This window comes from Tetrao urogallus (assembly GCF_951394365.1).
Source record: "Tetrao urogallus genome assembly, chromosome: Z".
In the NCBI taxonomy this organism is placed as follows: domain Eukaryota; kingdom Metazoa; phylum Chordata; class Aves; order Galliformes; family Phasianidae; genus Tetrao; species Tetrao urogallus.
The window spans coordinates 39,795,770-39,867,858 of record NC_136816.1 but is presented as its reverse complement, the minus strand read 5'-3'; the positions used below and the strand labels follow the sequence as shown (position 1 = coordinate 39,867,858).

The window sequence follows — 72,089 nt, the reverse complement described above, 5'->3', positions numbered from 1 at the left end:
GAACCTGTCAAACTACTTCATATTTCAGTATGCTAACTCACAATCTCTGCCTAGTGTTCACTCTTCTTCGAAAAGGAGATGGCTCTTTTTCCTGCCCTGAACACTGAGATGGTGCACAAAAAATATATAACAGATGTACTGAAAGATCAGGGCTTTATTAGAATTTTGAGAAACATCATCATGTTCAGCCATTTTATCTGCCCTGCTAGCTGAAATCAGGGGAATGCTGATAATTTTGTCTTAGCTTTAAAATTTGCTGGTTTTCTTATCTGTCTAAACAACAAAATCATAGCATGTTCTCTATCCTGCAAGTTCTTAAGAAAACATGTAGGCACATGGCAAAAAGAAATGATTTTTCAATCTTGACCTCCACAGAAGAAACTGACAGAGTGGACAAATAGTAAGTGCTTATTCCACATGTGGCCTTCCACTGCCTTTTTCTCAACACGTGCTTGCACCTGTGTTAGATTCAGTGAAAACTCCAGGCTGCTACCCTGTCCCTCCCTTTCTTTAAGGTTAGTGAAAATATTCCAGCTGAGATTTACTTTAAAGGTGTGTCCTTTTTCATAAAAAGTTGCAGAAATATTAGGCAAACAGAAGAACAGCAGGCAGGAGGAATTCTTCAGCTAGCCAATGTTCCATATTTTATTTTCCAACAGAGAATCTTAACAATCACCCATCGTGTTCGAAAGCCACATGATGATAACATAAATTCACTGATGCAAGCCAAAGAGCTACAAACCTTTCTAAATCAACATAAACATATCCCCAAATCCATGTGTAGACCCGCCGACATGCATTCCCTCTGTTTTCCTAGGAGCTTTGCCCAAGGCTGGTTGTGCTCAGATCCACGGGTGAGAATGAGAGATCACAGAAGAGCCGCAATTCTCGGCTGCAGAGCACCAACAGCCCTCTGCAGCCAGAGGCGTCTACCTTAGCTAATGTCAGCTGAGCACTTTCCTCAAAGGTACATTCATACTGCCATATGGAAGGGGAATGCCATCCGTGCGTATTGCATGACCTACAGAGTTTATGGCAGATGTGCCAGAAACTTCTAGTCCTGATCTCAGAACATTATTCTGGTCTATTGGTTCCTATTACTGCAGAAAGACTTGTCTGAAGATGCAAGACAGTATGTGCTGTTGATGAGCACTCTGGGGTTTGGGCTTCACAAGTCCAATCTTGGGTCTGTGACAAACTTTCTTAAGTTTGTGTTGTACTGAGAAAGTCATTACACACTTCTCTGCTTCCACACCTTGATCAGTTAAATGAATTGGAATAATAATTACATGCTTAATAAGAGGTGATTGATGATAGTTGTTCAGGCATAGATTTTCAAGTATGGGTTGCAATTTATATGTCTTAAACATTTTTATTTATTTATTTGTAAGCATGCAGTACTGCCCGTATTATAGAAACTAAGCCACTCAATGCACTCCGACATTTAATGTACTTCAGCATTTTTATTAAAGGGTTCTTATAGTACGTCCTGTTCCCCAAGGAAATAAGACAGCTAAATCAATTATCTTTGTAACATGTATTGCCATCATTTGCATTCTGCATTCCACTTTAATCTATGAACTCTTCTTCCCTATCAAGGGTTGTCTGAACAATAGTTGCTTTTGATATTATCAGAGAAAGCAAACAAATCAAATTAGGTAATAGGAATGTTCAACACAGTGGTCTTTTGGATGATTAGTAATACAAAACATTTTTCAGAAAGAAGAGATTGAAAATGTTTGTTGACTTGATCTGGAGCAGTGACAAAAAAATGAGAGTTTCATTTTGTATTGAGAATTGTATTGTATTAGTAATCATCATCATCATTTTAAAATAAAGGATTTCCTTGTGGCAAATTTTAACTTGACTGAAGCTAATATGTTTCCTGACAACTCTATTAAATTGTCAGTTTTTTCATCTAGAGAAGATATTCACAAGGCCTAGGTGACACCTACGACTCTACTTGTTGCCTCGTGTGAATACAGGAGCATTTTTGTTCCCAGCACTATCATAGGAGTAGTGTTTCTTCATAAGATTGTTTTAAATTCTTCAAACAAAATGTGTATATTAAAATATTAAAAAGAAAATTGCTAGGATCAGCCAAGAAAACCTGTCTGAGGTGCTTTCCCTTTTGACCTTGGGGAGATAACTTATGTTGTTTCTTCTGAGCAGAGTCAGACCTCGGACACATATACTTCTTTCTCTCAGCTACATAACCAATGGAAAAGCAATCCCTTAGGCAGACAATGTGAGTCAGACACAACTTGTCACTGCTTTCCTTTACTTGAAAAGCAGAAAATCATTTGCAAGGCACATCTCATTTTGTTTGGATAACACACACAAAATTTATACTTTATGCAACTCAACTGATCAGAGTGGAATGAAAGCAGAGAGGAGCCTGGACCAAGATTTAAGGGCCCAGATGAGCAGCACCAACATAGATGCTTTTTTTTAATGGCACTCATACTGGCTTTTTCATCCAGATCTCTAGGAAGTTATCACAGTACTTTCTATAGGTTTTTGTTCCATGGCAAAAGGATACTGCACATTGCTGAGACAAGGAGAGACAGTGTCCCAACCTAGCACTGCTATGCAGGATGGTCACATTAAATGAGAGGCATCCTTGAGGAAATGCCAGAGAGCAGACTCCTCATGGCTTATCTATTCTTACGGCAATTGTCTGAGAGGACATTTTACAGCCAAAATATTAGTGCAGTTTCATTTACTCTTCAAATTAATATTTGGAAGCGGAACAATCTAAGGAGTAATTAATGAACTGTGCTGCCACCCAGTCTTGCCTAAGCGGGCACTTAAAAAGAAGAGAACGAGACATTTATTAATAAACATTCAAAAATAGTTCTGCTTACTAAATCCAGGTACTTACCCGATCTTGTGTATCTCTTCAGAATTTTCAGTTACATTGCAGAAACATTTTATGGCCACAAAGGACTTAGAAAAGACAACTTCATGATCAATCAGAAGACATCTGATTCGCTCTACCCATATGGCAGGAAAGGTTATTAAGATTTGTGCCATGTAGTTAATGGTGTGTCAGAATTTGTGGCCTCAAGGAGTTCCATAACATATTTCTTTCTCTTTTTTTGTATCCTTTAGTAATGAAATTCTGACAATAAACTGGCACAATGAGAGAGTAACCTCATCATATCACTGTTAGGCATATAAATATTTACATCATTTCTTTTTTCTTATCAAACTGTCACTTTTTTTTCCCCCTATTGAAGACCTAGATTCTTTACTCTGTCTTCCCTAAAATGACTTAGGAAGGCTCTTGTAACATCAGAGGAGAGCTAAAAACATTGCAGCAAGGAAAATCACTGGGTGTGCCAGATAGAAAGGTCAGACTAGTAGGCACAGGCTTCAGATCTGGAGTTGTACAGAAAACTGCCCATCACTAGAGAGCAGAAGCAGAGTGAAGGGAAGAAAGAAGTGCTTTTCAAAGAGAACTTATGGAGAAAGAAATCTTTCACACTTTAGGTAACCAGAGCTTTCTGGAGGTGTTCAAGGAACGTTTAGACATTGTGTTGAGGGACATGGTTTAGAGATAACTATTGGTGATAGGTGGACGATTGGACTGGATGATCTTGTACATCTTTTCCAACCTTGGTGATTCTATGATTCTATCTTTTCACTCTCGCTTTATAATACATAGGGCTGCATTTATGTTCTTTCTCCTCCCTAAACTATACACTTGTACAAACTTTGCCTCACTCTCCAATTTGGACTTCCACAGCCACACCATTTCTGCTATTCACTTTCTTATATCTGAAACATAAAATGATGAATATGTATCCATAAAGGAACTGGACTGATAATATCAATCTGATTTCATGTTTATACTTCAGTCCTTTACCAAGATTTAGTCTACTTAAGAGTTAACAATATATAAGTATTATTAAAAGAATGGTTTGTAAAATTTTGACTTCCATCCTTGCATATATGCTCCTACTGTTTGTACAGAGACAAAGTTTTAAGCCTAGTTTATGCCCAGTGGATGCTCTATCCCATATGATGCACTGCAACATCTCAAACTGTATTATGAAATCTTCTATAACAGGCATGAGACTGAGTTAAGCTGTATAGTTTAAGTATTTTGCAGTGTGTAAACAGCTTACATATTACCCACAGTATGAGCAGCCAAGTTCTCAAAGAGTTTCCATATCTGCACCTGCAATATTTTAAGACATTGTACTTGAGAGAAAAAGTCTGAATAGTCAGACATACACATGTACGTGTTTGTGTGAGAATATATTTTTATTTATATAATATCAAATTGTTTTTTCACTACAAAAAATTAACACGAGCTTTCCAGAATTCATATCAGAATTATTCTTTATATTACTTTATAGCAAAGAGTTTCGGTAGTACAACAAAGAGCTCTGCAGATTTTGCATAGTGGGAGATATCTAAGTAATTATGAGATATTCACAAGAAAAAGTAAAAAATAATGCAAATGGACAAATCTCAAAAGATACAATCTCAGCACAGAGCCAGGACATGCAAGTGCATGCAGCAGGCTGAGGGAGTGCATCCTGGGGCTCTCCAGCACAAGAAGAGTGTCCATAAATGAGTGTGAACACTGCCACAGTTGCAGGCCTGAAGCACGTGGCACACAGGGAAGGCTCAATGTTTAGCCTGGTAGAGAAGAGAGCTGAGATAATCACAGTGACAGAAGCTGGAAGGCTGGAGTTGTTTAGTGGTTCTGGTGCAACTGTCAGTTGAACCACACCTTCCTCAAGAAGCTTCAAGGATGGAGGTATTACAGACTGTCCACACTGCTTGTCCCCAGGACTTCATCATGAAAAGAAGACTTTTCCTAGTGGGAATTTCCACAGCTGGGCTATTTCCCAAACAGCACTGAGGTCTCTCCTCATCCTTCTCTTCCTAAAGCTAAAAAGACTTCACTAGGACTTAGTTACATGTAGAAGGACTTTCTAAGTCTAAATTTATCTGTTTTTCTAACACATATGCATTCTTGGAGCTAGCTAAAAAGCACCAAATACAGGCATTGGCTTCTGTGAAAACTGCAAAAACTTCTATCAGTTTCCATTTGCATAGCAATTGTGGTAGGTGATGCATAACTGCTTAGATGCAAATTTTTCCATGGGCCAATGTGATCACAACATGTATCAACCAAAAAGTATTTATTTATATTTTTCACAAATCTTTGCCAACTAAAAAAATCATGAAGAAGACATATCTCCACCAATATTTTAGCACTTGATATAAGAAATTTACTTCAGACTGGAGTCTGTAGAGTCTGGCATGTATCACTGCGGGATACACTGAGGTTCATTAGTTTCTGTGTGGGGGAAAAGGAGGAGGGAGGGAGAGGTGTTATCCGTTTTACAAATGTGCAAGATGCCAAATAATGGGAAAATGATAATGCCAGAACATGTTTCAGAATGGAGCAAAAGGGTTACAGGGAGCACAGCTTCCTTTGGTGATTGTCAGTGAGGAGATGAAAGAGCAGAAAACGATCACAGCAAAACTGGAGTCTTCAGTGGAAGGTAGTAACGAACATCTATTTTCAGTGAGGCAGTTAATGATATGTTGCATAATTTCCTTGCTCCTTCAACAGTAAAGCACTCTAAAAGACTGGAACACGAAAGAAGGAATCAAATTGCTGTTCTTATGGCCTTAGGTGGGACAGATAATAGAGGCGCTATTGTAAGACTGACCTGCTAAATCTATTCAGGTGAGGCAACAGCCCAAAATGTCATTTAATTAAAATAACAAGTTTGAATTTGACAGCTTCCTGATGGATATGGCTTATTTTGCTTTAAGAACCCTGATTCATTTTCCAGGCTTAGGACTGCTAAGCATGCTGTATAAATATAGCATGTATATAAATTCTTATGAAGTTTAAGTGAGCTCAAAAAAAATGCTCCTTACAGCAATCACAACAGTGGGAGAAAGCTGCTGTGGAAAAGGTGCAGAGACAGGTTCTGTGCATGCAGATGTGCTTGCAGTGGCTGTACCTGATTGTATACCTCAGCTCCAATGGTCAAAGTTACTTACAGAGAAAAATTAAACAAGAGAGGAGACAGACACGAAGGAAAGTGATGGGTTGACCTCTGAGTAACATCCCACCAGGTGCAGGTGTCCTCTCCCATGCAGCTGATGATCCCTATCAAATCCTGCATTAATACCACTTTTTCCATCATGTGTGGCTGGTTGGATTCCTCAGTCTGCTGTTATCACTGGTAGCGGTTCGTGCTGGTGGGCCTGCATCTGCAGAGCTGGTTGGCTGTAGAGCTATATTCAGGTATGTATCTGGGTCTCCAAATGAAGATCAGATCTGGGAAAGTTGGGAACAAAGGGGCAAATCTCATGACATCAGCAATTGCTACCCATGTGCCATGGGTCGAGTGGGCTGGTGCAAGACCCTGAGATCAATAGAATGTGCACAGCACTGTGGGACCAGCACAAGAAAAATACCACTCTTTAGCAATAATTAAATGTCTTAGACACTTGCACAGCCTGTGCTCCAAGGTGGTGACTGTAGGCTGGCTTTTAGACATAGAATGCCTCTTCTTTTTGTGTTTAAGTCATTTTTGTAAAATGAGGAGATGGGAACAACAGACATGAAAGATCAATACTAGGGAGACATGAATCAAAACACAAGAGAAATGAAGGAAAGATGTCTTGGTCTGTAAGTTCCCTAGAACTTGCATATAAGGAAAATTCAATTAATTACAAAATTCAACACAAGCAGGGCAAGTTGAGTGTAATTATGGTTAATCTGAATAACTAGAAGCTGTTCTCTGAGAAAACAAATCTTTCTTTAAAACATTTTTTCCTGGAATCATTTACCAGATGCTAATACACTGTGCATGAAGATGTGCATGTGATTTTGTTTTCAGGAAAGGAAGTTTCTTCATCAGTATAACACCATGAAAAATGAGAATTTAGCTGAACAGAGAAAAGTCTTCCCTGTCAACACAGAGATGAAATCAGGGGTACCAAAGCTCCCACACTTGGAAGGTAATTTCGTTGATCTGATGACACTTCAACCTGAGCACATGGGGACCCAAAAGCGAAGGTGCAGTGAGAGCTGTGTGAGTACTGAGAGCCAAAATTAATAGCAGGCTCCTGCAGCACTGGAAGGAAAGCAGAGGTAGAGAGAAAGGAAAGGAGATTGGATTGGTGACACACTGGAACAGGTTGCCCAAGCAGGTTGTGGATGCCCCATCCCTGGAGGCATTCATGACCAGTCTGGATGTGGCTCTGGGCAGCCTGGTCTAGTGTTCGACGACCCTGCACATAGCAGGGGGGTTGAAACTAGATAATCATTGTGGTCCTTTTCTACCCAGGCGGTTCTATGATTCTATGATTCTGTGATTCTATGATTCTGTGGTTCTGTGTGTTGGATCCTGCAACAGGACCTGGGCAGTAGTTATCGGGTCACAATGCACAAAGTAAGAAAAATAGTACCAAAAGTTAAAATGTTGTGAAATCTTTCAGAGATCCAGTTTACAAGCCGGATGCTGCTAAGCAAAGGCTGAGGAGGGCCAAGGGTAACCTCAGACTAGAACTTCTACTATAAGATTAACTCTAGCAGGTGTTAGGCTAAGTATCTGCGTCTGAAGATCTGCCCATTTGTGCATCTTAGTCTGCCCTGTGGGCAGTATCTCAGTATCTGAACAGTACGGACTTGTTTTAAAATGTTTATACAGTAATAACCACTTGTCTGATTGTTCTTTCCTGGTTAAAGCAACCGTCAAGATTGCTGCTGTTAGAAATATAGAAACAGTAATTGAAAAGCAAGATCACATAGTTTACAAACAAAGTAGTTAGAAAGCAACATGTCTCAAACGCATGCCTTTCTCACAAGAAGGTTTTGTTTCAAAATGCCATTGTTTGATCAGGTTCTGGTAGTATTAAATGTATGAATATGCCTGGAGATCTTCATGCCACCAGCATTGTAGGGCAGCAAAGAGAGGTTCTGAGATAAACACGGTATGCTGCTCTTGGCTGTAGGCTGTGTTAGAGAGCGTTTATAATACAGTGCTGCCTGCTGGGTTAAACATGTGCTTAGATTGTAAACTAGGGGGTTTGAAGGACATACTTTGTAAGCAGCTGCCGTTGGGCTGACTCAAGGTTTTTTTCTCCTTGCTATGCCACTCTTTTCAGGTCGAAGTTTCCAGGCCTCAGCATGGAGAAGTCTCTTTTCTTTACCCAGAGTCCACATTCAACAAGTTTTCATATACCTTTGATTACTGTGTACTTGCTCTACTTAGAGAGGCAAACCCATGCTGAGAGCACTGTTAAATTAGATCGCAATATCCAGGATCTGCAAAAATATTTGCTAATGCCTCAGCATTAATAAAGCAGGTATGCTATCTTCAGCTAGCTCCCATAAGTGAAATGCATGTGTTATCCTCCAGAGGCTTTCTAACAGCTGAACAGAGTGAGTAGACACAGCAGCAGATGCTACAATAATCTGTTATGAAAAATACTGCTGAGTAAGCTAGCGAAAAATCCACACATCTGTGTTAAAGACTGGGCAAAGTAGAAGTCAGGGATGAGAAAGAAATCCGCAAGAATCGGTGGATTTCTTCACAAAGTGTTGCAGATATCAGACCCTAATTATGCATAAGTGCTAAATGGGCCACCATCTAACATCATGCTTGTGCCATTTCAAAAAACAGAATCTAGCCACCATCACAGTCCTCAATATTTGCAGAGGGAAGCACACAAAGCCCCGAAGGACTCCTTAAACTGCTCAAATGTCAGTGACCAAGCAGGACTGACGACTTAAATTAATTCATATATCTAGAGCACCGCAGTAATTACTGCAACTATGGCACCGAAGACATCGCTGCCGACGCCGCTTCTGCCCGCAGCCCCGGCCCCTCCCGCGGTGCAGAGTCGCGGGCAACGTTTCCCCCTCTGCTGGGGAAAAGCTGCCGCGTCGCCCCGATCCAGGCCACCGGCTCGCCCTCAGCATCCCGGGCCACGCCTGGCTCCGATACACGCCTGAGCGACGAAGCTCCGCGATGGCTGCTAGGGCAGAGGGTGCTGCTGCCAGGGCCGTGGTGTGCCATCTCACCCGCTAGAAGTGTAAAGGTGATCCGATGGAAAGAAAGGCTATTACACTGGCAGAACGACTCGTCAAACCGTCTAGATCTTTCTCAAGAGGTTAAACATCTAATCCTGTTTTCCACGCCTCCCTTTTCATACAGGCACAGGGGTGGCAAATAAGCCAGGGGATACAACTTCCCCGAGTGTTTTACATGGCAAAAACAATTCAAAGAGCTGTACTGAAAGTGTAGGGAGTCCAGCCAGTCCAAGGGTTAGGAACCAGCAATGTCTGCAGATGCGCAGTGGGACACAGTGGAAGCTGCATTGTTTGGAATCCAGAAGAAATGCTGGGATACAACAGGGCTACGAATTTGTTTGATTTTGACATCCTGGCCCCAGAGGGCATGGCTGGGAGAGAGGAAAGGCTGCACCAGGGCAACGGAGCCATGCAGTGACACCTGCCACTCTTCTGACGGCAGCAAGGATGGAAACGTTTCAAAACAAAGACAGAATTAAAAAAGAAGGCACTGTTCTCACATTGTCACAGAGCATCCCTGTTGCTTCAGCTGTCATGTCTACGCAAAAATCAGAGACAAAGAAGGTCAGAGAAACTGAACTGACGCAATCTTCCTCTGGGTATGGTGGGCGGAACAGTAGCTGCAGGTATGCCTGTTACTTAACATGTTGCAAAAAATCCGCTTGTCTCTTTAGAGGGATCTTGGAAACAGCTGCTAGTGGGACAGCCTGTCAAAACGGTGGTGGGCAATGCTGCCATAAACTCTTAGCTCTAAACATTACACAGTTATTGTAGTTGTAGGTATTTTGCATGCTCATGAGGAAATAACTCTTTCGTATTAGCTGCTTCCAGAACTGGCATTAGATGCTGCAAACCACAAGCCTGACATTCCCAGAACCCTTTCAGTACAAGATGTCTTTTTTAGTGGATCATAGCAAACAGCAACTGGTCAAATGTTTGGAATAGATCACACGCTCCTCAAATTGCAAATAATACATAGAGATCAAAGCATCTCTTGTACCCAGGTTTACAGTCCTGCACAGGTAGTAAGTGCCAATGTCTGCTGCTTTGTAACCACAGCAGGCTTAGTCTGAGGAGGGAGGGAAGGAAGAGGGTCATTCAAGACAAACCAGTTCTCCTCAGAGGTATCTGAAACTATCAAAACCAAATGTAGACATCTTGAATAAGCATTCCCATCCAGGGAGCTCCAAGCAACCGTTGTACTGATGCAGAGCTATGTGTAATCTGCAAAGAATCCAACCTCCATTTGGATAAAATGGCACCTGAAAGGTTCAAATATAATCTGCTCAGTGCGGACAGTTCAAAGGATGGTGTTACCAGCTCACATTATTCTGTATCCTTACCTCATTATTTTTTCAATAGTTAGTAGCCACATGTATACATAGGCACTCCTGAAAGAAGAACTGGCTTGTTTATGAAATAATATCAGCAGTTTAAGCTGATATGTGAGATCTCTTTCCACCCCTCTAGGGACTGGCTCTGTGCAGCAGCACAATGAGTGCAATCAGTGAATCAGTGCGGTACAGCCAGCTTTGCTTCCTGGCTGGAAGGCTCAGCACACAGTATGGAGAGCACAACCAGGGGTCCCCCTACGTATCAGCCCTGGGTGCCTCACGGGTGCAGGTCAGTGTGATGCTGGCAGAGACACTGCCACCAGCCCTGCTGCCAGCACTGCCAATGCTCTCTTCCCAGGAGGGAGCTCAGAGCACAGCTGGGCGCCGAGGCTCAGTGTGAGGACTCAGCGCCCAGGGTCAGAGCCATGCCATCTGTCCCAGCTACTGCAAGGATTCATTGCAGTAGAAGTGCTCGGTAACTTTGGCCTGTGTGGGTGGCAGGCACAGAACAGCACATTGTGCTTGCTGTGGCTAGTACATATCAGGAGGTCTGGATGTTCAGAAGATTTCGTGTTGTGCTCTGATACAGCAACTGCTGTGCAGCCTTTGTTAAAATCCCTGCACCAGAGATTGGACTGGGAGAAAAAAGTTTCAGCAGCTCCTGTTATCAAATTTTCTCCTTTAGAAAGAGAAAAAGCAGCTTCCTTTTGTATTTTTCTAAACATATTAATTACTTGAAGTGCTTTTTCTTACTCATGTCCAGCCTCTCAGCCATAGTAATGACGCAATGTTTAAAATGAAGAATAAGTAATTTCTGCACATATAAGCCTGCGATTTATGGACAGATGCTGAGGGAAAATGCTGTATTTTTTTCCATCCATCAGTGGCCCAATTACCAGATTGAGTTGTCAGTAAGGTCACAGTGCCCTCTGCTGAAATATATGAAGCCCCAAGTGAAAAAAAAACAATATGAGAAAAAGAAAGAAGAGAAGGGAAGGGAAGGGAAGGGAAGGGAAGGGAAGGGAAGGGAAGGGAAGGGAAGGGAAGGGAAGGGAAGGGAAGGGAAGGGAAGGGAAGGGAAGGGAAGGGAAGGGAAGGGAAGGGAAGGGAAGGGAAGGGAAGGGAAGGGAAGGGAAGGGAAGGGAAGGGAAGGGAAGGGAAGGGAAGGGAAGGGAAGGGAAGGGAAGGGAAGGGAAGGGAAGGGAAGGGAAGGGAAGGGAAGGGAAGGGAAGGGAAGGGAAGGGAAGGGAAGGGAAGGGAAGGAATAATAATAAGATTTAACATATAAATAATGGAGACATTTATTAAATGGTATCTGGAGTTTCAAGTCTCACCTTTTAGGTAATTTAGTTGGAACCACTGTGATTCCAACCTAATTGCTCTGCAGTGTAAACTGTGCGGTGTTGCTCATGATAGAAACCTCTGGAAGCATTACTTATGTTACAGATGGAGACATAAAAGCCAGTGAAAACACATTTTTCTTATATAAAGAACCTGTATACTAGTGCTAATTTTTCAAAACAGGTATTAGCTGCTACAAAAAAACTTGATTTTTATGAATGTTTTCTAGATGTCTGGAGGTTGGAATTAGCTGATTTAAGGTCCATTCCAGTCCAAGCCATATATCTGTTCTGAGTTTGTGTTTAACCTCACTTTTCATTGGCAGAGGAAGGGTTAATAATGAGCATTCATTTTGCTGGACCGCCTTTTTTCTTAATGGGTGTGGTAAACCACAATGACTAAGAAGAGTGGAGAGAAAAACATCTAATGGATGTGTAAGACTGAACTGATGTTGGCAAATTAGCTTTGGACATTTGATGTCTGGAGAAAATCTGATCCAAGAGGAATGAAACAGGGAAGGAAGAGAGGACTTGTGGCAGAGATGGGCATGGTCCTTCCTGGTATGCTGTGCCATGAAATGCATGGGTCCCGAGCATCTGTGCAATATTTAGGGATGTTACTTAGGCACTGGCTTGGGAGTGAACAGCTCTGCAGGCAGAAGCTGAAGATCTCCTGTGGCATAATTTCTATTGCAATTATCAGTGGGCAGCAAATAGCCCAGTGCTGTCACTGTTCTCTGTCTATGACTGTACCTTCCAAGTTAGTGCTGAAAGGCCGAAGCAGTCTCCACTGCCATGTATATATGTTCCTCGGAGTCCACAGATGGATGGCTGTTTCTTTGATGATGCAGAGATTCTGAAGAAATTCCAGCTAGAGAGGAAAACCAGAGTGCTGCCTGCTGCCATGCTTGGTCTCTCCTGGTCTGCAGAGCGCTGTTGCCATCACTCATCAAGAGGCAGCAACTCCTGAGGTTTTGCTGCTGTGTTTTTAATTACTGGGTACAATGCAGAGCAGTCTGGGAATGCTTTTTCTGGTTGATTAAACCACAGTTCATAGTCGTGCTGAGAATTGCTGTGGCTCAGCCTCAGATTTAGCTAAGCCACAGGTTTTTTTGTTTGAGGATGGACATCTGTTGGAGATTTTCAGTATGGAACATCTGGAACAACACTCAAGACAGAGTGGGAGCTAAGAGACAAGAAAAATCTCTTCTTCAGTGATTCCTGTTGTCTCTTTAATCCCTTCTTGATTTCCCTGTGCTCCCACTCAAGGTACTGTTTCATCTGTGCTCACAGCAACCCACACTTTACATTTCTGTATGTAGAACTCGGCAGAAAGCTCCAACTAAGTTCACCCAGAGGTTATTCTAATTCTCTCCAACAGAATTCCAATTTGGAGGCTCACATTAACCCATTAATTAAAGTGACCTCCTTTTAATTATTGCAGCTTTGCCTTGATTAGTTGAAATGATGGCAAGACATCCTTTGTTGCAGGGAGATGCGGAGATGCTGTAATCTCTGACAGACAGGTGCCAGCAGCAAAGCAATGTGACACTGCTGCTGCTCTGGGTCCTGCACACCAGTGCTGCAAACTGCCCAGAAGTGCCAACTGCTCCCAGGCTTCTTACAGCTCACTGCTGCAGACTCATCCAGAGTTGGCAAAACACATCTTGCAAATAAGCACAAGCCTGACACACTTTGTGGAAATTGGTGTTCCTACAAGACTCAAGGAAAGCTGTGCTTCCAAAGCTGAACTCCAAAATGTTTCACTTCAAAAAGATTTGGCTACAGAATCTTTTATTCCTGGGCTGCTCAGCCAATTCCTCTCTCTCAATGGCTTCTGGCTCTGGCCAGACAGGTGAAATACCTCTGCTTCTCCCGGTGATGCTTCGTGATTTTCCCTTCTCTGCAGATATGTGCTTGCAGCCTTTTTCTACATCTGTTGTTAAGGCCTGTAAAGCCAGTTGGGTCAGGTTGTGGATTGGCACACTGTAGCATTTCTTGCTTCATGAATGTTTGCTAACTGGAGGCACAAAAGTGTAACTTCCTTCCATTGAGCCTCTCTCTAGCTGCACGCTAATTCTTTCCTGAACAATTTCCTTATTAAAAGAACTTCCCTTTTCCTGGTAATATCTCAAAGAAATTTATTTTGATAGCAAATATATTCAGCTGCCTGCATTTGTTATTCCATAGCTGGTGCCTTTTGATCTGAGTATTCGCTATAGCAAGAACATGCATTGCTCTTTTTCTGAATCAAAGGTGACACCCACTTCTCTGGAGCTCTGCTATAAATTATGCTGTGGCATGAGAGAGGAAGGAAATCAGTAGCCACTGTATAAGTTTTGTTTACTCAACCAGTGCCTTGGCCTAATACACTCTGTTCCCTGGCCCCTTTTACGGAAGAGCTGCTTCCTGCATGGGAACCCACTTCTGTTTGTGACATACTTTGCCTGAAAAAGAAAAATCACACCAGCATTTACAGATATTTCTTACTGGGCATTCTGTGATCCCTGCAAGTAGTCTGGGACAGCCTCTACACCACACTAGGTCTAGGTTTCCAAGATGCATGTACATGTGGACTACATTTACCTGGTAGCAGTGTAATTGACTTCCCACCCTTTGAACAAGCTGTTGGGTTGTATCTATGCAACATATCTGTCATATAAAAAATAAGACAAACTGCTGCCAGTATAGCAATGCTAGGAAATATGTGGACTAACCTGTAAAGAGTCAATGAGCACAGACTGAAACCACAGTCTGCCCACCCCGCTGTTACACTGGGAGAGATATATTCTTTTTTTTTTTTTTTTAATCTGAAAAATCTCATTAACACCTCCTATGCAAGCAGTCTTGTTCATTAATTGTGTAAGGATGAGCTTTACAGATCTAATAAAAAATCTGGTTTGTCACAAGTAGAACTTAGAGCAAGGGCTAACAGACCAAAAAAAAAGAAAAGTGGAATTAAACACTCACTGTAGGAAAAAAATGCTAAATTAATTCTGCAAAAAAAATTTTAAAAAAATGCACCTAGGACACTTACCCTCTGACCCTACTTAAGCTTATGTAGGTTGAACATTTATGGGATGATGAGTCTAAAAACTGTGAAGATGTCTGTCTTGTAATGGCTTTTCTGTAGAGCCCAAGGATTTGCCTGTACCTGTATTGCTATGTCTGTGCCTAATGAGAAATACCATCTCACTTATTACAGGCATATCCTAGCAAACAGCACATCTCTGATCAACTTGTTTTTGTTTTGTTTTGTTTTGTTTTCTTAATAACATGTCTGAGATTTGTTAATGTTTACAATTGACACATAGAGTGCTTGAGTGTAATTTTAAGTGCTCACCAGAATTTGGTTGACTGTAGATGTAGGTTCACATGTTGCTTTTAGTGTATGTAGGACCCATCTGTGACAGGGAATACATGACTTTGACTCACATTTACAGTACACTGTGCCCCATAACAGAGGATTTGATTCCCTATTAAATTATGTCCTGACACCTCGTGTCCTGAGACTCTTAAGCAACAATTTTCCTGAACAAACTCAGTACAGATCTCTGACAAATATCTATATCATTTACTTTTTCACAGATCCTGAAACACAGGGACTGTTTGCACACAAAAATATTTTTGCAGTTCTGAGTGCAAGTTCTGCAGTTCTACTTTTAGAAACATGTCTAATAGTTATTTACATACTCATGTGTGGCACACACATAGAAACTTTGCATTTTCTTAAGACCCTACTTTGCTGTTTGTATCAGCAGTAACAGCTAGGTATGTTCCTATTAGTGTGAACTTCATTTTAGAAACTGGTTTGTGTGCCTCTATTAAGAATGATGGAGTCTGTAAAGGACTGCACTGGGGAGAGGGAGAAGAGTACGCAGTGTCTCAAGTGTGAAAGTAATAAAATTGAAGAACCATAAGAGAAACAAACAAACAACAAAAACCCCAGCTAATTATTCCTATAAAGAATAGACATCAGCATTTCAAATATTCATACGGTGCTTGCTGTAATTGCATATGCTCTACCACAAGGCATGTAATAAGGTCACTCAACACAGTATCTATGGAGAATCGAAGTCCACTCTGATTCCTGAACTCCTGATTACAAAGGTCCTGTTTGATACTCACTGGGCAACACCATACACAAAACTGGCAGTGGAGATTACATTTCTGCAAAACTTCTGTGCCTTTATTTCCTTCAGTTTGAAAGTGGAGTGCCCCTGCTTTAAAGTTTATTTGAAAATGCAGTTTTTATGCAATTGGACATTCATCCAATATCAAACATGTTGCTACAATATGACTCAAGAAGATAACATTTAAAGGAAAAAGTATATTCTGGGTAATGATTCTGATGAAAGAGTTAGATTGCACTTTCAGATAGATAAAAATGGTGGGAAAATAGGAGAGGTATGACCTACTCCTCAGAAAAAAAACACAGGCTGCAAAATACCTGGAATACCAAAAAGCAAAAATTCTAAGGGAACAAAACAATTAACCAGAGCAGAATCATATCCTTTATGGAATGGGAGGGAATGGATGAGGGGAACTCCACTCCTTCGACACAAGGGGTGAAAGGTACTTAGGGCTTCTAAGGTAAAAAGACTGTTTCTGTCCGTGCCCAACTATTAAACCCTGACTGAGCTCTTATTTTACACTTATCTGCCACCTAGCAGAAATAACCGAACTGGCAGTTGTTTGTGCCATCACGATTCATGTGAGTATATATACTTGTATCTTCCAGTCCTTTGTATCTTAGAGTTGAGAAGGACAAAAAAATCTGATATCGATACAGGATTTGAGAACACTGACAAGAAAAAATATATTCATGACATGCTACCATATGAAAATTTATGGTAGAATATTTAAAAGATCATTAAAAAGCGGAAGGGTGCAGCGTATATTACTGAGTGATGATCATCATAGGATCATTTCTGAGAAACAAAAATAATGAGACTACAGATAACTTGGTGTTTCCTACTATTACTGAGAACATGTACCACAGTCATCATTTGCACCAGAGATGCAAGAACACTGTTAGATCATAGGTCACACCCTGCAGATGGATGGAGTGAAACATCTTTCACTGAAGAGCCTTACAGACTCTATAAAGATGACTCGTCACCATCTGAGATCCATCTCTGAAAGCCACCAGTTATACAGAACATACCCTGAACTGATTCCAGTGAATATGTTGAAAGTGTTACGCAAGCACAAACAAACAACAACAACAACAACAAAACAGTTAGCCATTTTAACCATTCTCTAACCAATCTAAAAATCCAATTCTGCCTGAGTACTATTGCTTGTAAACTTGAACACAAGAAAATAATCTTGAAATAGCACTATGTATTTATGTTCCATTTTGAATAAATAATATGTGAAGACAGGCCACTGCATGTTCTAAAAACGTTTCCTGAGAAAGAAGTTATAAATCAGGATATTCAGCTGTCCCCCATTCAAACTGGCCAGAGATGAAATGAAGAATTTGCCTTGCAGGCCTGGCAATTAACTCTGTTTTGTACTTTTAAATACAATAGACTGAGAAAGTTGAAAGATTCATCCTTTAAGGGCAAAGATTAAACATAACAGTTACCTCAATATTTCTCTGTGATTTCTGTGATCTGACCAAGCAAACTTCCCACTAGTACACCAAAAACATTTCAAGAAAAGTGCAAGACTCATGATATTTTTTTTAGAACAGGCTGAGGGAAGGACACAAGAGCAACACAGGATATTGTATCAGAAAAGGCTAGGCAGATCTTAGGAAATTCCCAGATTAATGTATTGCAGAATCATTCTTACTGTATCCAAGGAGTTACATTTTCAGTTTCTTCATACAAAAAAATAGGAGAGATAGTTCTATGACTTGCCAGCCGCGTCATTCCCAATCATGCAAGTCAACTCCCAGACAAGCCTTTTTTTATATAGGAAGTTATAATTCATATGGAAAATTATACAGCTTGGAAGCCAGATAATTAAAAAGCTCATAAATTTTCTCAAGCCAAATCCAAAGGTGAACTTACATGCTTCAACACTGTGTACTGTATTGGAACTTTAAGTAACATACAACACAGAAAAAGAAAGTAAACACAAGAAAAGAAAAAAGTGCTTGTGAAATGCAACAACATTCAGTATGCAGTTTTGAAGTTCAGCATTTAGTGATTCTTTGATTTGGTAGATGTTTGGACACCAGGATACGCATGTTAAAGCTTCACCTCAAACAAATATAGCTGTGACACATACTTTATTCCTGTCACTGATCACTGTATCCTTCCTGCATAGTGTGAAAAGATATTAAGGGGAAGTGGAGGAAATCACACCATGAGGCTTGCCCAACATTAAGATAACAGGTTCCTAAAGCACACCCTTGCTATCATCTCAATACTTTAAAATCTCCAGCACTTTCTGTAGTGGCCAGAGAGACTGTCTTTCTGATAGTACTTGGATCTCAGCTCCAAGTAGTTTTTTTTTGTTTTGTTTTGTTTTGTTTTGTTTTTTTTCTTGTTGTTTTCTGTTTGCTTTTGAAACCTTACAACAATTACAAGATAAAATGCACAACGAGAATGCCTTCAGAGTGAGAACATGCACCCGGATGTGGTGAGGCTCTTTTTAAGGCTTTTTTTAAGGCTTTTTTAGGACTTTTTTTGAGGCTAGCATCTGCCCTGGGCTTGAGCTGGGAGCTGGCAGCTTGTGGGCGGGCTCCTGAGTCACCAGGGGTGGAGCTGACACATTAGCGGCATGGTTTAAACACCCGCCCATGCCTTCACACCTTCACACCTGATAATAAGCCTTAAATAGCTCCTGAGAGGGGGAAGCTAGATTCCCCCCATGAGTCGCATCAGATGAGAAACCGTTGTTTCTGTTCACTGGGAAAGGGGAGGTCCCTCCTTGCTCAGGAGACTGGATTTCCTTGACAGTCTCTGAGACAGTCTCTGAGACCACAGGCTGAAACATGGTCTGCACTAGACAGCGGGCTCATTCCAAGAAGGCTGTTGCAACCTAGACTGAAACCTTAGTAAGAAATGTTGCTGTTCAGGCCTCTGGCTGCAGGGAGTGCCTGAGCCTACTTCTGCCCGGGGAGAGTGGCAGGGACTTCACCTGTGTGAGGTGTGAGCAGGTAGACGAGATTCTTAGCCTGGTGGTGGAGCTCAAGGATGAGGTGCAGAGACTTAGGACCATCAGGGAGTGTGAGCGGGAGATTGACTGGCGGAGTGACTCACTGGCTTACCAGAGGGAAGGGCTCCAGGAGAAAAACCCCAGACAGTTGGTGGACCCCCTGCCCTGTCGCAGTCAGACAGACCTCATTGATGTGGAAGGTTGGAAAAGAGTCCCGACTCGGTGTCACAGGAGACACCCCCCGCCTGCCCAGCCCGCCTCCACAACTCCCTCTAAATATCAGGTTCCAGATGCTGGAATTTGAAGAGGAAGTGACTGGAGAGGTGATGCAGGATCAGCCTAGGAGAGAGCCCAGGGTGAGAGCAGCCTTGAGACTGCCTCTGATAGTAAAGAAAGAAGGGTGGTCGTGGTGGGTGACTCCCTTCTCAGAGGAACGGAGGGCCCCGTATGCAGACCTGACCTGGGCCGTCGGGAAGTGTGCTGCCTTCCTAGGGCTCGGGTCAGGGACATAACCAGGCAGCTCCCAAAGCTGGTCAGGCCAACTGACTATTTTCTGCTATTGGTAGTCCAGGTGGGCAGTGATGAAATCCTACACACAATGAAAAAAGATTTCAGGGGTTTAAGGCGTTTAGTCCATGGAGCGGGAGCTCAAGTGATCTTCTGCTCTATACCTTCAGGGCCAGTGAGGGACTCTGAGCGGGACAGAAAAGCACAAGCAATTGGCTAGGAGGCTGGTGTCGAGCCAGAAACTTTGGGTTCTTTGATCATGGGGCAGTTTACTCGGCCCTTGGCCTGCTGTCTGCCTGTGGAACCCACTTATCTTCAAGTGGGCAGCGAATACTGGCACAGGAACTAGCGGGGCTTATTGAAAGAGCTTTAAAATAGCTATGAAGGGAGAAGGGGACAAAACAGACCTCTCAAGAGATGAGCCTAGGGGAAAGATGCTCGAGCAGGGGATGAGGCAGATGACTAGTCTGAAATGCGTCTATACCAATGCATGCAGCATAAGCAGCAAGCAGGAAGAGTTGGAAATGATTGTGAGTCAGGCTAATTATGACCTTGTTGCTATTTCCAAAACATGGTGGGACCACTCCCATAACAGGAGTGCTGAGGTAGATGGCTACAAGCTCTTCAGAAGGGATAGACGAGGAAAGAAGGGTGGTGGTGTGGCCCTTTATATTAAGGACTGTTTCGATGTAGAAGAGCTTGGGGTTGGCAATGATAGAGTGGAGTGTCTATGGGTAAGGATTAGTGGGAAGGCCTGTAGGGGTGGCATCTTGGTGGGGCTCTGTTATAGACCACCTAATTAGGACAAAGAGTTGGATGAAGTATTCTATGAGCAGCTCGCGGAAGTCACGCGATCGCCAGCAATTGTTCTGATGGGAGACTTCAACTTCCCTGATATATGTTGGAAATATAATGTAGCGCAGAGGAAGCAGTCCAGGAGGTTTCTAAACTGTGTGGAAGATTGCTTCCTTACGCAACTGGTAGGAGAGCCTACCAGGGGCGGTGCCCTGCTGGACCTGGTCTTCACTAACAGAGAAGGACTGGTGGGAGAAGTGAAGGTTGGGGACTGTCTTGGGCAGAGTGACCACAGAATTGTAGAATTCTCCATTCTCAGGGATGTCAAAAGAGTAGCCAGCAGAACTACCTTCTTGAACTTCCAGAGGGCAGACTTTGACCTGTTCAGGGAGCTTGTAGCGCGGGTCCCTTGGGAGTCGCTTCTCAAGGGTAAAGGGGCCCAGGAAGCCTGGGTGCTCCTCAAGACCGAAATCTTAAAGGCACAAGAACAGGCTGTCCCTGAGTGCCGTAAGGTGAGCTGCAGGGGAAGATGACCAGTGTAGATGAACCGGGAATTACTGTTGAGACTCAAGGAGAAAAAGAGAGTCTACATCCTCTGGAAGAAGGGAGAGGCTGCTTGGGGAGATTACAAAGAAGTAGCTAAGGTATGCAGGGAGGAAGTTAGGAGGGCGAAAGCCCAACTTGAGCTCAGGTTGGCCTCTGCAGTAAAAGACAATAAAAAATCCTTTTATAAATATATCAACGGCAAAAGAAGAATCAAAGATAATTCTCATCCTCTACTCGATGCAGCAGGGAATGTAGTCACTGAAGACGAGGGCTGAGGTCGTCCTCAATGCCTTCTTTACATCTGCCTTTAACAGCCAGATCAGTTATCCTCTGGGCTTTTTATGCCCCGATCTGGAAGTCTGGGACACTGCACAGAATATGCCCCCAGCAATTCCAGTGGAGATGGTCAGAGAGCTCCTCCTCCGTCTGGACTGTCACAAGTCCATGGGACCGGATGGGCTGCACCCTCGGGTGCTGAGGGAGCTAGCAGGGGTGATTGCTGAGCCTCTCTCGGCCATCTATCAATGCTCCTGGTTAACTGGTGAGGTCCCAGAGGATTGGAGGCTTGCTGATGTGACTCCCATCTTCAAGAAGGGCCACAGGGAGGATCCGGGGAACTACAGGCCTGTCAGCCTGACCTCAGTACCAGGGAAGGTTATGGAGCAAATCATCTTGGATGAGATTGCACAGCATGTACGCAGTGTCCAGGGGATCAGGCCCAGCCAGCACGGGTTTGTGAAAGGCAGGTCATGCTTGACCAACCTCATCTCCTTCTATGACTGGGTGACCAGTCTGCCAGATGAGGGAAGGGCTGTTGATGTAGTCTTCCTAGACTTCAGCAAAGCCTTTGACACGGTCCCTCACAGGCTTCTTCTGGGGAAACTGGCTGCCCGTGGTCTGAACAGGTCTACCCTTCTTTGGGTAAGGAACTGGATAGAGGGCCGTGCCCAGCAGGTTGTGGTGAATGGAGTGAAGTCCAGCTGGCAACCCGTTTCAAGTGGTGTCCCCCAGGGGTTGGTACTGGGGCCCATCTTGTTTAATATCTTTATTGATGACCTAGATGAGGGCACTGAGTGCACCCTCAGTAAGTTTGCAGATGACACCAAGCTGGGAGGTGGTGTTGATCTGCCTGAGGGTAGGGCGGCCCTTCAGAGGGATTTAGACAGGTTGGACCGCTGGGCTGAGGTGAATGGGATGAGGTTCAACAAGGCCAAGTGCCGGGTCCTGCACTTTGGGCACAACAACCCCATGCAGCGTTACAGGCTGGGGGATGAATGACTGGATGACTGTGAAGAAGAGAAGGACCTGGGGGTGTTGGTTGATGCTCGGCTGAACATGAGCCAACAGTGTGCCCAGGTGGCCAAGAGGGCCAACAGCATCCCGGCCTGCATTAGAAATAGTGTGGCCAGCAGGAGCAGGGAGGTGATCATCCACCTCTACTCAGCACTGGTGAGGCCGCACCTCAAGTACTGTGTTCAGTTTTGGGCTCCTCACTACAGGAAAGATGTTGAGGTCCTGGAGCGTGTCTAGGGAACGGCAACAAAACTGGTGAGGGGTCTGGAGCACAGGTCCTGTGAGGAGTGGCTGAGGGAGCTGGGATTGTTTAGTCTGGAGAAGAGGAGGCTCAGCGGAGACTTCATTGCACTCTACAACTTCCTCAAGGGAGGTTGTGGTGAAGAGGGATTTGGTCTTTTCTCCCAGGCAACGAACAGGACACGGGGTAATGGCCGCAAGTTGTACCAGAGGAGGTTTAGGTTAGACATGAGGAAGAACTTTTTCTCTCAGAGAGTGGTCAGGCACTGGAATGGCTGCCCAGGGAGGTGGTGGAGTTGCCATCCCTGGCAGTGTTCAAGAGGCGTCTGGATGACGTGCTGCGTGATATGGTTTAGTGCTAGTGGTGGCAATGATGATGAGGAGATGGTTGGACTAGTTGATCTTGTAGGTCGTTTCCAACCTTGTGATTCTATGATTCTATGAACACCCCCAGATCTTTTCCCTCTACACTGCTTTCCAGACACGCTGCCCCAAGCCTGTAGCATTGCATAGGGTTGTTGTGACCAAAGTGTGGAACCTAGCACTTGGTCTTGTTGAACTTCATGCAATTGGGCTCAGTCTATTCAGCCTGTCCACATCCCTCTGGAGAGCCATCCTACCCTCAGGTCAGCACTTTCTCCCAACTTGGAGTCATTTTCAAACCTACTGAGGGTGTACTCATTCCTCTTATCCAGATAAGGATATTAAACAGGATGGGCCACAGTACTGACCCTTGGACAATACTTCTCACAACCAGTTGCCAGCTGGATGTAACTCCATTCACCACCACTCTTTGGACCCAGCCCTCCAACCAGTTCTTTACCAAACAAAGAATCTACTTGTGAAAGGGTGCAGGGATATTGCTTGTGCAGGCAGAGAGAAAATTAGGCAAAAGCCACAGGCTGCCAGCTTTTCCAGAAGAATGCTGGGAAAGACAGTGTCAAAGGCTTCACTAAAGTCTCGATAGCCTTTCCCTCACCTACTGCGCAGTTCACCACATCATAGAGGGAGATCAAGTTGGCCAGGACCTGCCTTTCATGAACTTGTGGTGGCTCGGCCTGAGCACCTGTGGGTGTCTCACACATGCTCTGTGATTGCACTCAAGATGAGCTATTCCATGACATACCCCTATGAAGATGTCAGGCTGATAGGCCCGTAGTTACCCTGAATCCTCCTTCTGACTCTTCTTGTAGATGGGCATCACACTGGCAAGTCTCCAGTCATCTGGAACCTTCTAGGTTGACCAGGACTGCAGATAAATGATAAAAAGTGACTTGGAGAGCACTTCTGCCAGCTCCCTCAGTACCACCGGTTGGATCCCATCTGGCCCCATAGACTTGAGATGGTCTAGGTGGAGTAGTATGTTGCTGATTCCTCCTGAATTATGGGTGGGGGTTGTTCTGCTCCTCATGCCTGTCTTCCAGCTCAGCAGTACCCTGAGGATAGCTGGTCTGGCTGTTAAGAAGAAAAGAAGGCACTGAGTACTTCATCCTCCCCATCACATCCAATAAAGGATGGACATTCTCCCTGATCCTCTTTTTGTTCATTATTCATAAAAAAAGCCATTTTTTTGTTTTGCTTTACAATGGTGACCAGGTTAAGCTCTAGCTGGACTTTTGCCTAATTTCCTCTCTGTATATACTAGCAGTTTCCTTGCACTCTTCCCAAGTTGCCTGCACCCCCTCTACCAAAGGTGGCATACACTTTTTTTTTTTCTCTCTTTTCTTTCCACCCCCCTAATTCTCACCAGAAACTTTGCATTCAGCCAGCCTGATCTTATTCCCCACTGGCTTGTCTTACAGCATATGGTGGTGGTATTGCAGGCTACGGCATTTTGTGCATTTGGAAAAGAGAAGCCAGTTGCATTGACATTTTTAATTGTACAAAGCCTCTGCAGGACACAAGCAGGTAATCACTTCTGGAGACAGCCCAGTCCAACGCAGGGCTTAAAGTAAGGTCTACATCTGCTCCTCCATGGATGAAGACACCACAGACTCTCTTGCAATCCCTATCAGTGCTTCATCACCCATACAGAAAATTGTTTTGTTTTCTGTTTACATGGAATTTCTCGTATGCCCATGTGTGCTCTCTACTTCTTGTCCTGACACTGGACACCACTGAGAACCTGGCCTCATCTTACTTTTCTCCTTGCTGCAGGTATTGATGCACATGACTAAGCTGCCCTTCAGCCTTCTCTTCTGCAGGCTACTGTGGATAACAACACTGCAGTGGCCCGCACCACACTGAAATGGCTCTTTATGCAGCAGCTGAGACTTTAAGCCCACAGAGGCCCATTGATTCTGTAACCATTTGCAGCTCTATTCCTAGTATTGCCATTTGGTCTTTGAAGGGTAGAACACGCACCATAAACCACCCAGGTGAACTGTTTGAAATAAAATGGTTTACGGTGCTCAGACAACTTATATTATATAAAGTTACTTGATGCAAGAACAGAAGAGACTCAAGCTTTTATTGCTTTGTCAGATGTAAAAATTTATTTATGCTATTTATCAAATGCTTAAGTTCACACAAAAGATGACAGTTCAACTTCAGGTCCAATTGTCTATCAGTACTCCTTACACTTGAGTAGCCTTGAGGTTTCCAAGAACAGTTTTTACAAAAGATGGCTTAAAACAGCAGAATCTCAAACAATGGCCAACTTCAGAAGCCTGAAGGTCACTATCCAAAAGGCATTTCTCTGCTAAGCACGACCCACAGATCAGAACAGTGGAAGTCTTAAGATCATTGCAATCCCCAGACACTAACCCTACTGCACTCTGAGCAAGTAAATCACATAGTCCTGCATTAGTAATACCAAACATTATAGCTAGTCTTAAAAATTTACCACACATACAAAACACTTTTCGTTTTTTAAGCATTATAGCAACTGTGCATCAAAACAACTGCAAAATACATAATCATCCATTTGGCTTGGTTTATAAGCCAAATATATAAAATCAGTCATCTGTATGTTAACTTCATCTTGTGTTGTGTTCCTTTCCCCTCCTTTCTTACTTAGGAAAAAAAGGTATTATGATCAGGCAGTTTAATGGTAGCACTGAGGTAGCATATTTTATTTGAATAGAATAATAGGTCTGCTACTGTGCCTCCTCTCCTTTAAAGCACAAAAAAAAAAAATAATCCCCTGTTTTTCAACTTCTTTGGAGAAGACAAGTGAACAGTTCATTTTCAACAGCCACTCCATTTTAAATTCAAAGCACATAGCATCTCCGGATGGTACATATATAACAACAGCTAGAATGAATGAGAACACGTACAGTAACAATGAACGATGTCAGTTTTATTAGAACTACAGTTATATTTTCAGCTCTGTGGCACCTATTGTTCCCTATTATGAAATGCATCTTTACAGTCTCTGAAATCTAATTTCAAAGACTAGATTCTTGAAAATGGGCAGCTGTATCTCAGTTCTTCTATACCATTTCCCCACCACCTATAGAAAAGGTAAAACAATTGCAACAAAACCCAACAGAAATCAAAGACAGCTAATAACAGAAATTACCAACAGGGTTACAATAAAAAGAATCAAAAGTTAAGGCAAAATAGATAGCTTGACAGAATGAACTGAGCACACCTTCCTCTCAAAATTTAGAGCTGCGATAGCCTTAATCACAGAAGGAGTAGAAGCTCAGCTTCATAACAACCTGAGAATGACTATTTTCTCAGTTCTGCCTTTCTGCTTAAGAGCTTTAAAAGAAAAAGTCCAGCTGTGCCCAGTCTTAACAGACAAGTTAACTGATGAAGTAACTCTTATTAGTAACTCCTGTTGGAGTGAGTAGTAAACACCGATCCTGAAGAATGACAGTCATTTTCTGCTCTTGTCACACCGCTACACATGGCCTTGTAAAAACTCTGTTGCACAGTACACAATCCCCACCCAGCCCAGGCTAGGTCTCCAAATCCCCCCTCTCCACCTTTCGTACAGCAAATCAAAAATTTTACAGCAGTTAGAACTCCTTGAGCACAACTGCAAGCATAATAGGAATTTTTTTATTTTTTTTTTTAACACCCGGGAAAGTAATTTGAGAATGTAACTGAACTTCCTGCTAAACAAACTCTCAGGAAAACCTGGATGCAGCAGAGGGAAAATGCAAGTAAACTAAGTTACAATGACCAATTCAAGCTGTTTAGAGAGACCTAACTGTTAATCTTTCAAGTAATCCAAATAGCACTCCAACACCAACTATCAAAAATTTAAGGCTTTTATGAACACTCTCTTAAATACAAAAGGAGTATTAAACAGAAAAAATTGTTTACAGTAAATACAAACATCTGAAAAATCTCTGAAACCTGTTTATACAAATACTAATAAATTCTTCCATATTTTGTACAACTAGAAGGTGCACAGACTGGCATTCAAGCGGTCAATGATGGCAAACGTCTGTCAGATAATAACGTGATTTCCTTGAATAACAACACAGTTTAAAATGCCATAAATTAAAAATAAGTTAGTTCACATTTTCTTCCCCCAGTTTTTATGTACAGCTTAGTCTTTAATGAGATCTTGTAGCCTTCTTCAGAAGCTCGAGGTCTTTCCGTCGACTCTTGATAGCTCTGGTACAGCCATATTCTTCCAGTTGCAAAGGGATATACTTTTCTATCTGAATTTGCCCATGACCAGCAGGACTGGTAAACAGCTTAATCCAAGATGGCTTAAAGTTTCCTCTGAAGCCCAGGAAGGCCACACTTCCTGCAACAAAAATAGTGCAGTGTTACAGGAGCCTAATTATAACACATGGTTCAGCAAGAGGGAAACACTCTTACAAAATCCTCCTTCTGCCATTTACTCAGTATAGTAATCCAGCCTTAGTGGCACCTGTACCAAATTGGGATACATTAATTCAAAAATTTTCTGTTACTATTTCGTACTAAATTCTCTAAAATCTTCAACTTGAAAACAGAACCATCACAACAGTTATAATAACTGTCCCCGCACACAGAACTCATGCCACAGCCCTGAAGGGATGAGAACTGCCCCATGGGGTGCATAGAAACTGATCATCCCTCAAAATACCACGTCACATCACTGCAACAGGAAATACTGGAGTGGCAGTGGGGATTGTTTAGAAGGAGAGTGCACGTCCTTCAGATTTGCTGCATGAGACACAACATAAAGGCTTCGGGAAAAAAAGCCCAGGCTTTCTCTATAATCAAGTTACAGAGAACTGGTAGTCACCTTCTTGCTTGCAATATGCTTCATACATGTTTCCTCTGGGTGACATGAAGCAATGTCTGGACCCAGAAGAAATCTGTGAGGCAGACAAATGCGCAAATTAGGGGGGAACCTAAGTGGTATAAAAGAAATGCGCAAAATTTCACTAACCATTGCTCTGAAGGTAAGGTGGTTTGGCTGTCCCCAAGGACTTAAAGGCTTCTGCTAAGTTATTAGGAATTTCTACCTCGCCTCTTGTGCTCAGTAGAACCACAGACCTGCAATAGAAGCAGTGCAGAGACAACAGTAGTTACAATTGAAGTTTTCCTGGTATCCTACATACTTTTACAGCTGGATGTCTTCGTAGCCCACTTTTTCCCTCTTTCTGAAGAGTTTTTGTGTTAAAGCTGTACATGGAAATAAGACAACATTCTCTGGAAAGTAGTATCTAGAAGAGCATACACTTGGAAAAATATTAAAAACACACCTCCTAAGTTTAACTCAAATCCTCTTAAATAAAAATTTCCTGTGACATTCGTATATTAAAAAATAATAATTAAACTCTTGATCCAAAATTAAAATACCAGAAACTGTATTTTCCAGACACTAACTTTCTATCTCCATTTTTTTTTTTTTTTTTTTTTTAAATGACAATATTTTTCACTCTGGATCTGGAGAAAAGTCACTCCTAACCCAAGTAGCACATCACACAGTTTGTCGGTTTGTAAGAGTCCATAAATACTCTTACTGAAGCAAAAGTTTTTCCTCTTTTAAGGAAAGAGGTGCTACTACATGAGGTTCAGTTTCTTTTTGAAGTGAAAGGTATGCAACACTGGAGGATTTTAGTGAGTGGCTTTGCTTGCTCTAGCAAAGCAAAGTTATCTGTTATATTTCTCCTTTTTCCTCAACTTCAATACACATTTTGCTCATTTTCAGTGTTGTTAGATAAACATTATTAGTTAAAATCTTGTTAGAGAGCAGAAATACAGCTTGCAGAACACACTGGATATAAATGGTCATTACACGTACCTTTGTGGTATTTCAGACTTTAAATAGCCACCTACACGCTTAATGTCTGCTCCGGAAAATAAATTATTTCCTGACACTGTGCCAGTGCAGGCATCAACTACAACAATGAGTATACCATTATCCTTGAAGGAAAACATTGTGTTATTGACCTGTATGGGAGAAAAAAGAATTCATAAATCTACAATGACTTCAACTGTTGTCATACTGTGCTCAGTGTTAACCTTCATGTGTACAATGGTGTACAGCTTAGAAATGCTCACTTTTCACTGTCATCTCTCTTATTTTTTATTTTTTTTTTCCCCCCTTGAGAAGAAACTTTCAGTGAGACTTCTGAATGAGAACCTTCAATCACTAGCTTCAGTGTGGAGACCAGTCAACATTTGGGGAGATATACTACCTGTTTTGGGAAGTTAACATTCAGATAATGAAGCATCTGCACTTCTTGTCAATAGCACAGTTAACCATTCACTGTGGATGCACAATTTTGTCCCAGTGTCACCTTATGCTCCTACTGCTCTAGATACAGCAAGACTCCCATAGAAGTCTGCACTCAAGTACCACTTTTCTGCCTGAGGAACTCAGAGTTACACTATTTCAACCAACTGGCTTTGCAGAGCACAAGTCACTTAAAGCTTTGTGGTGTGAGCTTATCTGCAAAAGCTATCCTCAGCATCACATGCAGGTCTACTTCGGCATCTGAACAGAAGCAAAGCAAACATTTTATACAATATCACATAGAATCAGAGAATCATTTGAGTTGGAAGAGACCTCTAAAGGTCTAGTTCAAATATAGTTCAACTCCCCTGCAATGAACAGGGACATCTGATTGTTGGACTAGATGAACTGATAGGTCATTTCCAACCTTAATGACTCTACTGATTTTACTGAGCTAGTGATACTATTATCTACAGCCAGATTAGGTTGCTCAGAGCACTGTTCAGCCTGACATTGAATGCATCCAGGCACAGGGCATCCATCACGTCTTAGCAACCTGTTCCAGTACTTCCTTCACACTCACTAGGACTGCATCAGAACAAATACTGAAAATTATGGGCTCTTTAGTAACTGACATTTTTTAGGTTAGCAAAACCTAATGTCTTGAACGATTCAATACAGCCATACAGGTTTCATCAGGAATTCAAAGATTTTAAGTTCTTCCTTGCTGGTACAATTTTCACTCTAGTGGCAGAGGATTTGCAATTAGAATACAAAAGGAGGAGTCGGGAGCCTCTTTTTCTAAAATTAGAAGATCAGGCTTCTGACCTACTGTTTTCTAAACCATGAACGAACACTTATGCTGATGAAGAAGTGTGAGCTTAGCACTATATAGGGCAGTACAACCGTTCCAATACCAAGATCTACAGAGCAAGAAAAATAAAAGAAAACTACAAAGAATACTCACGGAAATAAATGCTTGCTGAGCTCTGCTTAACTCATTTTTACCAGATAAATTAATCTGCACAAGGAGGTAGTTTTTGTGAGGATCGCTGGTGAATACCATCTGGATGTCAAACAGAACACTTTAAGTATACGTATGTGTATGTCACTGACGCTTTATCACGTCATGTTTTGTAACAGGTAACTCATACTCCAAAGTAATATGACATATTAACAGTATAATACATCTTATTCCAGTATTTTTCCTCATCATGTATAGAGAAAACACATAATGCAATTTCAAGTTTATGCTAATATGAAAAATCCAAAAAATAAGAGGTTGGCCAATAGTATGCCTTGAACTACAGATCTCTGCAGAAAAGCTTTCCTGCATGGTACACAGTTGACAGAGTTGCTCTACTCATGTCATGTCTTCTCTGTCACATGTAAAGCAGGAGGCAAAGCACAAATATGGAGCAATGTTTCTCCCTCATGCTACCACAGCCCTCCTGCCTTCTTGAGCACAGGAAATAAATAACCTGGAATACTGCAAATTGGTAGGTGTTGTATTTTGTGCTGAAAAACTGAAACTATGCCTTTAACACAAGTAGTATGAAACACCAACTACACAGATGATAAAAGTTTTTGCTTATTTTCTTTTACCTGAGTTGTGCCACACTTTGTGCACGGTACAGTAGTTTTTACTGGCATCTGCTTTATGACAGCTGGTCCTTGGTAGTACTTTGGGTAAGCTTTTGCCATGCAGTTACTGACCCCTTTTGCTGAATCTTTGGTCACAATCTTGATCCTTTCACATCCCTGAGATGAGCAATAACTGTGACCATCCCTATTGTATTTGGCTTGAAGAAATAAAAACAGTAGTCTATGCACACAAAAAGAAAAAAGAGAAGGGAGGTGAGAGATGGAGAAAATAAACTGACTACAAGGAAGTATTTATGTTAAACCTTAGCAGGTACATTTCATGATTTTGAGAAGTAGAAAACTACAGTATTTACTTCTGTACCATTGTTCAAACTTTTTCGAAATATTTACGCTTTACCAGAATTACAAAGTCTCTACTGACATATCTGAAATCTCTAACAATTAAGTGAGATGTTGCTATGAATGCATATGTTTTGATAAGAACAGCCACTCCTCAAAATAGAGGCAGGAAGGTAGGAAGCAATAAAACAAGCCGCAGAGCTTATGTATGTTTTCCATAACTGTAGATCTTCATGGATACCAACAACAACTGTTCAGATATTCAGCTGTATTTACCAGCACTGGACAATGTAGTTACACTGCTGCATCTTAAATAAATGCCTGGAAATGCCATTTAGAGTGTTACCAATGCAAAAGGGCCAATGATTTTTCTATTATATATTTAACTGTTATCACCGGTAACTGCTGTTACTGTTGTAGCTCTTAGAGAAAGGAAACATAAACAATCTTTAGAGCACAGTCATCTGCCCATTTGCCAGAAAGAAACAAAGTCCTGTGTTAATCATTTATTTCCACATTAAGTAACAAAATTCTAACACACACAAGTGATGTATGTAGGACTTAATTTCAGTAAATACTGACCACACCTTAAACCTCTCAGAAGGATCTCAATGGGTTCTGTAAAGAAAACTTTTGAAATGGAAACTAGGACTTCTAAATACTATTCACAAGGCTAAAAGTGGGTTTTCAGGAATATATAGTTTCCAAAACAGTCTTGCCACAGAGAAGTTCTCAGAAGTTTAACAAGAATGCAGAAATTTTCTTTGAAGGGGGGAGTTTACTTCCTGCAAGACACCTGTCTGCAGTGCTGTGGATACTACATTTTCCCTAGACGTGGGACACAAAATACCTGTGTAACTGCAGTCTTCTTGAGAATGTGTGCTAATAATAACCACTGTATTTTGGAGATTCAAAGTCACATACAATATTCTTTCAAAGAAGTTTTGGACTCCTTTGTAACAGCTTCCCTCCAGCACAAGTGTCTCAATCAGTTCCTTTCATTGCTATCATGCTATCTATTATCATTAAAATCTTTCATCACAGGCAAGTTATAAGGCGTTACCCAGTACTGTTGTCAAAATAAAACTTCTTGTCTGATCGATTCTTTTCAAGCTCCAGCATTGAAGATACAGGTGTGTAGCGTTCTACCTTACTCGACAGAGCAGATGACTTCCTCTGAAAGGTTTCCAGAACTATAGTAAAATCAGTATTTGGTTGATAACAAAGACCAACGCGAATCCAGTCATTCCTGAAAAGAAAACAAGTGTACGATTCACCATAGGAACAGTTCAGATGACAATGAGCAGCACACAAGTCACTGCAAAAACATAATTAACAGGAACACAAAGCTTTTAACCCTGCAAGCCTTCTTCCCCACTTTCTTTCACTAATTGTTGCAGTATCCAGTACATCCTTAGAAAACATTTGATTTTATGCTTCAGACATTTATCTAGCTTATCCAACAGTAACATCAAGTACCCCAAAGTATGCAGTTTCAATTTTGCCAAACTTCACTTTTTGGTATATTTTCTTCTCCAAATGATTTTTGTTAAAGACACTGCACTAAATATAAAATTGACTTTAGGTGCATGTTTATTGGTTCATCTCCCGCTTTTAATACCTTAATATTTGTAATTAGGAGAAAAAAAAAAAAAAAAAAAAGGAAAAATCCACTCTCACTGACAGTTACAAACTCTCAGCACACTAATTCTGCAGCACATTACTTCACTGTTACCTTATGGCTCAATGATACGAAAGAAAGAAAACGTACTTATCGAAGTTAATGAGGTAAAGATACGTGACATTTGGTGCTTTTCCATTCCAATGTATTGTGTAGCCCTTCTGAAGCATTACTACTGGCTGGTACTGCTGAAAGACAGCTTTCTGATTAATCCCTCTAAGAACCATGGGATTGGATGGGTACTCATCTCGTACAATAGCCATGGAAAGATTCTGTCCATTCCATGTTTGAACATAGACCTATAAGTTACAGAGGAAGAGGAAAGATTTGCAATCTTTAATCAGTACAACATTAAGTGAAACAGTGAAAGACAGACTGTATATTACTGCAGAAGAACTGCTGCAATTTGAGGTTTGCAAATATTTCACAGAACCATAGAATAGTAGGTGTTGGAAGGGAAGAGATCATCTAGTCCAATCCCCTGTTTGCCCTTTTTCTTTCAAAAAAGATCCCTATTTGAAAAACTATTGTAGATTTTGCCTGTCTTACAAAAAAATAAAATAAAAAATAAAAACATCGGGGAGAGGGGGAAAAGCACAGTTCCAAAACAGTACCTGACCAATCTCATACAGAACAGGAATCAGACCTGTATGATATTTATATCCAGAAGGTGTGCTCCAATAAGAAAAAGGTAAGAAAAACAACAACTAGTAAACCTTAAAACCCAGCCTGTGAACAAACACAAAATGCCAGCAGAAGAAAATGGCTCTGATACAAAACAGATAGGACTTTAACATGGAATTCCTGGCATATATACTCCCAACGCATTTCCTATTATCTGGAAGCAAGTACTGCAATCTAGTTTGCATCCTGAATGGAATGTTGTACGCAAAAATGGCTGAATTTACATATAAAAGTATTTTAAAAATTCCTTTCTTCCACACACTTTGTTCACATTGTAGATGTTTCTCCAGTAGAAGTCAGAGTACTAGCCTGTGCATAGGTCCCACTGCAGATCACTCCATTCCATTCTGTATTATTAATGCATTTGGGGTGTTGAATCAAGTAGTTATCCATTCTGCCCACATACGTATCTTTATAATCAGTCACTGAACCATCTAGATCATGGAATATTGAGTTCTTGTCACCATCCAGATCTACTTCTTCAAACCAGGGACCAGGTTTTCCAAAGAAGGCTTTCAGAGAAACCTGTCAACAACAATTAAAATGCATACATAGTTCTTTTACTCCAAGTGACATAAAGACTAATACCCTCAATTCTGCAAAAATACAGGAATTTGAGAAGAGTTGATTAAAAAAAACTTGTGGCAAGAGCAATGCAATCATTTTGTTTTTCAGTAATAGGCTCAGGTCAGCTCTTGATTTTGTGTAAATACGTTGTAACTGCAACTGAAAATTCATTATCAAAGATACACCAGACCTTACAAAATCTCTTTTCAGTTTTACCGTCAGTCAAAAAAGAGATCATTAATGAAACTTATTCTACGTATTATTTTTCTTGCCTGGGAGACAAAGAATATCTCAAATGATCTCCACCCAAGACAAACTGTGGAGTAGGTTTGCATGCAAAAAAAAAAAAAAAGAAAAAAAAAATTTTCCATAGGGGCCCTTGGAAAATTATTTAAAATAAAGCAAGAAGAAAACTAATCTACCCGCAACAGCAAAATAACTTCTAATGAACTTACATTTGGACCAAACTTTACAAGAGAAATGTTGTTTCTTGGTGTCATCTGCCAAGGATTTTTCATCAAGAAACCAACTGCACTGGTAAATCTGTCTGGAGTTGGCACAAAGTTCCTGAACGTGCACTTAGTGAGGTGAATAGGCCCATCATAAATTTGAAAACCTCTAATTGGAAATGTCCTGTTAATAAAAGCAAATATTTACAGCACCCTGTAACAAAAATCAGGACAAGCCTAAGCCTGAATATACATTTCTGAGAAACTAGCTCCTTTACTCATGACGTACTTACCGATTTCTAGGTAGAGTGCGCACCTTATTGTCTATTCCTCCAGATCCTGTATATTTATTTTGACCACCATGAAACCCGTAATTCTTGCTCTCCCCTATGAACAGAGATTCGGACACCACTTGGCTGGCACCTTCATCATTTGGAAAGCTCCCATCACTATCAAAGCAATGTCAGGGATAAAAGCTTTTAGCCAAGACTCTCCAGCAGACTAAAACACAAGGCATGGTTCTACTCCTACTCTGTAATAGTCTTCATAAAGCAAAGCAGTTCATATTCTTATTTGTAATATAAAGAACAATAAATTTAATCACTAACAGTCTTTTTGAAAGGACGAAAATCCTTGTGCAGAACTGTACATTTTCTATTCTCCTATGATAATCAGCACTCTTATTTATAGCCCACTTCCACAATTCTAGAACACATTTTTCACAACCTAAGCAGTAGCAGTTTTGGCTTTCTACCCAAGTTATTAGATTTCCTTCCATTGAAATGAGGCTCTGCCCACTCTAACCATTCACTCATTTCCCTTTATTTGCATTGAACAGCTCAGGAAGAAAATCAAAGCTGCTCAAGGCATCGTGCCATACAGAAAATACTCATATAAACATAACCCTTCTGGAGAAGAGGTAGCAAATTGTTATGTAAAGAAAGTATAGGTTGAACAAAGAGCAAACGTTAGCAGACGTGTCGATTTGCAACCTTAATAATATGTTTTACACCACTGGAAATGGACCTAACAGTGAAAATAAAGCCTTAAGAAAGTATACCTATTAATTTTTACTGACAGATTTACGTATGATGTTTTTCTAAACTTTTAAGAAAACACAGCAGTAATTAAATACTCACCTGGCAAATGTCAAACCAATTCCATTGTCTGCAAACCTAAAAGAAAGTCCATAAAATCAAGCTTCAGTCACATCTTCTGGACTATCCTATAATAAAATATTCTAAGACTACATAGTGATATGCACTGAAGAAAACCTTTGCATTAATAGAATCGAGAAACTATTAAGTAGTTCTTATAAAAATTACGTTTTTAAAAGAAGAAAACAACAGAAAGAAAATACAGCTTTTCATATCTTTTAAGCAGGAACCTGGAAGCTTAAAAGAAAACATAGACATCTCAATAGAAACTAGTAGTCCCAATCAAGTTTTACACTTTTTTATTTTGTAGTTTTTTTCCTTCATTTAAAGAAGTTTCTCATCTAGCCATATATAAACTTAAAGCAATGGATTTGTGTAAAAGTATTGGAAACACAGCAGTTCCCAGGTTTAAGCATCAATCTTCTTTATAACCTTGTTGCAGTATGTTTTCATAAAAACAGCTTCAGGGGAAGCTTCTTAGCAACATGCAGTTGTTTGCTTCTGGATACCTACCCAGAGTTCTGAATGAGGATATCTCCTCCCCTGACCCAAGCACCATGATCATTGTTTTTGAAAGAGATTAATCCATCAATCAGGGCGGCAACTCGGGGTTTTTCAGGGTCTGCATCTTGATGAGGACGAAACCTGTAGCAGATTAAAAAAAAAAGAAACAAAACCCACATATGTTTGATATAAAAATACAGTTTGTTTTATATGGCTCAAATATGTTGGGCTGAGAGAATCTGGAAGATAAATACGCACTCTCACCTGACAGGTAAAAATCATCTCTGCTTCATGTTGGGACTGAGACAAGCCTGAACCATATGCATCTGTAGATACCTACTTCCCAGAAAAGCATCTTTCCTGTGCCACAAAGAAGGAACCTAAAATTTCTCTCTCCCGGTAACTGTCAAACTTTTCTGAATCTTGCCAAGTTAATTGATCTGCATTTCCTTTCTTCTCTTGCTTTTTCTCACTGCCCTCTCCGAAGTATCGTCTCCCCACTTCTATTCCAGCATTAATGTCCCAGTTTAATGCAGGGAATTAGTTACTTTGAGGGATACACAGGTGTGCCATTGCACTAGACAAAAAAGGCTAGAGGTTTGTATAAATGTTTGCTATTCAGAGGGCAGGGCACGTCACCATTTGTCTGGCTGCTGTCAAAGATGAACCCCGTCTCATACACTCAAATTTTTACATCCAATCTTCAGACCCTGCCAACATGCTATAGGTTCTCTCATGACATTCCACCTCTCTTAAGTTCTTCTTGACTACCTGAAGGCAATGCATAAGACCTGTGGGACTTCTGTCAAAATGTCACAACTTCTGTTAAAAAGTCACAGTCATAACTAACAACTTGTTAGTTTCCAATGCAAGAAGTATTAAATATTACCAAATTCTGAAACTTTCCTCTTCGTATCTGCAGCTATCACTTAACTATCCCCATCCTAAGAAGGCTGAATCAAAAATAATCTTATAACTGTATCTTCAGTCTTAGTTCTTGGTTGCCATAACAAAACGTTGATTTTTCTTGTCACTTTACACAGGATAACTTGAAATTTTCCCAGACTCTCCAATATTTTCTCTCACTTTGTAACCCGAAGATAATGTGGCTGGCTGTACTATCCCAGCAAATAATCTTCAGTAAAAGCATACCACTGAAGTGTGACCTCCAAGTCCAGAAGGCATAGGAAGCATTCAGAAGTAGGAAAGGCAAAGGAATCTATTACTTACTGCTGTTAGGCTTTTTCCTAACAATTATTTAAACAGCCATAAATCAGATGCAGATTTTAATATAGGGCTTGACTTTGGTAGCAATTCCAGAAAATACTATAAACTTAATAGCAGAGCATGATTAAAATTATGTTTTCTAGCAGGCTGAAAACTACCCAGGGCCAAGGGCTCAAAAGAAAAAAAAAAAAAAAAAAGCCAATTCCTTCAGGCAAACTGTTCTTTCTTGCTCCCTCCTTCAGGCAAACTCTTCTTTCTTGCTCCCAAAGAGATGCATAGATGAGAAAAAAGAAAGGGAACTTATTGCTCATTTATTATTTGTAGTGTTTTAAACTTTTTTTCCCCTCATGTGAAGGTACAAACAATCCCAGAACGTTACCATTTTTCATTGAGATGGAAGATAATATTCTTTACCTTGCGTTGTTGTCCAAGCAAAGATATTCTCTGGGATCATCAGCACTAGCATTGGTTGTTTTAACACCCTTATCAATGAACAAACCAGCCTTTAAAGAAAAGAAAAAAAAGAAAAGGGAGGGTGGAAAAGAATAAATTTCATACTGCCCAACACTGAAAAGACAACAATTACTATATTTTTAAGATTACATTTCATGCAATACACTCTATTAAAGACTCTTAGATCTTTCAGGTTGGCCTAATAGAGAAACAGGATCTTTCCATGCAAATTTGGAAAAAGAACTAGAAATCCCAGGAAAATCACTGCCTGGAGTTTAAAAAAAAAAAAAAGTAATGGAAAACCATTAAAGTTCATTTCAAACTTTTTTCACATCTAACTATTTGAGGTTTTACACTTATTTCCAGATGATCTTCTGGAAAATTTGGAAGCCAACCTTGTGGTGAATGCAAAATATTCTCACAAATGCTGCTAATGGAGAAAAAATAGATCGTGCTGTGCAACAATGCTTTGTATTTTAATTTAAAACACAACTGATCTCACTACTAAAGCTGACATCTGCCCAGACAATCATCAACTTGAACCTCAATAATCCAGCATGAATACTTGACAAAATAAAAAAGAAAAAAAGAAGTGTTTGAGGCTGCTGAACCTGAATTACATATACAACATACACAGTTACCTGTGATCCAAATTATGTTCAGAATTGAACGCTGCTACATGAGTGGATCCTCAGGCCTGGTCCTGGAGGCAGCTCTTTAAACATGGGTTTTCAGCATATGAACAGCTATCCTTGCTCAAAGATAATGAGCTACATAACTTTTTTTTTCCTCCACAATGCACTTTTGCATTCACTGTGTTTTAATTCCAGTCTGATCAAGTGCCCCAACAGCCTCAGACCTATAACTACTACAACGCAGTGCATCATTTCTTGTTATCCCAGATTTCCAGTTGTCAAGTAAAATCAATAAAAAGCTACAGGCATACAGATTACACACTGTTCTGTAATACCTAGGCAGAGTTGTGTAGTTCAAACAAATTATTCAAGCACCTTAAAATTTAAGCAGACAAATCCTTGTGTAAAATAGTTACAAATGAAGACCTTCAAAATTTTTTAAGGTACATTACCTTAAAATTAGAATGAACCCTGTTGTTATAGAAGATTCCTAGGGGTGTGAGCTCTGACTTTGTTTCAATGCCTAGACCATGAGAATCTCCTGTAGCAATTTTGTGGAACAAATACCATATTCCAGCGTCCTGCAAATGAGGAGAGAGAACATAACTCAGAACAGAGTCTGATACTACTATCAGTTCTGATATATTCACATCTAATCACAAATAAATATATGTTAAGGAGTTGAATATTTTAAATAAGGAAGAAAATAACAGCACAGTCCACACCAACCATATGCTGTGGAATTATTTATCAAAATAGTCTCAAAATTATTCTTCAGTGAAGAAGACCACAAATACAGCTGTACTGTAGTGATGAAGATGCATAAAAAATTGTTTTCTTCTCAGTTAAATCATTTAACATCACACATTTCAGGTCTTCTAATATTTCAAGACAAAAAGAAGAAAAGGCTCATTTTCCTCTGTGATTTCTGTGTTCCATTTCTACACAAATAATCAATTTTATTTTGTTTTTAAGTTAATCAGGCTATTTACAGAAAAACACTCAAAAGTCTTCCTCTCCTCCTTACTGCTACACTTTAAGATTTGTTCATCTATATTCACATCAGAATGTAATGACAACCAAAAAAAAAACAAACAAAAAAACCACACAACACAAGCACTTTCAGGAAAGTGAATAGAGACATCCAGAAGCCCAGCCAGTTCAGAGTTCTGTGCCAATAACATGCAGTAATAATTTCAGCATCTGTTCATTTCCTCCACTTCAACATCCCTGCTCTTAAAGAAGCTGGAGTTACCTGCCAAAGCAGACCCATAGAAGTTCCTTTTCTAACTCCATCTGAGTTGAAAAGGGGCAGTGCAGCAACAGCACCCATAACGCAGATATCTAAAGATACAAAAAATGTTGCCTGCTTGCTCTGTGCCCTTAGAAAATTTAAAAACAAACAAACAAAAATGAACTGCATAAGGAGTATTAAAGTGTTATAAAAGTAGCAAAGAAAAAAAAACAAACAAACAACCGCATACTGTATGTTCCATATAATGAAAAATAGTCTTCACCTTCCTGTTCAAGAAATATGGATAAAGTCAATTCATTCTAGCTTAAAAATCACTCCAAGAATATACTCATTTTCCAAACAGCCCTGGAAATTCTGCTTCTGAGTAACATATTCCCACCCGTAATGATGACATACTGTAACATTTCTGTCATTAACAATTCCAAAGAAAGTGTGCGTGTTCCACATAAAATACCAAAATCTTACTTCACATATAATTAAATACAGTTCCGTGCTTGGCAAAAATCAAGCAATTTTTATCCAAAACACATCTTAATGCTTCAAAAAGAGTTTAATAAACTTCAAAGCTCTTAAAGCACTTGTAAGCACTCAGAAAAAAGAGCTTTTTTCCCCCTCTCATATAGCTGAAACAAAAGAAGTAAGTACTGCTGAAACACCCTTACAATAGGCTCCATTGTAATAAAGAAGTTGGAGAGAGCAATGGAATTATTTGCTTGTGAATTGTTACACTTTATACCCACAAAGCTCTACAGTGGAGTGTTTATATCAAGACAGTTGAAGCATTTTGTTTCTGAAACTGAAGCTACAGACTTTACATGCCAATGCACGAAACGCATATATCAGAATGGCAGAACTTAACCTATACAACACTCTCTGACAATGCACGCTACTATACAGAAGGGATTCTCTACAGAGGCAGAAGATGATAGTGAAATAAGGACCTAATCGAGCAACCCATTTTCTATAACCTAGCCAGCAACACTAAAGCCAGGTAAAGCAACATTATGTAGATAGACAAAATGGAAAGATACTGTGCTGTGCACTGTTTTTATTCAGTAAGGTAGTCAGGCCCTTCTTAGCCATAGGCAGTCAACAAGAAGACAGTTCTGCCCCCACAAAAAAGAAAAAATTAAAAGTTCACAAGAAGCAGCAGCAGAAGTTTTATGATTTTCTGTGTTACAGACATTACAACACACAAATATTTTCAGTCTTACCATATTGTTAACAATGCGTTATGTACTTTCTGCCTAAGAATATGCTAGCACACCCACATTCTCCTTCCAGCATCAAAAAGTCTTTCCTTTCCTTATAGTCAATGACCCATTTAGAACAATCCACCTGGAACCACCTGAGTCTCAGCCTCTCATCTGCTTTATAAGCAGAACAGACCCCTGCCAATCCTCCACAGTCTGCACAAAATAGTTCAAAACTACTCTGCGAGCAGCTGAACTGAATAAGGGCTGCAAAAAAAATCAAACGTTCACAGTTGGTAAAATCATTATCAGCAATTACTACTGAGAAGCTAGTGACAAAAGACAGACATGAAAGGTTTTCTGCACTTTCTTATTCAGTGAACTATTTTTCATTTCAATGACTGAAGCTATAAAAACAAAGTCCTTCAGAGCAGTGAAACAGTAAACACGTGACAGGGCCTACAGGAGTTTCAGAAACAGGAAATACACTAAATCTTGGAAATAAAGGTATTTGTTTTAATACATACATATTGAGACCACTGACAGATCTACTAATTAAAAAAGGAAGAGGTCTAATCCACACTAACAAAGCCTTGTAATTGACTGGTATTTGTAATGCCAGTATACTGCCAACCTTAAATATTCACAAGTAGAAAAGAAAAAATGTATGTATTTTTGCATTATGTCTTTTGTGAATGACTGGCACAAGTAGTTTGCATTGCGTTACATCCATGTGCCTTACCTGTGAACCTGCTGCTGCATTACTTATAAGGTGATTGTTGGGATGAGAAATCCAGAAGGTTGAAACTGCCCTGAAATATTCAGAAAAGAAGTTAAGATGGAAAAAGCTCTAGATCCTACAGAAATAACTCACTCTTGAAGCAACCATCGGAAAAGCTAAACTGATGTGTAAAGTAACTACTTCCCACACAAGCACACAGAACTTCAATGCAAAATATTTTACGATAGTTCAGACACTCAGTGCAACTATAAACAGTTTCAATAAGCTTCTACAATACACCAGCGTTATGAAGACAAGCTGTAGGTGGCAGGCTAATGGTACCGGTACCTTAACACAGCAGCCTTAAAAAAAATAAAAATCAACTTATCAAGTATCCCAAGACACAACAAATCTCGTTATAAATCAACCCATGTTTTCTCTTCAATGAAACACCATATGTTTTTACTTTTTTGAACAATACTGCCATGTGAACTGCAGTTAAGGTGTCCACATTCACCACAGATCGTACAAAAAAAAAAAAAAAAAACCATTCCATCTGTATTTTGTCAAGAGATCATCAGCAGTTTATTTGCTGCAGCTGGTTTGGTTTTAATTTTTTAACAATGAAATACTCACATGCAGTCTGTGGCTGGCACGGGAACGTAACTTCCATACACTTTATCCCTTATGCCAGTACACATGGTGCTGTTTCTATCTGTAGGAAGAATAGTGCCTGGTTTTGTGACTAGTCCAAGGTTGTGGAAGAGAGTATTCCTCTGCTCAATGCCATCCTCTATGAAGAAACAGTGACCTAGTGTGTCATAGCCAATGGTGTCCTTTATCTGCAGAAACACAAGTCCATTATGTCAGTAGCGATAGCATTTACTGAGATTTATTTGACAAGTGCCATTTAGTTTTGCTATCTTGGCACAGCTGCAGAGTGAAGTTTCAGTATCAGTGACTCAGATGATTCAAATATGGAGTTCTATTTCTCTATTACAAACACGCAATGCCTGGATAGCTTAGTTGCCTTCAAGAATCTAAAAAGCAGAGTGACAAGATCTGTTAAAAATAAGTCACTGTTTGCACTTGTGTATTTATTCATTACAATAAAAAAAAAATTAAAAAAATCACTCCTGAGCATTTAAACTTTAAGTTAAGGAACTGCTTTCTGCTCTACATGTTCTTCTTAAGATTCAGGTCAACACAGCCTATTTTATTCTCCTGGCACCTACCAGTAAGCCATTAGTTGCATGAATAGTCACACATCTGGAGAAACAGTGATGAATGGAAAGACCATCAAGGTAAGTCTTAGAACTATAACCTCCTTTTTCATCCACATCCCCACAAAGGTGAAAGTGAACAGGGTAACTTCCTATCTGCTGCTGGCCCATTTGCTTTAATTCCACATAGGAGAGATGAACAGATGTAAAATTCTTCAAAATCTAGAAAGATAATGAAAAGTCCAGAATGATTAACTACTTGCTTGTTAACCAATGGAAATTTAAGATAATACATCACCTATTCCAGATGCACAGTTTTTGCAAGCCAACACTAAGAGAACCAGGACAGCCATTACTGTCCTGCTCTATATCCTACTTTACAAAACAGTATCATTCATGAACTAGAGTGAAAACTAAATCTTCACGTGACAAAAACAGAAAATTCCATCAGACTGTACATTGCCACTTTGCATTTTTAGGCACATTAGATATTCTTTACTGACAACCATGTACCATTTGAGTAAACAGATGTCTTTGAAGTCACATTAGGTCCTGACTGTACTGAAGCTGTATCTGTGCAGTCAATCCAGCACAGAGTTAAGTTTAATAAAATTACAAAATAGAGGGTCCAGGGAACCTGCCAGGAAACCTGATCCAATTGACAGCACAATACCGGGCCAGCTTAAAGATGATAGCTCATCACATCAGAATATCTACAAGGACAGAAACACTCAAGACAGCCCTGCTGCAGCTTGATCCTACTGTCTACCGTCTTACCACTACGCACCTCCAGGACCTCTGGCACCTACTCTGTGCCCTACGCCAGCCCCTGACATCTGCAGGCAGATTCACCCTCTTTGCCTTCCCTACCCTGAATAAGCCCTGTTTTCTCAGGTCCTCCTCAGGCATCATGTACTCCAGCACACTTCCAGTTATAACCTAAAACTGAATGCACTCTAGTGAAGAATCAACATCTTTCAGATGAGGATGCAGCACAGATCATGGAACTTCACAGTAATGCTACGTAATATATGATAAAAGAAAATAAGAATAAGCAGAGAAGGCATTATAATGGGGCTGGAGCACTAAAAGGGGAAAGCAAGAGTATTTTCTTCTACCTATTCCAACCTGAAAAGAGAAACCGAGTACAAAAGTTGAACTACAAGGTACTGAAATACAGTAAGCTAAAGGGTGAGAGAGTTTTGTTGTTATTTTATTAATTTACCTATACTGGATATTTGGATATTGTACAAAAATAATAATTTTCATAAGCATAGGTTACCCTCAAGGGAAATGAGCAATAAAGTGATGGACCATTTAGTGTGTTTGCTTACTTTTTGTAGCCTTTTCAGGAAGGACAAGGTTATTTTTCTTTTATTTGATTGCACAGCTTAAATTTGCCTGTCTAAAATGGACTGTAACATGTCTTCCTGAGATCTGACTTCAGCACTTAAAGACAAGAATGTGTGGTAAAACTACAAGTGAGTGCCTCTCCCTGCTGTCCCCAGCCCATTTCACTCCTATGCAGAGCTAGCCTGGAACAGACTGAACCCCCAGGCTCTCAACATCTGCCAGTTGACCAGGGTCTCACCACTAGAGCACATAAGGTTAATGGAAGCTGAAAACGCTTCCAGTGCTGAAACGCAGGCTTAGCAGCAGACACTCAGTTTCTCTAAGTAGACTCCTGGGAACAGTTTAACTTTGGTGACTCAAAATATTTGTTTTCTGCTCTGCCTGCAAGGCGTTTGAGGGGCCTTGCTGCCCAGCACCCCTGTGGAAATCAAGATCACATTTAATGAGACTCACAGCTTGCCATTTATCTTCTTTCCTTACATTATCTGAAACATAAAAGATTGGCTTAAGCTTATCTATTTCCCTTGCACACAAAAGCTGCCACACAGTAGGGAAAGGGAGCATTTTCTTTCCCACTATTATGTACACCGCTATAAAACTAAAATCTGCATCCAAATCCATTGAAAAGGGAGATTTAAACTGTGACCAACACATAATGAGCACAAATACATTTGCATTTAAAACTTCTCCAGCAGCAAAGAGCTGACGCACTGCTGCTCCATCCTTTCATTTAAGTGAATACGAGTTTCATTATTAGTTTCTACAGCACTACTTTTATTCAGCTTTCTTTATGCTTATGGCAATATAAGAAATCAGCAGCAGTTTGCTTTACATAACCTTGGCACATTCAGACAAAATAAATAAGTCAAATTAAAAAATCCACCATAGTCCAACTCAGTCTCTTTCCTCACCGTGCCTCTCTACCGCCTGATTTTGGAGATGATGTGGATCTCTAGAACTGAGTCACTGCTCATCACTTTGGGAGAGAAAAAGGCAGGGAAAGGAGAAAAGACAGAAAATGGAGATCAAGTTTGAAAATGTTTTAAGTTGAACAGGCAGATACGCAACTTGTAAGGCTTAACCACCACCACCACACAATGTTGCAAGATATGGTGCATGCTTCTGCCACATTAAAATTTATATAACGTGCTACAGTGCCATAGAGTTAAATTAATTTTGAGAAAGAGAGAATAAAGTCCTTTCTATGAAAAGCAGTTGTATGAATTTATGTTTTTTAAGTTTTCAAATGCCTCCAAGATTAGTATTGACTTTTTTGTTCTCAGTGTACTTTTGAGATGACAGAAAGCTACTTAATGTTTTTCAAACCTTGATATGTCCACCAAACGTATCATAGCTGAAAAACTGACACTCCTTTTCACGATAGCAGGTATTTTCTGTCTCTCCCTTGATTAAGATGTTCCTTGTGAGAACTCCAACTTCTGCCCTCATGTCCACTCCATCAATAACTTCTCCCACATGGGGATATTGAGGTTTTTCTGTCCAAAAACAGTTTTGAGAGGGGGGAAAAAAAAAAAAGAAGAAAAAAAGACTGTCATTATCATAAACAGTAAACAACAAGGGCTGCTCTGAAAGTAATACTTCCTACTTTATAATGTTGGCCCATGACATCAAAAGGCAAACGATGGTGGTATGGTAGTAGAGGTTGAACCTTCCCACCAATATTCCATTACATGTTGTTGCCATCTGGCTGATGGCAGCAGAGGAGCAGTCAGACAAACTGGCATCTGACATGGAAATGCAAACAAAGCAAGACTGTGTCACTGAATACCTCAGTGCATAAAAGATGGCACCCACTTACATTCATTGATGCTTACTGAATGTTTATGGAGACCAAACAGTGGATGTGAACTTAATGAGGTGGCGGGTGGTGTGCTTCAGCAACAGCAATATGAAAGACAAGTCATGCTCCAGACAGCCATGCAAACTGTCACACCACTGAACAGAGTGCCTCCATCAGATCATGACCAGGAAACTGCATACTAAGCTGAATACCAGCTTCGGTGCGTTGGAAATGATGGCAGCAACACTGAAATATCACAAGGTTTGTGCCAGGATGAACCAACACTCTCACTCAACAACAGAAAGAATACTGCATATGAGTTTGTCAGGACTTGCTGAACCAATATAAGGCTGAAGGTGACAGTTTCCTGGATTGAAGCATTACCAGCGGCAACACGGGTTTCACCAGTATGAGCCAGCCAAAGAGGCAGTCCATGGAGTGGTAACGTGAATCCACCAATTAAACAGAAGTTCAAGATGCAGCTCTCAGCAGGCAAAGTGCACTGCCTTTAGGGATAGGAAAAGGATCGTCCTTCAGGAATTTCTGTAACCCAGTTAAACCATAAACTACACTGTAGTGCTGTCTAAACTGAAAGCTCAAACTTCCTGAGTCAGCTCAGAGAAGACATCTTCCAACACGATAAGGCCAGGCCCCATACCCGTCTGAAGCATGGAGCGCCTCACCAATTTCACTTGGACTTTCAGACCACACCCACCACACAGTCTGGATTTGGTACCTTTTGACTTATGTCTGTTTGGGCCAATGAAAGATTCTGAGCAATGATGCTGTTGCAGCAGTTGTAGGTCACCTCTGCTGGTGCAGATTTTTATAAGTGTAGAAAGAATGCTTTTTTTCACTGCTGAAGAAAATGCATGACTAATGGTGGTGACTACGTTGAAAAATGGTGTTTTGTAGCTGAGAATTTGCTCTATCAGTGTTATTGTGCTCTTTGTAGCTACTGCATTTTCCATGGAAATAGGAGGCATTACTTTCAGAGCAACCTACATAACTTGAAAGTAAACTAATAGTAGCACCAAAAAAGTCATATATTGCCATAACTTAAACACCGTGTTCTATTATGTTTTCTTATGCTAACGTGCACAAAAAAAGCATGTAATTTGGCAGATGATAAACACTAACCTAGCAAAGAACAAGCAAATTCACCTCTCTTGACTGAGCTCAACAAAGTGATATTTGAACATCTTTCAGGGCACAGAATCAAAGATGCTCTTGTATGTTTCATTATCAAACAAGGTGCCATCTACATATTTTCAGTATAGTAAAACTACTAATCCTAAAACAAAACCAGCATTTTATTTGTAGGTGTATGTTAATTCCAGTCCAATAGTTTGTGAATGGACGAAATAGATGAAAATTAAAAAATATATATCCTAACAAAATTAAGAAAACTCATTAGAAAAGCTTTAATAAAAAAAAAAAAAAAAAACCACAGATGCAGATTTGCTTCAGAAGAAAAAACATTGGCTGCCTAATCCACTCAAAACAAAAACTGGAGACCTGTAAACAAGGACAAAAATTTTTAGGAAACTCTGTAGAGCTAATCTGAGGACACAAACTAAAATTAGGTAAAAAATAACCACAGATACTCTATTTTTTAAATATTCTTCCAAAGAAAGCATCAGTCTGCTATTTTCCTATAGAAACCAAGAAAATTATCTGGAAATTTAAAGAAGATAATTATTTCAAGTTTTTCACTACCCCTTCTCAAAACTTACAGAAGGATGTCAGCTAAACTGGCAGATATCACGTGAAGAATACCAATACTGTTGTACTTACCCTGCTGTTTAGAAAAAAAAGACAGAGGTCTGCAAATGGGACTGTACTTATCTATTTGAAGGCCTGTCTGTTCTTTTTTCCCTCTATTTAACTATAACGTGTATACTGAGTGCAAACAAGCATCCTATTAAACAGTGCTTTGTTTTCTATTCCAAAAAAAGGAAAACATAAGAGATTTCAAAAGATGGTGTGTTCTTTAGTAAGTAAAATTTATCAGTTCACCAAAAATTCATGTTGCTCAAAAAAAAAAAAAAAGATCAGTATCCCTTAATATGAGATATTAGTCGAAAAAGACCAGCAAGGTGGCCAGTTCTCTTTTAAAGTTCTCTCAACAGCTAATACAGCATTTATTTTCATAAAGAAAAAATGCAATCACCCTGTAGCCAAACTGCTAATTTTGTACATTTTTTTGATCCTCTTTTTTTTTTTTTTTTTAAATGAAGATTCTTTAAAGGTAGCTAGTTTTTCACAGTGCATGATTTCCAAGACAAAAGAGTTTGGGCATACTCCTATACAGTGGTGACAGAAAACTTTTTTAAACTTCATAGTAGCTTGCACCTTGAACTACATTGTACTTTAAAGTACTGATTAATGCATATCAAGTGAGAAACATCAGAACAAAAGCAATTAAGTATCATGCACAATGGGCACTAAACCAGCTTTGTAGCTTCCCGCACGCTGGTAATCTCTGATGTACAGCAAGGAAAAGGCTGAGATATCTGAGTTCACCTTATCTGGATTTCACAAAGCAGGAAAACATCTTAGCCTCACCAGCAAATGTTGTGGAAGCTCACAATGCTGCAAAGTCAACAGAAAAACTAGCAATCCCAAAGACAGAGGAAGAGGAAAGTTTGAGGGAGTACACAGAAAACTTCTGAGAGCTGAGAAAGAAGAGATAAGAGGAAGTCATGCAGTACAGAGGTTGAATGTGACACATCTCAAAGAGCTACTACCAAAATTGGTTGATGAGTTGCAAACCAACCTCAGAGCCCACCAGAAGAGAAGGAGGGAAAAAAGCTCCAGATTGAGGCTGATGGACTGCCAGGGAAGGAGGGTGTTGGCACACAGAGGGGTTACAGGGTGACAGAAGGAAAACACAGATGTCTGCAGAGTGAAAGAGCCAACCCCATGGGAGGCTCTTGTGAAGTCAGACTGAGTCAGATAATAAAACAGGAAATGGTCAACAACATGCAAGACCATTTTGTGCGCATCACACCCAAAGGAAAAACAGATTGCAACTAGTTAGGGATATCCTGTGTGAGTAGAGACTTGGAAGAGCCACTTGTTTCATAACCATTTTACTGGTGCATGGGTAAAAGAGATGGTGAAGGGGAAAAGAGATTTGAAGACAGCTGTTTTCTTCTTTTCAAATAGAAGAAGAAAAAAAAAAAACATATACAATGATAAAACTTTAGAAGAGAAGGACAGTAGAGATGACAAACGTAGTGATGACCACAGCAGCCATTCAAATTTGTATTAAGAGAATCAGTGAAAAGACAGAAAGAAGCGAAAGGACAGTAGACAAGCATAAACCAATCCCCAATAAAGAATTCACTGAGACTGTGAAAAAAGGGGAGAGAAAAGTTAGTGCAGTAAGCTTTACAGGTCAGATGCAGATCTGACATTATACAGAGAATTTTGTAGGAAAGGCAAGTATATCCTCCTGTACATGGCAACAAAGCAATACTGAGACTGATAAAAAGACTGTTGTTACTGCTTGGGCTGAAAGGAACTATTTGGGCTGCACTGCTACTAACAACTTTTTCACACAACTCTTCAGATAGCGACCACTGCCATACCTTTGACTTTGACCTGGTGCTTGGTACACTCCGGGCAGGGAAGGAGGGTAAACTCCTCTGTCTGATACATTGAATAGTCTGTACTTGCAACCACAATTCGGTCTCCAGGCTGCCAACTGCTAACATCATCCAGAAGATTCAATATCACTCCACCAACAGGTTCTACCTGGAAGCCTGAAATTGGGACACCTAGTTTAAAAAGGAAAAAAACAAAAGCAAGAGTTAACACAATGCAAGTATATGGGATTTTACAAGCTCAATACCACCCACTATGTGCAATTATGCTCTGAAACATACCAGTGTGAAATACCATTGCAGCCTGCTTTTTTGGTGGATTTTAAATAAAACAAAGGGCAGAGACGGAAACAACTAGGAAAGCCAGTAAAAAACTATGAAATAGTAGTAAAATACCACACCATGATATATCGAATACCAACAGCATGTAGGCCCTGCTTGCTCTGCTTCCTTCAAGTGGTGTTCTTCTGCCATTTAACACTGTAGATGTTGTCAAGGACTTAGCAAGCCAGACTAGGGGAATTCTGTGTTCTAAATACAACTAATAAAACAGTTTTGCAAGCTATACTGTACATGTATGCTATTTCCCTGACTTTAAATTCAGCAGACCTCCTTTTATTTAACATTCTCCTATTTTATTTAATGCATAGGAAGAATGGAATCACAATTTGGCTTACTTATTGAACTCAACATTGAGCTCAACACTACAGCACCAGCAAGTCAAAGATGTACTTCTGTGGATTATTATTTTTAAGTATGAGTCAGTATAATTCCATAAGGCTGTAATGAAAAGTAGAAGGATAGTATCAAAAAGATTACTAAAAAAAAAAAAAAAAAAAGTTTCCTAAGAAAAAAAAATATATATATATTTTAAATTCTTCTAAACAAATGGGATATTGCTAATAATTCAACAAACAGGGAGAGATGACTGCCCATAAAAGTAAAATGCAGAACAAAGATCCCTGAAACACACACACACACCAAAAAAAAAAAAAAAAAAAGCATACAACATGATGGTTCTTCCAGAGTTTATAAAAATAAAAATAAAAAAATAAAAAAAAATTAAAAAAAATAAAAAAAATAAAAAAAATAAAAAAAAAAACACAGGATTCTAACAGAGATAAAATGTTTTGGCTCCTACCCAATTTTCTCATAACCAACATCAGTGAAGCTTAAATAAAAATATATGACCAAAAAGAAAAAAAGAAAAAAAAAAAAAAAAAGACTGAAGAAAAAAAAATCTGCTTCCGCACATTTTAAGAACTTTTATCTGTAACTAATATGTTAGAAATGAAGATAATTAACTCACTGTCATGTCACTTGCGTTCTGCACATAATGATCAAAATTGTGACTAAGATGCTGTCCTCATACTTCACCCAATAATGCGGGCACATAAGCAGCAAAAAGCAAAACTTACAGCAAAAATCAAAATTTAAATCAAAAATTTAAATTGTAACCAATAGCTCTAGCAAAAAACAAACAAAAAAGCACCATATGCAGTATTTACTTTTTCCCTACCCACAGGTGTAAATGTTTTCCTACCATCATTCCATTCACTGTAAGCTCTCACAACAAACTTCTGACCATCCACTGTGAAAAATTCTTTCTGAGCAAGAGCTTTCCCACCGGTGCTGTGATTTTCATAGTCTCGCACTGATTCATTACAGGAAGAATTCCCACCACCTATAACACCAACTAAAGCCCAGGCTTGCCTGCAAAAAAAATAAAAGCATGTGTTTAAATATAATTGCCCTTAATTCTTCACCAACAGGCACAAGACGAGACAAGGTGCGAAGAAGTTACTTACAGTCCTTTGACCTGCATTCCCAATTTCATTTTAAACCACAGCTTCAAAATGAAGAACTAAGACCTCATTGGAAAGGTGCATAGCCCTACATAACTGGATGTCCTATAAGCAAACTGGCAAATATCATAGTTCTTAACTGAGAGAGCTTTCAGACACATTTTTTAGTACAACATACAAAAGAGAACCATAAGACCTGAGTGCCAGAAGTGATATGGGTTCCTGCTCACAAGCAGGCTTAAGGAAGCATGGGAAGATGTTGAGCCAGTGCTGACTCTCCTGCCACAGCATATTCCCATCACAGGGCTGCAGTCAGCTAGCAGTGTCTACACAGAGGAGACAAGGAGCCCCTGGGGACCAAGATTGCATCAAGACAGACATGGCCAGCAGCTGCTGGTGATCAGTACCCCTGGCATGCAACACATCTTGAAATATCCCAGACACTTGGGCTCAAAAAAAAAAAAAAAAAAAAAAAAAAAAAAGTACTGTATTCTATTGCACAACCTTTGCAAAAGGGATCATCAGTGTTTCTGAAGGCTGAGGACAAGTTTTTTTCTCTTCCCCCTCAAGAGTCTTTCCCCCAGCTGAACACTTGGCTGAGCACCTGTGGGGAGCAGGGAACTGTCCCAGATATCTCTTCACTTTCTACAGCTCTGCTCAGAGTCCAAGTTTATGAAAATGGAAAACCACACATCACAGAAAGCTGCCATCAAGTTCAAATAACAAGAGTATTTGTTGTCCTTGACTGCTCTGTAATGCTGTAATTACGTGCAGAGGAAGTAATCATCTATTAAAAAGTTGAACAAAATTGCATCATTAACATTGAATCATTGACACAAAGTGAAAACAGCAATAGCTAGTTGGACTGCAGCCCAGCACCAATGATTGATTCAAAGGCAGATATTAAAACCTTCAATTCAGTTGCCTTCTATTTCAGTCCTTTTGTGTTCTTACTAATCATTATCTTTAGAAGACGAAATCAAAGTGCTCAGCATTAACGTCTTCACAGAAATAGTATGTACTGGGCCACCTTTTAAAGAGCACCGACAAAAATCTGAGTGTTTCATACATCAACATTTAAAATAAATACAAAGCTATTTTAAAGCACACTATTTGGCATGGGGAGGCAGAAGTGGAGAACAATGGAATGGATCATTCACCTCCAAACGCAGCATCTATGGTTCTGTGAAGCTCAAAACCCTTTCACTAGCTTTACAAGTTTAACTAATTGTTCCCGTTTTCCCTCAGCAAGCACTCAGGCGAGCATCTCACTGATCTCCCACAACACATGGGACATGTTCATGTGCACTCAGAGTCTCTATCAACAAGTGAAAATAGTCAGGAAACAGTCCTGAAGGAAATAATTTAAAAAAAAAAAAAAAAAAAAAAGCAGCTTCCTTCTCCACACTGCAGGTTAAACAGTTCTCTCACTTCACACCAGCATTGAGGCCACCAGTAGAGGTGAACACCAGAACTATCAGTTCCAGGTGAGGCAGAGACTGGCTGCCCAGTACCTGACCAACTGCCTGCTCATGCTTCCAGAAAATGGGGGCACCTATGGGATGCTGAGGCATTGGTCCCTCTGGTGAAACTGCCTCAAAGGCACTGCAGGCCATCTCCCCACTGCAGGGCCCCCATGACTACATGCTTACACAGTGGTTGGCATAAACATGCCCCTAGAGGAAGCAAGGTCAGAACATGCCATCCTGACTGATGCCCCAGCCCAGCTTTGCCAAAGCAACTCAAATCCAGATGTTAGGGGATAGCAAGAACAGTGAAGAAAATCTAAGGTACTGATTTCCTGCACATACTAAGAAATAAAACCAGCTTATACAAAGCCATTTTAACAGAAACTGAAGGACTGGCTGGCAGTAGATTTGATGTACCATCCACATGTACAGTTAACCCTGCACAACACAAAACTAGGGTCAGAATGCACAAGAGGTCAAGTTTCCTGTTTTCGCAACATTGATTGTGTTTCTTCCAGAGCCCCACCATTTCAGAATGATCGAAAGACACAGACACACCTGACAACTGTACTTCAATAATAGAATACTTCTTTACAGATCATTCCCTTGCAGAATCAGTGAAGGAGACAAGATGCAATCTGATATATGGTTAGAGTCCTCTCCTTGTATTCAGCTTTTAGCCTAGCTTTCCATGCTCCCCAAATATAACGTCATATGCATTAAAAGCTTTTTCTAGACAACTGTTTTCTATCTGAGCATTTGGACACAAGAAAGTCCTTTGCTATACCCACCCTTATCTTCTATGAAGAAAAGTGAAAGTGTAATTATGAATAAGCAATGAGATCTATAGAAACGCCTGCGGGCTGCAGTCTTTGCTCTGCATACTGAATCCTGCAACTGTAGTACTACACAAAATCTTCAAAGGATAGTCAGCATTGTAAGAACAGATACTGTCCAAGTTTTATAAGCTCCCTATCCCCCTCCCCCCACAGAAAGCAGAATATATATCTAATCTTTACTCGACATAAAAGGGAGAATAAATTAGTTACCTGTAACTCAATCCTCTGACAAACCTACTTCCCAGAAGATTTTGAATAGTCACTCTAGTTTCTTCCAGTAAGTTTTTAGCAGCTGAATCTCCTACAGCAATAGCGATAATGCGACCAGGACTTCTATTCTTCAGTAAGTTCTGGAGTTTCAAGCTTTCTTCTGAAAACTCATGAGTATCAAATTTCAACACTTCCAAAACACTCGCCGTGTCCTGATCAATCACTCTCACATTTAGTCCTCGGGAAAAATTCTTTTTAAATGCATAATGACCACAGGCCAGCCCTGAGAAATTCATAGACTTTGACAGAAGAGTCCATGATAGCTTCTGATGCCCATGCAATTCCAGCGTTCCTTCAGGGCCCACACCAATAAATTTTTTGCCAAATTCTGGCACATCAGCATCTTCATTTGACTTCCCGTACAAAATAATAGTTGCTTTGGATTTATAGCGGCATTTCTCTGCTCCAACATGAAGCATTCCACCATCCTTTATCAGGATAAAACGAGTTCTCAAAGTAATATTTTTAGAACCATCTTTATCATCACCAAAAACAAGTAAACCTAAAGGAAAAAATATATATATATTTCCGTAAGTAAAATCAATTCTGAGATAGACTCAAAGAATTAAGATTTGCAATAAGAGCAACAGAAAAATTAGAAAGATTTATTTTCCACACCAATTAAATAAGTTACTAAGCTTATAAATATGTTTATGAACATTTAGGAAAATAACTTCTTCTGGTTGTGATTCATCTTTCTAAGCATCTGGCTAGCTTGTCCCTAGTTTTCATACTGTCTTTCTAAAATGGCCAGCATACTGTTTGCCATCAGAACATATTAAGATTCCTTACCTGGAAAGCTACTATACAAGTCTAATTTTACTATATCATATAGAAAACCATGCCATTATTCCCAGTGACAGACTTGATAGTGTTCATTAAGCTTTTTAACATCTGGTATAACTGGCCTGGCAGAAGGCAGAAAAGTGGAAGCAGAAGAATTGTTCAATATCAATATTCCAATGCATTTTTCATGTAATCATAAAAATACAAGCTATGCAGTGAAATGAAGCATTTTCCTCATTTTGCCTTTACACACCTCCATCCTGTATGGTTATAGAATGTACTGTAGCATCCGAGTTCAGACGAAACAGATCTCCCTTTTTGATGATAACCTTCTTTTCAGGATCCTTCCCAGGGCTCCAGTTTTTCAGACGAGGATTCTGATCAGGACAATTCTCTGCAATATAATACGAAATTCATTATTTTACAAAGTTAGACTCACCAACAGGATGACAGCAATGTTGGAAGCATGATGATGAATGTGATTAAGGCAGTCAGTCACCCACAAAGGACTTCCACCTCCTTCCGTGGTTACAGTACTGCTGCAACAGGTGTTCACATTTAAATTAATGGAGCCAGAAAGGTAACTGAGCAATGGTAAAGCTTCCAGGGGCTGAGAAGGGATTGTACACCAAATTAAATCACTGAAGATCACAAGCAGACTGAACTGTCAATGTATGCTGCACTTTTAACCTATTGCTAGGCATCCTTTGTTTTTGCTTCAAAAATTTCTACATCATCTACTGTAGATCAGGAGAGGTAAGTGGCAAAGTCTTAGATTCATAGCAGTTACTTGACTCCTAGGCATCATACCTGAAATACTAACATGGTAGCACAGAACCATCTCACCTCCCTCAAAGTTACAAGTGCCTGTGTGAGAAAGGCTGATCCCCTCTTGCTTTTGAGCATCTTGATCATTTCTTTCAGCATAGATTTGCCAATATGGAACAAAGGGGAGAAAAAAGAAAAGACAACCTTCATATATTTAGTGTAATGCTTTACTACTTAGAGCAGTTTCCTGGGAAGTGAGGCATTTGGATCCAAACTCACTGTCCTTTTTAGGAAGTTACTTTAAATACCAGGCTCTGAATCACACTAGAGCTGAGATGTACATAATCCTTCTCAAAATCCTGCTGAAGGTTTAGCACCACACAGGCAGTGGTGCCATATTATAATGCCAGAAAAGGAGAAGTAACACGAAGAAGTGACAAGGTCAAGTGACTTCAGATGCAGCTACAGCAATGTGTACTTAAAACACATCTCTTTACAATATTAAGCAGTCAGAAATGCAGCAGCGCAAGATGTACTATGAAAACAGGAAGTATATTTCTTGAATTTTCAATTTTCTGTCATTTTGTATGACAGACAGCAAATATTTTTGTTGAGAAAAAAACACAACCAAAAATGCTAAAAATAAACAGGTTAGAAACTCAAGTGAGAGAAATAGTCTCAGTAGCCTTTTCAAACCTTATCTTCTGGAGAAAAAGCCCCATACATCTGAAATGAAAATCAGGGAAAAAGGCTACTTGCAATAGCCCATTCTTGCAAAATCTAAAGAAAGAGAAACCTACCCACAGATTTAATACAAGCCATCCTTAGTTCTGCTGACAAAGTTGTTTTCGTTTGCTGTTTCTCTCTCCACATTTCAAATCGTTTCCAACCCAGGAAACCCACAGAAACCAAGATTTGACTGCCAGTGGAAAAAAAAAAAAAAAAAAAAAAAAAATAGCAGAACTGCATGAGGCCAAAAGGCATCTAAAGTAGTAATATAAAAACAAAAGTGGTTGTTTTTTCTTTCTTTTTTTTTGAGGGGGGGAGGGAGAGCCAAATGCTGCCAAAGAAAGCAGCATTTAAAAAGTGAAACTCAACACATGAAGGAAAGCTGAAAAGCAAGAAACACTGCTATCTTGCAAGATGCTGAAAAAATGCAGTTCTGCTGCCTGACTCATGCAGAGTCAGTAAGCTCCTTTCCTCAACACTGCAAAAGTACTGAAAAGAGACAGAGACACGCACTTCCTGGCTGGTAGCAAAGGGCAGTGCAGGGAAACCATGAGTCAGCAACCTGCTAATTTCTGTTTAGCATGATTCATGGAGGGAAAAAGATTTAGTAACTGCAAGTTTTTCTGTTGAGTCTGAAAGATGAGATACAGCACAGCAACTCAATAAAATGAAATCAGAGTCTAATTTATCCTATCTTTGAGCAATGAAGCCATTGGAATTGGAAATGGGCGCTCCTGCAAAATGAACATGCTTCTGAAGCACAGCGGATCAACTTTTTGGCAGGAGAATCAGATGTGCTCAGCAAAAGCATTCTGAAATTCTCCCTTAGTAATTGCAGTGGATTGCAGGGAAACATCAAATATTTAGTACTTCACCATATGTTACCTCCAAAATTACTGATCGGGTTTTATAGACCACAGTCATTGCCTGTATAGTTAAGGTTAAATGGAAGCAGAAGCATAACACAGAAAATGTTAAGTAGCTACAGCCTTGCCAAATTTAACCACTCACACTGAATTTTTTTTTCAAGTCAAGCCTCTACTTAAGTGCATTTTTGTAAAAAGGGGTCGGCTGTCCTTAGGGTTTAGTTGTTTCTAATAGGGCTAACAGGGTGAAAAAGTGGTATTTTTATATATAGTAAAGAAAACAGACAAAAAAAATACCTTGCCCCCCCAGAAATTCTAGAATCTTTCATGTGTTGGGGAAAGGATATGAAGCTTGGCAGAAGAACAGACAGGAAACAGTTCTCAAAACACAGTTAAATAGTTGCGTTCTACCTGCTTAGCCACCAAGTCTGGAGTTCCTGAGGCCTCTGGGAAAAAATTATCAGTGTTATATTATGCTGAGCTGAAGTTTATCACACTTTGGCAGCTAAATTTTCTGAGGATCCTGTTTACCCTGGGCAAGCTCCAGCTGAGAACTGCGAAGGCCAAAAAGAACTTTTTCCCCTAAATCTCCCCTACTTCTCTTCCTGATCCTGTAGCACAAGCCTCTGGAAATGGGGAAGGAAATTGCATTTCCAGCACTTTACATGTGTTAAGGCCTCCTTAGGAAAAAAAAAAAAAAAAAAAAAAAAAAAGAAAAAAGATGATGACAGGAAGATAAAAGCAAGGAGGAAAAAGAAACCAGCTGACAGGCAGGAACAGAAATGCAGACAAGTATCATTTTCCCTGTGGGGAGGGTATGCCGGAGGTTTAGGATTTACACGCAATTACTACTAAGTCTCACATTCCCTACACTGCCTTTCAAACAGCCATTAAACGCACTATGGATTTCCAATTAGCCCTCAGCAAGAGCACACCTAGCTGGAACTGGAGCAGTTGGCTTTAATACCACATGTGTGAGGATGGAGCTAAAGACATTAACATTTCAACCCATCAAGAATCTTTTGGCAGAACTGCTGCAGTAACACTGTGACAGAATGAAAATTTTTGTCACTTTTTCTCTGGTGCCTGGATGAAGTTTCTCTTGCATTAGGGCTTCCAACACATTCTACAGATGCGTGGTTTCTCTTTTAAAAGACAACGCAGGGAAAATTCAGAAAGACACAGTGCAACAACTGATGCAGCAAGCTGACCGGATATCCACAGAAAGGCAACAGGACACTGGAGGAAAAAAGTCACATCCTTAGGTTATTTCTCAGCTTCTGTGCATGTCACTGCAGCAAAGATAAAAAATGCTCTACTGCAAAATCCCCTGTATCCTCACTGATCCATCAACTCCTTGCTGATCGGAAGCTCAGTGCAGGAATTCTAAACAACTCAATGCCTCAATGAACAACAGCAGAGGAAAACAAACAAAAAACCCCACTCAGAAAACAATTTGCATTTAAAAAGCAGGCAAACTCATCTCCTGCACATTATCAGTTTCTAAAGCATAGAAGGAATATTAATTCACACAGTCTGCGAAGCACAACCCCACTTCTACTGAAACAACCACAAAACCTACAATCTTAATTAATTATATGGTATAAAGTCCTGGTATCATAGTGGAATGGTTTGTTATGTTTGTTTTGGAGGGAAGGTCTTTTGTTGTTGTTTTTTCTTCCTCCGAAAGTACTACTGTGTCAACACCCTAAATCACTTTTCAGCCTTCTCTTCAACTTGTAAACAGAGCACTTATTGCACATCTGTGCTCATATTACCAGAGACCTAGATCATAATATAGCAGTAATCTTCCATTCACTACTTCCTAAAAACTTACTTTCTTTTACTCCACAGTTATTAGAAAAACTCAGTAACTTCACCTGAGAAGAGATCTCTGCAACCAAAAAAAGTGCCCCCGTTAAAATGCATGCATCCATTTCATACTGCCATCTGAAATTCACCATCGATTATTTTGTTTGTTACCTAGTGTTGCATTGACTCTGGAACCATAAACCTCAGAAGTACTACTCCAAAAGCCGCTGTGCAGTCAGAGCTTGTGTTACAACAGGTAATGGTTTTCAAATTAATTTAAAAAAAAAAATCATTTTGTTTTTAGAAACCTGTTTTCTTCCTCAGAAAAACAAAAACAAACAAACTGTGCTCCAAAGGACACTATCAGACTTTAACTGCATGTCACAGTAGTTAGCAGTATTTGGCAGTAGGGATGTCTAGTTAGTGAGCAATAGTGGATCATACCACCTCTTCATGCTTTACAGCCAGACAATTTGAGAGATGATTTCCAAATTCTGTGAAAGTTGCACTGCGTTCTAAGACAAGCTGAAAGCTCAGGGCTAAGAGGTCAGTGAGCTCCCTGCTCAGTTTAAACAAAGCAAATAAACCATTTGGTATAAATTCACAGACTTTTACATCTTTTACTTGAATGCCCTTCTATTGTTTTCCTTAGTTACTGCTTAAGCAGAAAGCACTTTATTTCTACTATCCTTTGCAAACATCAAAATCCTACGTATAGTAATCATGGTTACACAATACTCACACTTCTTCCCCTCGTCTTTATGTCTTTATTTACTACTTCGCCTTTTTTGCTTCAATTAAGCAAGTCATATCAGTCTCAATAGAAATAAGAAGTGCCACTGAAAACAGCAAAAAGAACTGAACTTATCTCCAAATACAGCTTCCTTTCACATTAAAACTACAAAGTGCTCTATTACTACACTCCATTTTTAACAATATTTCTGATGCAGAATTACTGCACTATGTTCACAGGGGCTTCAACTTCTAGGATGATTTTGTGTGTGTAAGAACTTACCATCTGGTGCATATTTCGAAGCTATTCCCATAAAAATCCCCAGTGCAACAAAAAGTGAAAAGCTAGAAACAGCAAAGCAAATGAGAGTATTTTTATGTCTGTTGGCTTCTGCCTGGCGGCGGTGCTGTCCTGGTGATGAGGATGTGAACATGGCCCGGGCTTCTTGCCTCGCAGAGGTAAATTCAGCTGATACATGGCTGTGTGAAGGCGGTGGGGGACGAAGAGGGGCAATTCTCCCCGGGACATACCCAGAAGACCTGTGACTGCTCCCATTCTGAGGTGGAAGGAAAGCAGGGGAACTCCCCCTGGCATCAATGTCTTGCATGTTACAAAGTCACTGCAACGAGCACACACAGACAGAAAAAAAATAAGAGAGAGGCTTTCAGTATACAGTACATTAAAGAAGAAGAAAAAAAAAAAAAAAGGCAATTTTAAGCCACATGCCTTCTCCTTAATGTGTTTCTTTATACAGTATCAATCACACTATAGCTACTGGTCATTTACCACGCTGTAACAGTTTGAAACAATAGCATGCAAAATATCTTGAATACAATTAAACTTGAAAGGATCTGGTAAGGAAACAAAGCACAGCACAAACCATTTATGTTAGGTATTTTCCAGAGGTTTGTCACAGTTAACTTGCATTGTCCAATTAAGAAACAAGAACAATGAGAAAGCCAGCAATTCCTTTCTTCTCCACAGAATGCCCAAATGTATTTCTTCTCCATGCAGAAGCTGAACAAGCTCCTCATTGTTTTTCTTTATGGAAGGGAAGTTGAAGGAGACAAGCTTTCATTCCACATTGGAAGCAGCAAGAAGCATGTAAATTTAATAGGTAAAATACAAGACAATTTTATTTATACTTGAGAAGATGCAACATTTTTTTATTAACTGAGGCAATTTGGAATCTACAAACTTTGTCCACTCACAGCAGGTTTTGGTTGCCAGTAAAGGTGTGCTGGGATTGATCCTGTAGCAAAGCCATTCCACAAAGCTGAGATATTTGGGCTTGGGCATAAAGACTCAAAGCAATGCTATTGCTCCAGGGCTCCCTACCTACCACTGAGAACTGAGCACTTTTATTCCGGTTACTTGTGTTATTTCTATCTTTTCCTGAAGCAGCCAGCAAGAAAGCCACAAGAAAACATTCCTTCCTGACCTGTTCCAGCCAACAGTTCTAAACTACTGCACTTTTCTGCTTGCTTTAAGGGATCCAAAACTGCATTCAAATACTTTCTTAAGCTTTCTGGTCAAATCTGTTGCACAGCAAGGAGTATTCACAAAGCTAGCATGATTTTTAATTGACATTTCTTAGGGATAGAGGATTTTTTGACAAGGTTGCTCAGGTTTCAGTTCACTGAAACCCAATCTTCGAAACCAAATTCTGAAGAGGATTTAAGTGTAAGCTAGATGTATTAAATCACAAAACGAATTATGAAAATAAGGACCACCAATAACAAAAACCTCCAAATGCATAAAGATCCTCTCTTTCCTTTACAAAGGGAAGTCTGAGTCATGTTCTCAAGTGCCAGGCACACTGGTGAAGGAGGAACACTACAACTGCAATCTTCTTCTGAAATGTAGCAAAGGAGCCTTTTGTCTCACGCTGTAAAATCTGACACGTCACTGTTTCAAGGCGAGAGAGTTGTTATTATTGAACAGGCTGGATTACCCTTTCAGGGAAGTCAATGCACCGCCAGATCTATGCAAAATGACAGTAAAGGCACTGAAACATAAACTGGAGCAGCCAGCCCACAGGAAAACTTATGCCAAATTCCCCAGCAGTGTTCTTTGCACCTGTTTGTTGCAGCAAATTGATTTTCACCACTGTCTTCTTAAAGAAGCTGTTTCCCATACCTAATCCCTTGTTCAGACTTCTTCCAGCACACACTTTTAAACTCAGCTAGACAACTTTCAACAGTAAAATCTTAACAGCTTCTGTGTTTTAGAAGTGCTGCTAAAAACTTAATGCAGAAGGAGCTTTTCAATTTAATTCAAAAACAGTCTTTATGCCTAACTGAAACAAATACTTAAAACACTTTTTTTTTTTTTTAATGGTTTGGGCCCCAAACTCCTCAAGTGTGGCTAAAAAGCTTTCAGATATGGCATTTACCTGTCTCACTGACAAACTGACTATGTGGTGTCATTATAATAGGAAACATATGGAGTTATTAAGTCATTTAATTGCTCAGTTGTACTAAACCCAAAATACACAAAGCCTAACTTACTTTCACAGCATAACTTTTTTTTAATCAATGAAGGCATCTTTAAATACTGCCACCACTTAAAAGAAAAAAAGTCATTCATTACAACAGAGACTGAAAATGCTTGTGTACTATTTCAAGCGTATGTTCTTTTTAAAGCACTCAGTCTTGTTTGCAAGGCTCATCCTGCAAACTGTAAAGTTTTATAACTATCCCACTGGAGTGCAAACACCGGTCACGTCAACAACAGGTGGAAAAGAGAGCTCAGAGACACAATCGTCCACACCACAAAACAAAAATTATGAAACAAATGTAACAAAATATTCAGCACGAGATTTACCAGATAGTTTGCCATTACATGAGGTGTAACCATTTCAACACTTCCCTCTTCCTGTGCCATCTCAAGTTATCTAGCTGAGAGAAAGATCTTCATCCCTCAGAGCAGCTGCTGACTTCTCCTTAAAATTAAGATGAGCTCGAGGATCTGATTCAAGTTACTGACTTTTTTATATCCACTGTGAAAATTTTCAGATGGCACCACACAAATGTAACTGAAGCAATGAGCTATAAAGCCTGTAATGCCCTAGACAGTGATGTTATTTGGCTGTACAGATAGTATGAGTAAAACGCATGGGAGGAGAAAGAACTTAAAAAAAACCAAAACTTCAGTTCCCATTTACTGGAGTTTTTTCCCCTTTAACACCTCTTTCTCCACCTTCAAAGGCTTGCCATTCCCCCGTGACCTGTGCCTATGCTGTCCTCTTTTAAAAAACAAAAAGCAAAAAACTCTAGGTATCAAAGGTCCCAGGATTCTATGTGCAGTCACAGACACTAGAGAGAATTGGCTTACCTCTACGACCTTGCAGCCCCACAGAAGCATAAAACCTCATGAAGGAGCTCTGAGATGTGTGCCTCTCCCCCTGATAGCGCAGCCATAGGCAAGAAAATCACCACTTTGAGGAACCTACTGCAATTGCACTGTGTCACTGTGGTATTTTGCTTTGTAGCTTGCTGTAGCACGATTTCAGTGAAAGTCAAGTTTGTGCACGATACACAGCTGCTCAGCTTACCTACCCAAGTGGTATAGAGCTGTCTGTGTAAACCTCCTGTTGGCCACGCCGTTCGGGCAGGCTGCTATTTCACCATTCTCAATCTTCTCAGCCTTCAACAGACTATTACACAATATCATCAAATCCATTTTTCACCATCACTGTTCACTCAGGGATACAGACAGGTTTGGGCTTCCCGTTCACTGCACCAGGGAAGCCTGAAATACACTAATGGAGCTAGAGGATCACTGTCATTTTGGCCCATTACATTCCTGTTACCACCTCTGAGCTGGAACACTGGACATGTTTGCACACCATCCTTCTGATTGTGCACTTCCCCGCACAATCCAGATTCCTGCTTCCTTCCCCTCCTGTCACATCACTGAACAGGTATGTATTTCTCGTATTCATCATGCTAGCCAATCTAGTCCATGCCACCTTAAAAAAAAGTCTGTGTTGCACAGAAACTCAGAAGAGCAACTACAGTACAAGTCTGTTTCTACCAACAGAGCACTTGAGCTGCATGGATAACAAACTCTAATGCGCACCAAGCAGGCTGTAGCATCTCCAAGGCCCTCACGTGTTCCTTCACCCTTTTGTCCTTGTGCCATACTGTACACACATACAAGCCTAAGGAAAAAAAACTAGGAATGTACTTGCAATCACAAGATAACACCGGGTTCTCCTGAGGCATGAGCACATGATCAGAAGCAAGTGGGATGCTTATCTGTTACTTAGAATGGGGCTACTTTCCTGAACAGGAACTGGATTATTCTGTGCTTTTCACATAATCTAACACCACCAAAAAAGTGAAAAACACACCATGATATTTCAACACTTCAGATGTTAAATAAGCAGCATAGCAAAGCATGTCAGATTTGCTGTAAAACTCCCTTGTCATTGCATCTTCTCAAAATTCTGTAAGCAAAGTAAGCTAACTTTCATACAAGGCAAAGATACTAATGTTTCCTTTAAAGGACATCTTAAGGATGCATAGTTCATAGGTATGAGGAACAAAACAGAAAGGAAGTTAGAAAAAATTCCACTTCTGTTGTTGCTGGCTATGAAATGCTACCAGTTGCAGTGCTGATTGTTTCCACACTCTTTAATCTCAGAGTATGCAACTGCTGTTAAGTAAAGGACCAAGGAAGGGTGGGCAAAAACCACACACTGAAAGAATAATAGCATTTCCCCCTGTAACACAGTGCCACATTGGTCACTGCTGCTTTTCTGGCAGAGACCTGACCTGGTGCGAGATCAAAGGGCAGCCAGGAGCCCAGGAGGGTTCATGAGCTACAGTTATTAAACAGAACATGATGTAAATTTCTGCCAAGTACAGCACACACACCTTCACAAATCTTCAAGATGGCCATTAAATTGCTAAAGATATACAGATTTCAGGACAACATTTCAAAAACTTCAGAAAGTCCCCAGTTCAACATGACTTAAACTTTCCCTTAAGAAAAAAGCCTAGCCCCCCGGGAACTGCAAACTCTGTGATCCACATTGTCTTCTGTTGCCTTGTTTCAAAATTAAGCCTATTCACTCTCATAACACGCAGCATATTTATAGGAACCTACTTTTTCACCAAGATGTACAAAAGCTAAAAAGCATAAGCATACAGTAAAGTACTACCACAGTTCAGTAACTGTGGGAAATCACAACAATTTCTGCAAAAGCTTGAAACATTTGACTTAAACTGTAAAAGCTCTAGATGACTTCTGTCACACACTGCTTGCTGAATACTACCACCACTGAGTCTACTTCCTTGCCCAGCAATTTCAGAAGAAAATTAGAGGACAAACAGCAACAGTTAATGAGAAACTGAAATATAAATAAGGTAATAATTACAAAATTTTCTCCAAAATAAATAACACTGATTCAGATTTTCTTAATTTCCTATGCAGCAAATACTAACTTTTTTTTTTTTTTTTTGGCACACAGAATGTGCAAAACGCTTTTGGCAGTACGTACATTTGCAAACAAAAGTTTTCAGAGGTGAAGTACAGGAAGAGGTCATTAACAGTTCTGATGAACACTTTCAGAGCTCACTAAGAATTGCAGCCATTGCCATCGAACCAGACTGATGCATTAGGTTCACAAAAACAAGGTCAAATATTCCACCAATTTCATGTTTCATGGTGCTCTTTTATGCCTTAATAAAAAATATTTTTCAGGATAATTTTGTTAGTTACAGGCATCAGCTATATTACATATTTCATATGTGCCCCAACACAATTCCTCTTCACTCAATGAGGCCCAAGCAAGCCAAAAGTTTTGACACAAATGGCTTACAGCATAGAGAGGAACCATTAATTTAATTTCTTGCCTCTTCTGGTAGTGCTGAATAGATGACCCTTAAGGATGAAAGCTAACAGATTAAAGGTGAAGTGTTGCCTTTCTTTCCACCCTCCTCTTTCTCTACAATAAAAGTTCTTCTTTTCTTCAATGATAATTGGCATGCTTTTGTCTATTTTCCATAACTTGTGTGAATGAACTCTGTAGCAGTCACTTGGCTTCGTGTACATAGTTGGCAGGAAAGCATATGACACAGCAGATGAAATGCACAACTTTCCAGAAAGCCCATGTACAAAGTTTAGGGATTTACATAGTTTTGAGACTGCAGGGACATGTTTGTCTTCTTCAGTGCCTACACACCAAACACCATCCCTCAAACACTCACCTGTTCCTAACTGATGCCAAGACATATCTATTTTTAATTTGCTCTAAGACATTCATAACATCCTTAGATGTTACATCTCACTGAGGCAAAGAAAAAAAAACACAGGAGCCACTGTAGTTCCTGCAGCCCATGTATGTGAAACAATGCCTAATGCTTACAGTGACTTCAATTTTGTTCCATTTGTTTCTGTTTGACATGGTTAATCTTTATAAATCATTTGCAAATTGGAGAATTCTATCCTGTTTTCCATTTATTGTTTAAACAATAGAATGTTTGGCTGGAAGAAATCTTTCAGAAACCTTTTTTTTTTTTTTTTGTATCCTTCTGAATCTACCAGTGCCTCAATTACAGTGGATCCTGCACAATGCAGTGGAAATACTGTATGCCTGCTATGAGAGACAACACAAAGGGAATAATTCCTGCCATGTTCCTTATTTCCAGAAAGGAAAGCTTTAATAATTAGCATAGGATATCAAAAGTGGAGACTTGCATTTTAATCACACATCTGTCATTAGCTTGCTGTGAGTGTCACACTCATTTGGGCCCTGAGTCTGTAACATGAGGGAAAAAAAAAAAAGGTCCTTGGCTTCACAGGAACGTTGTGAGGCTTCGTTCACAGAACGCTTTTGTCTCCCTCAGCTCAGCAACTCATCCCAGCACAAGCCTACTTCTAAGCAAATAAATACTTGTGTTCAAGTCAACAGCGTTGACTTGAACAGAACAGCGTGAACAGAACAGTGTGAAAGTAACTGATCTGCAGCACTCACCTTAGGGAACTTGAAGAGGATGGTAGCAGAAGAAAAGCAAAAACAAAGTAAAGCAAAAGTATCCTAAAGTACCTTTTGGGTTAATGATGAGGTGTATTTACAGATATTCACAGTTTCTGGAAGAATAAACATCACTGAAAACTACTACGTCTTAGGACACCAGAAAAAATAAATCTCTAATAGACTTCAGAGGAGAGAATTCCAGCTCAGGAGCTAATCACTAAATGGCTGACAAAATTTATTTTTGGCATTCCAGAGGAAGAAGGCAAGATTAGATATCTAATTCCTTCTTGTCAAGCACTCTGATTGAAAAATCCTGAAGAACCAATAAACACGCATGAACAGGTAGGACAGTACAAAATATAAAATGGAGTGAGAAAGGTCTGGTCCCCATATTCAGCTTCAGTCAGTAGACATAAACATACATGCTCCAGGAAACTCCTGAATGAATTGCTAGAAGCACTTAATAATCAGTGGCCTTTCATATTTAAATCCCATCTGTAGCACTACTCAGGAGCGTAGCCTGCTCTCTTTCATAGCTGTACATGCTTTTCTTTCTTTCTCCTCATGTTGCCTTCTGTCCCCCCTAAAGCGCTCTGCGTTTTTTTATTTTTTCCAAACTCACATTTCAGTATGTTATATGCCATCCCCTGTTCTGCTTACTTGAAGAATTATCTTCTTTAGCCATCCATCAGCTACGGAGGAAACAATGCTGGCTGAGAAGTTGCCACCCCACAGCTGAAGCACTGTAGCTGCACATCACATTCTTTCAGAACAGCCTCGCATTTCCACAAGCCAAGGAGTTTGCATTAAAAGATGATTAAGCTAAGGGCTCCAAATCACATCCACTGAGCAAACAGCTCTGACATCAGCACCTCTAGGCTATTTGATCCCCCAAAGGATTCTTCATCCTGTAAAACGATGACTAAGAGGATATATGACAGAGGTCCACACAGTCAGTAGTAGCACAGAGAATACAAATGACTCTCTTCTAGCGGGAAAAAAGAAAGGGGGTGGGGGCAGTTTGGTGTCTGAACCCAACTCTAAATTGCAAGTTTAGGATTTTAAGAATTTATAAGGGTTCAAAAAGCAGTGGGGTCACAAATGTGAAGCCAGTCAAAGACTGCTGCACAAAGAGCTTAGGAAGTTCTCCAATAGCAAGCTGTGGCATCTATTACTCACTGCTGTCAGACATCAGGTAATTGTCTGGATGGACATTAGTCTGCCATGACAGCACTGTTCTTCTACAATGTTTTAAAGCCTTATTTAACCACTTTGTTCTCATCAGAGACCTCTCCCTAGAAAAGCAAAAACCTTCAGATCAGCCACTGTAACTTCTGACATCGTGAGCACAAAATATATGCCTCTACCTGATAGTTTAAGTTAATGCGCCAGATTGTCATGCAGAGGGTGAAGCATGGGAAGCATTCCATTTTGCTGCAGGAATGGAGGCTTTCAGCAGAAGGGCAGTGCAAACACCAAATACACATGCGGCTTTGGAAGCAGCAGTCATGCTCCAACTGCATGCTGAAAAGAGTTTGTGCAGCCAGGATAATGTGAAGTAACCTGACTGCATGTCTGGATGCCAGCTTTCAATATAGATAAAAGGTATGAACAGGAGTCACAAAAATACTCAAGCTGAGAGCCTGGCGAACTGTGCACAGTAATTTAAATTACTTTACATAAAACTCTTGCAAGAGAATTTTAGAAAAGAAAAACTTTTTCCATCATTTTCCCAGCCTTTTCCATGCATCAAAGGAGAAGCAAGTTTTCAAAAAACAAAACAAAGACTTTAATCCACTACCAAGAATGTGTTCTGCTGAGCTGGTGGCTACATTCATATTTTGGATTACTGTGGTAAATTCCTTTCCAGGGAACTCCAAGAACTTTGCATCCAACAGCCAAATTTTGCAACATCCTGCCAGGTGAAGCCAGACTTTCTGCATGACTGCACTACATTTTTTTAGCCCAGTGCCAAAAAAGATAGCAGAGCTATCAGTACACTCCCTTTTGTCAACTTACTTGACAGCAATAGAAGATACAAGTCATAAAACACACATTCTCTAACGTCTTCAGCATTTCCTTTCCCTACTGGCAAGTATATCACTTTTCTCACTCATATCTTTCATCAAGGTTTGCCACCCCCCTTCCCCCCCCCTCCATTTCCTTTCTCCAAGAAAACACTTTCGTGGATTTCTGAACCTACATCTACAAACAGCTCATTCCCATTTATCTTGCCAAAAATGCTTTCAATACATCAGCAGTGAAATCCTTTTGATTAAAAAGAAGCTTGAAATGGATCAAGTCTAATTGTGACTTGATTCCTAATTAGAACAGTACTTCGTAAGTTACAGATTTTCATCTTGTTTTGATGTATATTTTGGGTGACTTTAAAAAATTGCCTTGCTAATGCAAAGAACAAACTCTGTTGATACGCTTCAGACTGTGCTCCCAGCGTAGTTTTTGAACACACAGAGACCCACCAGATAGTAACCCTCCCACTAACTGCTGTCAGCAGCTTTTCAATCCTGAACAGAAGCAGGCAAGGTGATGGGAGAAGCCCCTTGGGGATGAAGGCTGCTGAGCTACCCTGGCCCAGAGCGATGGAGGGTGCACCCTGCCCAGCCCCAGCTTCATGTGGCTGGGGGAGAATAAAGCAGTGCTGCAGCTCAGAGACAGTGCTCTGCAGCATCACTTCCTCACACTCACAGGTGGGATGGGCATCACCCTTCAGTCCCAGCACTCATTCTCCTTCCCTTATTGAGAGGAAAAACAAGCTGCAGAGCAGAGCCCCTTTTTTGAGTGAAGCTCCTACAACAAAAGGCTGAACTGACTGCAAAATGCACAACCGCAATGTGAAGAATGGTTGTTGAGTACCTTCCTATAGTGTACTGCAAAGCAGGGTAACAGCTATACTTGGCGTTAAAATCACATCAGTAAAAGTTACTTTTCTGTATTCTTCTGCAACTGAAGAATGCTTCTAGTCTCAATTGTCTACAGCATGGGCATCTATACACCTCTTTAATTATCAGAATGCTACTATTGGGCATTTAACTTGGACTGAAAAGCATTTGCCCCAGTGCTCCCTATCATCAGCCACCAAAGCAGGAACACCCAATCCCTTTCCATGTACAAGCCATTCACGTACAACTCACGTGGAATTTTCGCAACTTCATGCTACAGAGCACATAAGCCCTATGGTTTGTTGGCTCCCAGGATGAGCAGATCTCTTTGTGCTGTACCTATTTTTATAACCATGCCTTATAGGAAAAACAACTTTTTTGTTCCCCTGCCCCATGACCTGCTTCGTCAGTTCAGAAGAAGTGTGATATGTGACACTGAACGGTACCTGTTCCTGTCACAGGACAGTCACAGCCTTCAGAGAATCTCACAGGCCCAGCCAGAAGCAGCACTGCTGTTTTCCCCATGCTGTGGTCAGTGCTTAGCCCCCCACCAACTCCAACCACCATCAACCCCACAAAATATTATGGACTTAAAGTGATTAAAACAAACCTACAATCTAACACCAAAAAAATACCCACATTTCTAACAGTATCAATACAGGTAACATTAAAAAGATGCTTTGTTGCAGATCCTTGATGAATTAAGATTGCCAGTGTTCCTTCTTCTGTGTTTTTTTTGTTTGTTTGTTTGTTTTGTTTCTTCCTTCTCCCTTCTAAGTTTTTTTTTTCTTTCCTGGATTCCATTCATAACCGGGGCTATTGCCTGCGGTTTATATAAAACATACCCTTCATGATGCTTTGCCCAGATCAGGCCCAGGACACGTGCTCTGCTGGGTGCTGGAGCGAGAGCCGGCAACGCTGAGCCAGGCGCACCCAACCCGGCAGATTTCACACTGCCAGAGGCGGTGCGCAGGATCCCTGCAGACAAAGCACCTCTGCGATCTGCACGCTCTGCAAGAACAAAGATGGTCCTCACCGCTCCTCCACCCCACCGCTGCCCATGGGCCATTCCGCACCAGTCACACAGACATGCTCTTACAGATCTCCTGTGCTGCATCAAAGCCTGACTGACGCTATCCTAGAACTGCCTTATCTTCCTCCTCACGTTATCTTTGTAAAGCCTCGGGTATAGTTTCATCTTTGCAACTACAGGGGCATGTGTAATCCCTCTGGTTTTAAAGAATCCGTGCCCCCAGTCCACCTTTAAGAAACAAACAAGGGCAGCACCTTCAGCACGCGCCCCGAGCATGAATGGAGCACGTCTGGCTCCGCACGCCATGCAGGATTGAGAAAAGCAGCTCCCACTGCTTTTTGCGAGCCTCCGGGCAAGGAAAACACGTCTGGGTTATCACAAGCAGGAAAGGCAGCCCATAGCAACCCAGACGCCCGGGGACGCCGATCAGTCGGCACTGTTATCGTCGCTCTGCGGGACGCCCCGCCGCCCGGGGTGAACCCGCTGAGGAGCGCTCGAAGGGCAGCGCCGGGCAGCACCTGCCGCCGGACCGCGAGGCACTTCGCCCACACCTGCCGTCCCGGAGGCACCGAGCGTGCGCTTAACGCCAGCCTCCAGCACGGGCCCTGGCCGCTCCCTCCCCTTCCCCCCTCTCCGCGCCGCCGCTCCCGGGAACAAAAGAGGCCGGGGCGGGCGGGCGGCAGCCGGCCCTGCTCTTCTCCCCGCGGCTCCCCGCGCCCGCCGACCCCGTCCCGACCGGCGGCGGCTCCCTTCGCCTCGGCCCCGGCGCCGCGCACGCACTCGCTCACCTGGGCCCGGCGCGGCGGCGCGCTCAGGGCGGCGGCATGGCGCTCCCCGCCCCGGACACCGCGGGCGGGCGGCTCCGGCTGCTCGCCTCCCCTCACGGCTCCCGCCCCGGCTCCCGGCCTTACGCAATTGGCGGCGGCCGTAGCCACCCTCCCCCCGCCCCGCCACCTCGCCGGGGCAGCGATCCCCGGCCCCAAAGGAGGCGGCTGCGCCGCGCTGCTGCCGGACCTCCCCCCTCCCCCGCCCCCGCGCTGGGGGAGGAGCGGCGGAGCCCGCCCGCCCCTCGCCCCACCCGCGCCGCGCCGCCGACCCGGCCCCCTCCGAACCGCCCGGCGCGGGGCTGAGCGCGGAGCCGCCCTGTGAGCCCCGGCTGCGGCAGCACCGCGCCGTGCGCTGAGGCGCAGGGAGAAGCGGAGCGAGCTTGGAGATGCTGCTGGGGGGTGGCAGGGGTCCGCGGGATGCTGGCCCTCCCCCGGCCGGGAAGATAGGTGGCAGTCGGTATCGGCTCTTAAAGAGACCAAAGTTACTTACAGGAATCGGAGCCCGGGCAGCGTCTGGTCCGGGAAAAGAGCTGGCTGGAAAATCTGATTCTGGTTTCTGGGAATTTCTTTCTTTCTTTCAAAATCTGATTTGGACTATAGTCAAAAAAAAAAAAAAAAAAAAAAAAAGAAAAAAAAAAAGTTCCAATTTCAAGGAACCAGTGCCGGCAGCCGTTCAACACCAAAGAGCATCAGAATGGTTGAGGCAGCAGGCAGGCGGCGAGTGGAGTCGCAGCGCTTAGCTCTGCCGGAGACGCGGAGCTCTGGGAGCGCAGCCGCCCAGGTTGTTGGCTTTGATGTGGATCTGACAACGGACCTCTCTTAAGTTTGGGACCTCCCACCGCTTCCAGCGCACTGAGGTTGGGCCAAACTCACTACAGATCAGAAAACGGAAAAAAAAAAAAAAAAAAAAAAAAAA

At 40.8% G+C, this 72,089-nt stretch overlaps 1 protein-coding gene across 1 annotated transcript; it reads right to left on the bottom strand.

Annotated features, from left to right (window-relative positions):
* Positions 1 to 26,767: 26,767 nt before the first annotated feature.
* On the bottom strand, positions 26,768 to 60,032 carry CEMIP2 (cell migration inducing hyaluronidase 2; the record flags this gene model as incomplete). The annotated part of the gene is made up of 23 exons (XM_079548808.1): positions 26,768 to 26,960; positions 27,594 to 27,704; positions 28,456 to 28,604; positions 29,858 to 29,956; positions 30,496 to 30,715; positions 31,898 to 32,083; positions 32,606 to 32,814; positions 33,509 to 33,724; positions 34,222 to 34,399; positions 34,509 to 34,664; positions 35,355 to 35,390; positions 35,886 to 36,017; positions 37,518 to 37,606; positions 38,644 to 38,772; positions 41,382 to 41,451; positions 41,997 to 42,202; positions 42,596 to 42,805; positions 45,263 to 45,432; positions 49,334 to 49,522; positions 50,892 to 51,061; positions 53,672 to 54,233; positions 54,771 to 54,911; positions 59,708 to 60,032. 23 exons carry the CDS (start codon positions 60,030 to 60,032, stop codon positions 26,768 to 26,770), a joined length of 4,146 nt encoding a protein of 1,381 aa, XP_079404934.1.
* Between the last annotated feature and the right edge of the window lie 12,057 nt (positions 60,033 to 72,089).